Consider the following 71,630-nt stretch of genomic DNA (forward strand, 5'->3'; position numbering starts at 1 on the left):
GTGTTGAAGTCACTCTAACAGTACTGATTTAACTCGTATAGTGTTTATCTCACTCTAACAGTACTGATTTAACTCGTATAGTGTTGAAGTCACTCTAACAGTACTGATTTAACTCGTATAGTGTTTATCTCACTCTAACAGTACTGATTTAACTCGTATAGTGTTTATCTCACTCTAACAGTACTGATTTAACTCGTATAGTGTTTATCTCACTCTAACAGTACTGATTTAACTCGTATAGTGTTGAAGTCACTCTAACAGTACTGATTTAACTCGTATAGTGTTTATCTCACTCTAACAGTACTGATTTAACTCGTATAGTGTTGAAGTCACTCTAGCAGTGAAGGCTTAGTAAGTTTTACACTGTTAATTGCTCTTGCTGTTGACTGAACTCTGCAGTGTTTACTTGTACAGTATTGAAATAACTTGTACAATGTTTAATAAACTCTCACCCTCATGGTGTTTAGTTTCAAATATAATATTGAAATAACTGTGTTTACTTGACTCATGTGGTATTAATTTAACTCAACTCCCTCAGTGTTGAATGAAAGGGTGCTAGGATGCTAATGAGCTTCATGGTGTTGAATAAAAGTGAAGATGTGAATCCTCACAGTGTTGATTTGTGGAATGATGGAAACTCTGTAAAACTCCAGATGTTGATTCAACACTAACTTACTCAGACCACTAAAGTTGCACTGATGCCTCAGAAGCCCCAGAAGGGGGGGGGGTAAAAAGGGTAGCCATGTGTGTGTGTGTGTGTGTGTGTGTGGGGTGACAGCTGTGGAGTGGTGACGCGTGTGGAATGTGGTGGCCGGTATAACAGGGCTTTTATGGCCAGGGCAGGTCTGTCTGTAAGCCTCACTCATTCTCCTGACAGTAACACACTCACACACATTCACACACTCACACACACACACACACAGCGCAGTGTGGAATTACGAATCTGGACCTCGCTGTGGACACCAGAATAGATTATTTTTTTGGACAAAAGTTCTTATGAGAGTCAGGAGGAAGAAGAACTACAGAGCGGTAAGTGAAATTATTTAATTAATAATAGAATTAGAAATTCTAGTTATTGAAGGAATAAAAATGATTGCTAAAAATTCTAAAATTGCTAAAAAAAATCCAAAATGGGATTAAACTCTCAGAGAATTAATTCAAATAATTTCAGGCTTCATCTATGGCCAAAAAAAAGATAAATTTATTTTTGATTTTTGTATTTTTTTAAAAATTATTTTATGAATCACCTCACTTTCAAATCATTTTTAAAATTAAATGTAAAACTTTTATTCTATTTGAACATATATATATATATATATTCTCTGTTTTTTTTTTCCTTTCCCTACTCAATGATGTTTCGATCTATTTTACAATTTTATTTTTGGACATTTTGTTTTATTTTATTTATTAATTTTAATAAGAACAGAGCTTTATACATTTTCTTATCCTGATATTAAACAGATGTTTGTTTAAAAGTTCCTGGTTAATTGACAGTAATGAACAAAAACAGCGACGGTGAGTTCAATGAAGTAAATGACGAGTAAAATCTCAGATTTATGAGTGATGGAGGTGAAGTGACGAAGAAACTGATGATGATGATATCTATAATTAGACGGCCGTCATGGCGCGAAGCTAATCTGAGCTAAACATACCTTCCATGTGACTCCTTTATATATATATATATATATGAAGCTTTCGGTACGACAAACACATACACACACACACATACACAATGCCACCGCATTAGTATGTCATACAACTAATTTGAATAATAATAATAGTAATAATAATAATAATAATAATAATAATAATAATAATAATGATAATAATAATTCACTGCTAAAATCAGCGTTTTCAGTTCATTTACTATCCAACTGAATCGATATGTTCGTTTGTCAGTTAGAATCTGTGTGTGTGATTATGATGGAGAGATAGAAGTGGAAATGACGTAGAAATCAGTTCTAGATATAAACATATTGCTCTATAAAACATGGTTTTAAACATATAATGATATAAGCTGTGTGTGTGTGTTCAACCCCCCCCCACCACCACCACCAAATCTCCCCACATAGCCGTACTCTAAAATAGCCAGGGGTCACATGGACCGCGGTTTAAATTTAGCCTCAGCTCATGGTGCTGGGATTCAGTCAGCTGGAGAAGGTTCTCATGACATTCTTGTTGGAAAGCTAGCTAGAAGGTTTGTTCTTTAGCGTCACACACACCCAGAACGGCGTGTTAAAACCACAATCTTCATTTCAAAGAGTTAGTAGTGTGTTAACAGTGCGTTTATAAATGTGATGCAAAAACATTCCCAGGATGTTGTCTGAGGTAGGAAGTTTTGAGAAATAGTTTTCCGTGTTCAGGACAGGGGAGCTTACACTTCACTGTGGTTCCTCAGTAACACGATTAGTTTTGTTTAGAGAGAATAAAAGAAAGGCAGGTGATGGAGCGAGTGTTTATAGCTGCTGTAGCGTAAGTGTGAACAGGAAGTCACTCGCCTCGCAGGATTACATTTAACTACAAAGAGAATGAAGAAGCATGAGGTGGTAAATGTGTGTGTGTGTGTGTGTGTGTGTGTGGTGTAAGAGGAATAAAACACAGTGGATGTGCTGCTACTTCACTAATCTCCTGTAAAAAGCTAATGATTATGATGTCATATATTCGCCTTTATGACCGTTATGATGTCACATATTCGCCTTTATGACCGTTATGATGTCACATATTCGCCTTTATGACCGTTATGATGTCACATATTCGCCTTGATGACCATTATGATGTCACATATTCGCCGTTATGACGTCACATATTCGCCTTTATGACCGTTATGATGTCACATATTCGCCTTGATGACCATTATGATGTCACATATTCGCCGTTATGACGTCACATATTCGCTTTTATGACCGTTATGATGTCACATATTCGCCTTGATGACCATTATGATGTCACATATTCGCCGTTATGACGTCACATATTCGCCTTTATGACCATTATGATGTCACATATTTGCCTTTATGACCGTTATGATGTCACATATTCGCTGTTATGATGTCACATGTTCGCCTTTATGACCGTTATGATGTCACACATTCGCCTTTATGACCGTTATGATGTCACATACTCGCCTTTATGACCGTTATGTCACACATTCGCCTTTATGACTATTATGATGTCACATATTCGCCTTTATGACCGTTATGATGTCACATATTCGCCGTTATGATGTCACATATTCGCCTTTTCTGACCATTACGATGTCACATATTCGCCTTTATGACCGTTACGATGTCACATATTCGCCTTTATGACCGTTACGATGTCACATATTCGCCTTTATGGCCGTTACGATGTCACATATTCGCCGTTATGACCGCTATGATGTCACATATTCGCCTTTATGGCCGTTATGATGTCACATATTCGCCTTTATGGCCGTTATGATGTCACATTCGCCTTTATGACCGTTATGATGTCACATTCACCTTTATGGCCGTTATGATGTCACATATTCCCCTTTATGACCGTTATGATGTCACATTCGCCTTTATGGCCGTTATGATGTTACATATTCGCCTTTATGACCGTTATGATGTCACATTCGCCTTTATGGCCGTTATGATGTCACATTCGCCTTTATGGCCGTTACGATGTCACATATTCGCCATTATGGCCGTTACGATGTCACATATTCGCCATTATGACCGTTACGATGTCACATTCGCCTTTATGGCCGTTACGATGTCACATATTCGCCGTTATGACCGTTACGATGTCACATTCGCCTTTATGGCCGTTACGATGTCACATATTCGCCGTTATGACCGTTATGATGTCACATTCGCCTTTATGGCCGTTATGATGTCACATATTCGCCTTTATGGCAGTTATGATGTCACATATTCGCCTTTATGGCCGTTATGATGTCACATTCGCCTTTATGGCCGTTATGATGTCACATATTCCCCTTTATGACCGTTATGATGTCACATTCGCCTTTATGGCCGTTATGATGTTACATATTCGCCTTTATGACCGTTATGATGTCACATTCGCCTTTATGGCCGTTATGATGTCACATTCGCCTTTATGGCCGTTATGATGTCACATATTCGCCATTATGACCGTTATGATGTCACATATTCGCCATTATGACCGTTATGATGTCACATATTCACCTTTATGACCGTTATGATGTCATAAAAGACAGAGAAGTGTAGCTGGTGTCATTCTGTAATGATCCCTAACTGTTGTGTTGTGTTTGTGTATTTAGTGTTTTAAGTTTCCTTAAAAAATCTGAAGTGATATTTAGACTTTGCTTGTCCGCATTTGTATGTATATCTGTATGTAAATTGAAAGCAGAAGTGGGCGAGGCTTCAGGAATTCTGGCTTGGATCGTTTCTGTATCGTTCTGCTTCATAACACGTCTCCATCTCAGTGAAATGATTGTTCTTAAGTAATGTTGTAATTACAAAATCACACGCTGCTTCGTCACGTCGAGTTGGATTCTTTCTGGCAAGCTTTTTTTTTTAAAAAAAATCTGTACTTCCGATGTGGAACTCATTGATTTATTCGTATTTGGTCCCGAAGCTGTTATATCAGATTAATTACCTCAGAGTTTATGATATCATCCATGATTTAAATGTAGCTGTATTTCTTCTATCATCAAAATAACTGACTTGTTAGCACATCGCAAGCTGAGAAGCATAGCTAGCTAAACATCCATAGCAACAACTGAGCAACACAGACGACACTGCAGTGACGACATGCTCACGATGACGATCTTAGACCTGGAGTTTGGTGTTAAAGACCATCTGAGGTGACCACAATAGCCTTCACCACTTTGTTCTGTTGTAGTTCGAGGTTTCACTGAACATTTCCGTCGTTTTGGTGGAGTTTGTATCTTCACTCAAACTTACACAGCATCTATTTTCCAGTTTCAGTTGGTCAGATGGAACTGTTGCGTTTTGCTGGCTGATGTTTGTGTCTTATGTTTTGAACAATGAGGCTAGCGAAAAGCTAGTCATGGCAGGAATTAACTTCAGGTGGAAGCTAAAATATAAGCAGAGTGAAATCTGTGTGATTAAACTGAGAAGAGAATTGAGAAGCGCTTTTCAGACAATATGAGAATCAAATACGAAGTGAATTTGTTTATAAATATACTGATGGAACAATAAGCAGTCATCCTTTGACTCCTGCAGTGGAGCTAGCTAGCTAGTAGCTTTCAGACAAACACAGGATTAAACTCATGTAATGAATCATAAGAAGTGATGTGTGATGTCTGGACGAATCATAGCCATGCCTTTGGTTTTGATCATCTTTGTTATGAATTATCTGTCTTACTGTCGATATTTCAGATGATTTCAAACCTGAAACCCACCAAATCTAGATGTCTCTGAGTCTGAAATCATTTCTATAAATACACCTCTGAGTTTTTATATACTGCTTCCTCCACTCAGCGTCGCTCTGTTAATGACACCAAATGCACCGTCGTAAATTCAGACTCTGTACCAGGTGCTGGTGTAAGGTTACAGGATCCTGAGCAGCTTCTCTTCTCAACCTGGTTAAAGGTTCTCACATTAAAGCTTCTTATCATCATCTGGAACCCAGGAACCCAGTGACACAACCACAGAACCACAGAACCAGTTCTAATCCGGCTCACCACATGAAATGTAGGTGTAATCCTTCATTAGCAGGTTAAAATGATTGACATATCATCCCAGTTAGCTCCAGGTTGTAAGATCTAAAAAAGTTCAAGGGGGTGAATACTTACGCACAATGCTGTATGATAAAACTGTGATTTTTTTCTTGAGTATGAATCTGTTTTGTAGGCAATAGTTTGCTTTGATTCTTGTTAATTTGGTTTTGCTTCATCACAGGCTACACCTGAAGGATCCATCTCCGTGCATCACATCTAACAGAGACGCCAAAATGACCGACGTCATGAGCCTCGATAACGCAGAGCAAGTGAGCGACGTGACGCAACTAGAAGATGCAAAGGAAAGCACGACTCAGGAGGAGGACATGAATGGCATCACGGAGGAAAAAGATACAAAGAAGGAGAGCAGGACAAGGAAGCGAGAACGGCCGCAGAAGAGCTCGGAGGTCAGCCTGACCGAGGTGGACAACATGTACGATGTCGGGAACGTGGAGGACAAGGTGACCGAGAAGGACGAAGCCAACCTGACAGACGTCGCACTAAAACAAGAGGTATGGAGGAGATGATCTCCTGAAACCATACCCACAAGTGAGAAGGTCTTTAAAATCTTCAGCAGAAATAGAAACAAACATAAATTGAGGACTTATTGAGAGAAGATCAGGTTCAATAGGATGTTCTTAAACCTCATTAGAGGTTCTTAAATGAATCAGATAGCCATGTCAGGTTTGAGCAGGTTCTTCTTCATACTGACCTTCTCATCATCCTGCTTTCTTCCCAAAGAGACTCCTCAAATCCAACAAACCAGTGCAGAAGAGCTACGTCCCGAAAACGGGCAAAGGAGACGTGAAGAGCAAGTTTGAGGCCATGCAGAAGGTCAGGGAGGAGAGGAACCGCATGAGGAGCGAGGAGGAGCAGAAGAAACGCAAGGAGCAGTACATCAAAGAGCGTGAGAGGATCCGCAAAAAGCAGATGGTCAGTGTGTGAGATCTATCTATCTATCTATCTATCTATCTATCTATCTATCTATCTATCTATCTATCTATCTATCTATCTATCTATCTATCTATCCAACTCTAAAAGTATTGGCACCCTATCAATCTATCTCTTTATGTCATTATCTCCATCCATCTCTCTATTAATCAGTAGTTATTTACTACTAGTAGTTACCAGTAAATTAGTCCTGGTTCAAGAAAAATGGTATTTAAATGATATTTAAAGACCTTTTGGCAGCTGCTGGTCATGTGACTGTGAAAGGTCCAATCGGATTCCCCGCTGCAGGCTGTACTTACAGGATTAGCAGCCTTTATAGCGTGATCACGGCGCAGGCCATGTAAAAGCAGATGATCCTCTGGATAAACCCTTTCTAACCTCACAACAACCTGCTGTCTTATCCTCCTTAGATAAAAGAGCTGCTCGCCTCCAGCGACGAGGAGGAAGAGGAAGTAAAACCGGCCAAAGCTGAGAAATCCTACGTCCCCAAGATCATCGGTGAGTCAGGACACCAAACACAGAAGGACGTCGGCGTCCCGAAAGCATCTGAAGTCCAAACCTATGCCTTCTTTCAATCCTTAATCCAATTTTTTTCCCCAATGTGTCCACAGGCAGCGTGAAGGGGAAGTTTGCTGAGATGGAGAAGCAGAGAGAGGAAGGCCAGAAGAAGAAGATGGAGGAAGAGAGGAAGAAGCGCATCACTCAGGAGGCCATAGAGAAAGCCAAGATTCAGAAGGAGTTAGCCAAGAAGGCGGAGGAGGTGAGTGAGAACGTTTAGGGAAGGAGTCTCCAGTGTCAGTGCTTTGTCAGAGGTGAAGCTGGAGGTTCTGGTCATCTCATATCTTTAAGCGACAGGCTAGATCAGGAAACAAATAAAATACATGATAAATACTTTGAGGTGGTCACAGTGGCTCTGCTTCCTCACACCAGCATCATTTTAGACACAATAAACACCAACAAATCTCTCCATACCCTCTGTATCTTTGGAGATATGGTATCCGCTTGACCAACCAGCTGGTGTGTGTGTGTCCATGTTAGCAAGTCAAGGATCACTTCAGAGCGCTAGCACATGGTGTAGTATAAATAGAGCGTGGAATGTTGTGTTCTTCACCCAGAGGAAGTGTGTTAGACACTAAGATCTCCTTTAATTCGCTCGGGATCTGCCAATAAATGTCCAAAACCTACAAACGAGTATCGGTCAAAAACAAGAGAACACGCTTCTTGTTTAAAAATAAACATGGCACTGATGCGGACCAATTGTGTCCGTCACATCTGCCCCAGAGCTCTGACTGTATGGGCTGTAAAACTGGCAGTTCCAGATGACATGTGACCGGCAACTGTTTCCCACACGGTCTAAAACGAGGCGTCAGCCACTTTTTCGGACTGAATTAGCCGCTGCTATCAGGGACTCGCGCAGAAAAAACAGAGGCAGCTGAGCCAGCGGAACGGCGAGGCCACGAACACAGCTCACCCGGAGTTCTTTGTGTCAGAGAAAGCAGGACAGAGGAACATGTCAGTTTCACAATTCAACAGTGAGACGGAGAAATCCTGATCACACACCGGTTACGCTTCAGATGACCCCTGAAATATAAACAACATCAACAAAGGGTTTAAGTTGTAGACCTGGAGACATGTGGAGTAATACTTTACAATAACGACACAGGAAGTATGAATCATACACTAACACCTGAATTAATTCTTACTTATGAACTAACTGAGTTTAGGTGTATAAGTTTTCTTTCATTTGACTGATCCACGATTTGATTTTTCTGAACTTTTTATCCCACAGGAAGGAGACAACAGCGTCTTGGTGCGAGTCGTCCCGGCCAAATCGCAGAAGCAGCCCGGGAAGATCAAAATGAACTTTGAGGACATGGAGAAGAGCCGAGAGGAGGAGATAAAGAAGAGGAGTGAGGAGGAAAAGAAGAAGAGATACGACGAGAACCGGCGCTCGTTCAGAGAGGCCAAGCGACACTCCGTTTCCACAAACCAGGTCAGGAAGATCAGATGCAAGCATGGTGGAGATCTAAAGACCTGAGAAGAGCACTGAGGAGCTTCAGCAGAAAGGATGTTGATGAATCTGATGGGTTTTGGTTTTGTAGGATGGTGAGGAGAGCCAGGGGAAAGAGAAGGAGCGCGTGACTCCAGGAAAACTGCGTCTGACCTTCGAGGAGCAGGAGAAGGAACGTCAGGAGCAGCAGAGGAAGCAGGCAGAGGAGGAGGCCAAGAGGAGGCTCCAGGAGGAGAGGAAAGCTTTCGAGGAGGCCAAACTGGGCATGGTACACACTTTACACCCTGTTCTTGTCCATTACTCATGTTAAATATGAAATAAGCCTCTCTGTTTCATGCTATTATAGTAAAATAATCAATAACGAGGTGATATGATGAGATGCTGATGATGTGACGGTTATCGCACTTTATTTTGTTATATAGAAGAAAATAGAAACTAAAATGTTGTAGCAATGTTGTTTATAAACATTGTTTGTGGAATACTGGACTCTGATTGGTCAGAATATGTTGATGTACATCACAGGATGCTCCACAAAAAAAAATTAAGGTGTGTAATGGCACCGAATTATAGAACCCTTTTGATAGAAAAGCTTTCCAAGCCAAGGTTCTTCTGGTTCTATAAATTCAGGACTAGGGGAGTCTATACAGAAGCCCAAGGAACCTGTTTGAGAAGAATAAAAGACATCAGGATGTCCTGGAAGAGGGAAATACCTCCTGGAGTTAACACTCGCTTCTCTTCATCACACCACTCTGTTGTTGATAATTTTCCCACAGCAGCACAGAACCTGTTTCATTCTTGTAAGAAAAAACCTGTAACTTTGATACATCTGGTCTCGGGTTTGTGTCTCAATGTCTTCCAGGCTCAGGACGACGAGGACGCGAGCGGCGAGCAGGCGGAGAAGGAAGAGGTCCGGCCGGGAAAACTGAGGCTCAGCTTCGAGGAGCTGGAACGACAGAGACTGGAGGAGGAACACAAACGTGTGGAGGAAGAAAGGAAGAGACGCATCCTGGAGGAGAGGAAAGCCTTCGCAGACGCCAGGAAGAGCATGGTGAGATCCATCACTGATTTAAAAAAAATGCTAAATACAGATCTCTACAAACTATAGCTACATCTGGGATCGTGTGTTTACGCTGTCCGCTAAGGTCTAGCGCAGAAAGTGTCCAGCGTTTCTTTTTCTGATGATTTCTATCCATCTATTACTGCACCGATTAATACGTAAAATAATCATTTATAATAAAGCATATAAAAGGCTTTCAGCTTAGGGAAGGCAAAGAAAAGATATTAGCAAACACCTAGCATGTTTTAGCAGGTTTTCATTATTTCTTTTTGATCATAATCGACTTGAGTCCAGTGTGTTTTTAGAAAGGCTACTCTGCCTCATCATGCTAATATGGCTAACAGTGAATGAAAAATATTAGCTGTGATAGATCATGATAATGGAAGGAGAACTTTGAAATCAGGAAGCAGGAGGTGGAGAATGTTAGCATAAATTCGAATTATTGCTCATTTCTTCTACCGATCGTAGCTTTGTGCTTTGAGCTGCTTCTCAGAAACGCCTTATTTAGCTAACGCGTCTCCTGTGTTCTCAGCATCTAGACGAGGAAGATGACGTCCTGCTAGCAGCCATGAGCGTGGATGCCGGGGCCACTCCAGGAAAACTAGCCATCAGCTTTGAGGAACTGGAGAGGCAGAGACGCGAGGAAGAGCAGAAGAAGAAGGAGGAAGAGGCCAAGCGTCGCCTGGAGGAGGAGAAGAGGCTGTTCGCCGAGGCTCGTAAGAACATGGTGAGAAGATGGAGAGGATCTCTGCCAGCATGCTCTGAGAGTTCACATCGACTGGATACAAAATGGCCGCCACTCTTTCAGGGAGCCATCTTGGATTTGGTTATGGCTAACACGCTAACAGAGATAACACTCTTTCAGTCAGTTGTCACCAGAGGAACCTTAGTTTCGATCACTGAGTACAATCTTACATGAAAAGTGTTTAAACATTAATAGACTTTAATGTTTATAAAGTTTATATTGTTGGTTAAAATAGACTTTAAGCGGAAGCCATACTGGAAAATCCACAACGTTAAACTGGTCAAATTGATAACGTCTTTTTAAATATAAAATTGTTTTGTAATCATTTACGCTCAATTAGACAATCATCAGGTTTTAGCTGTTGTGTTTTCTTGTATCGCTTGCTACAGTACAGCTAGTTAGCTTACCGGCATAATTGGTGTGTTGATTTACGCTCAATTAGACAATCATCAGGTTTTAGCTGTTGTGTTTTCATGTATCGCTTGCTACAGTACAGCTAGTTAGCTTACCGGCATAATTGGTGTGTTGATTTACGCTCAATTAGCCAATCAGCAAATTTGAGCCGTTGTGTATTCTTGTCTCTCAGAATGCTAGCTTGCTACAGTACAGCTAGTTAGCTCACTGGTTTAACTGGTGTGACTGGCAAGGAGTTTATTTTTATGGTTTTATGATTTTATGCTTTTAACCACCGGACTCTTAACATCTGATTAATATGAGCAGAATATATATATATATATATGTGTGTGTGTGTGTGTTTGTGTGTGTGTGTGTGTGTGTGTGTGTGGCACACGGATGCTCACTAACCGGTTTCCACTAATATGAAGTGTTTCTTTCTGGTCCTGTTGTAACCCTCATGTTCTCACATGTTCAGAGAGAGTAGAATATGAAGTGGAACAGGACAGAGGGTTAAACACAGGAGAGACTCAGCTCTAATCCCACAGGGAATAGAAATGTTTGTAGAATTAATGAGTTGTGTGAAGTTGTGTTTGTGTGGCTGTGACGCTGTGACGCTGCGATGCTGCTCTGCCTTGCTGAACTCTGTCTCGTCTCAGGATCAGGACGATGCCTCGCCGCTTGTTGAAGGAGAAGTAAGGCACTTTTTCATCAAATAAATGATTTATTTAACAGATGAAGGATTTCAGACAAAACTAATATCGGAAAAATCTGCTGTTGTCATGGTTACGGAGTCTCCTAAATATGATATACTACAAATATATAAGTAATAGAAGCAAGTCTGCCTGACTGGACAGTTAAAAACTATTCTATTCTATTCTATTCTATTCTATTCTGGCAGTCTATTCTATTATGTTCTATTCTTTTCTACGCTGATCTCTATTATATATGTTTTCTACTCTGTTTTGTCATAGTCTTTTCTATTGTGCTGTATTCTACTCTATTCCAATCTACTCTATTCTATGTTTTATTCTGTTCAATTTGGCTCTTTATTCTATATGTTTTTTTTCCTTCTAGTCTTTTATATTATTTTGTATTCTTTTCTATATTGGCACAGTGTATTCTATTATGTTCTATTCTGTTCTACTCTGCTCTCTAATATATACGGTTCTGTTTGTTATAGTCTTTTCTATTATTTTGCATTCTATTCTATTCTATTCTGGCACAGTCTATTCTATGTATATTAAATATCTAATATGATATTTTCTACTTTATTCTGTCATAGTTTTTGTATTATACTGTATTCTACTCTATTGTACTGTATTCTACTCTATCTATTCTATTATTTTGCATTCTATTCTGGCTCTGTTCTATTCTGTTCTACTCTGCTCTCTATTCTATATGGTTCTATTCATTCTAGTCTTTTCTATTATTTTGTATTCTATTCTATTCCAGCCTATTCTTTTATGTTCTATTCTGTTTCACTCTGCTCTTTATTCTAGGTATTTCTATTCTATTATGTTCTACTCTACTCTCTTTTCTAGGCTGTTCTGTTCTATTTTATTCTATTCTGACACAGTCTATTCTGTTCTATTCTAGTCGATTCACAGTCTATTCTAATATAATATGAATATACTGTCATAGTCTTTTCTACTGTGTTGTATACTAATCTGTTCCAATCTCTTCTATTATTTTGCATTCTATTTTATTCTATTCTATTCCAGGATATTCTTTTATGTTCTATTCCTGGTTTACTATTCTCTATTCTACACATTTCTATATTATTCTATTATGTTCTACTCTACTCTCTATTCTATGCTGTTCTGTTCTATTCCATTATATACTGGCAAAGTCTATTCTAACATTACATTTTAGCTCTGTTCTCTCCTCTATTACTGAATGATCGTCATGGCTGTATATTATTTATTTCTATTCTATTCAGTTCTATTCAGCTACATTCTATTCTCCTGATTAATTTCGATTCAAATCTATGATATTTGGAGATTGGTTGGATTACATTCTATTTATTCTTCTAATGGATTCTATTCTCAAAAATTTAGATTCTGTTTTGTTCTAGTTAGTTTAATTCTATTTCATTTTCATTATTTGTGTTATATTTAATCTGATTCTATTTAGTTTTATAGCCTTCTATTCTACTCTAATGAATTACAGTATGTTCTGTTTTATTTTGGGTTCTATTCTGTTCTATTACGTTGTTCCTTCTAGTGGAATTCTACAGCATTCTCTTCTACTTGGCTGTGTTGTATTCTACTCTATAAAGCATACATTTATAATTAGAGCATGAGAGATATTAAACATTAGAAATAACACTGTGATGTGATTTAATGCTCCCGGATGTGACGCTGCTTACTGAAGAGACTAAAGCAGTGATATAAAGAGAAGATATATCATAAGATGTCTAATTGTTGGACATTTGGTTTGGACATGTTTGGTGTTTGATGTTTGCTTTTGCTTTGAGACTAACAAAGGATAATATATAGACTTTAAAATATATAGATTTCTAACCTTGAGGTGCCAATACTTATGAGCCGCATGTCACTGTCTGTCCCCCACAGGTGCAGGATGAGGACGACACCCTGGTGAGGACGGAGTCGCAGGAAGCAATGCATCCTGGGAAACTGGAGATCAATTTTGAGGAGATGATGAAGATGAAAGAGGAGGAGGAGAGGAAAAGGAAGGAGGAAGCGCGGCGTCAGAAGATGGAGATGGAGAAGAAAGAGTTCGAGCAGCTGCGTCAGGAGATGGGCGAGGTAAATATCCATCCTGCTGTTCCTACTCTTCATGTAAACACAATTTTATTTATCCGTGTGTGTGTGTGTGTGTGTGTGTCTCAGGAGGAGATCAACGAGACGACGGAGGTGGTGAGCCCCGAGTATGCAGAGCTGACAAAACTCAAGAGAACCGGCTCCATCCAGGCCAAGAACCTGAAGGTGAAGTTTGAGAAGATCAAGCAGCTCACAGAGGAGGAGATCCAGAAGAAGATTGAGGAGGAGAGAGCGAGGAGGAAAGCCATCGATGAGGAGATCAAAGAGAGGGAAGCCGAGCGCTGTGTGGAGGTACCAGCCACAAGCATGACACAAACATCTCCAGCTTCAGGATCACACACACTTCTACAAGCACTAACGACTAATGCAACACAACAGAGTCATAGATAAACATCATGCGTCTCAGCAACACAGGAACTTTTCTATCAGGAACCAAGGAACTTGGTAGTCTTGGAAGTCCAAGAACCTTTTCCAGACACCTGCAAGCTATTTTTCCTTTTTAATCTAGCAAACCAGGAGCCTGTTTTTCAGAAACCCATAAACCTTTTCTAAACCGAAGAACTCTTTGGTAGCAACCCTAACCTTAGCCCTAACCCTAAACTCCTAGACTTAGTTTTCATACCTAACCCCTAACCCTAACCTTAATCCTAATCCTAAAATCCTATCCTCAGGTTTCATACCTAAACCCTAACCCTAAACCATAACCCTAACCTTAACCCTAAACCTAAATCCTAGACTCAGTCTTCATACCTAAACCCTAGGTATGTTGATGTATTTCTCTGTGTGTTTTTTCTTCTCTGCAGGACGAGGGTGAGGACATGAAGGGTGCTGTGAAAGCGGATGATGTGCCCTTCAGGCAGAAAGTGGACATGCGTGCACGGTTCGAGCAGATGGCCAAAGCACGCGAGGAGGAGGAGAAGAGGAGGATCGAAGAGCAGAAGCTCCAGAGGATGCAGTTCGAACAGCAGGAAATCGACGCCGCTCTCCAAAATGTAAAAGTCTCATGGGATGCGTTGTTTAACAGCTAACTTTTTGGAAGGTCCAGCATGAAGAGGGAAAATTCCATGTCATGACTGGTTCTGAAATTAGATCTAAACTGAAAGGGCTGTGTTAGCTGTGAGGAACGTACTGAGTGGTTGAGGTTGCATGTGCTTTAGTGTGTGTTTTACCCAAAGATCAGGGAGTGAGTTTGTGCCAAAATAGATGGAGCTGCTGCTTACAGTCTGAGAAAATAAAATCTTGATAATGTGAACGATATTTTTCACCAAACCTCAAACTGTTTATTCATCTCACTGCTAGCACACAGTCCAGCTCAGAGCTAGCTTCAAGATCCTCCTGAAGCTCATGAAATTTGAGATCATAATCATGCCGTGTTTGTTACATCTTTGTTAATGCATGAGGAACCTGCATGCATGCTTTGGACTTTCTCCATGGATCCTGAAACATGTTGTGATGTATGTGTGTCAGAAAAGGGAGGATGAAGATGAAGAGGAAGGCAGTGTGGTGAACGGCTCTACGGCCTACGACGAGGAGGATGATCACGGTCGGTCGGGCGCTCCGTGGTTCAAAAAGCCTCTGAAGAACCAGACGGTGGTGGACTCTGAGCCTGTGCGCTTCACGGTTAAGATCACGGGCGAGCCCAAGCCTGAGGTGACGTGGTGGTTCGAGGGTGAGCTCCTGCAGGACTGCGAGGATTATCAGTACATCGAGCGAGGCGAGACCTACTGCCTCTACCTGCCCGAGACCTTCCCCGAAGACGAGGGCGAGTACATGTGCAAGGCTGTGAACAGCCGCGGAAGCTCCGCCAGCACGTGTATCCTCACTATCGAAAGTAAGCCGCCGTCGCTATCATGCCATAGTAACCAGAGCATGCTGGTGTTCCTTCTCCTCCTGCTACTAACTCCAAATAAACTCCATTCTCCTTCTTCCTCTTCTGGAACGATCGCCCTTCTGAATCTCTTCACTTCTTCAATTATTTTGAAGAATCAGAGCAGAAACATATTAAACACCTTCTCCTTATCATATTATATGTAATACTCTATGAATTATGAGGGTTTAATAATACAGCATGTCATTAATACAGTGAGAGTTACAGGCCACGCCTCCCTCACTAAGACAGGCCACACCTCTGTACTACTAGAGGCAACACCTCTGTATTTCTACAGACCACACCTCTGTATTTCCAGAGGCCACACCTCTTTATTTCTACAGACCACAGCTCTGAATTTCCAGAGACCACACCTCTGTATTTCTAGAGGCCACACCTCTTTGTTTCTACAGGCCACACCTCTTCATCTAGCCTACTAATGAAATAACAACAGAATCTTTTTTCTTAACTAACAAACTTTCACCTAACGCTAACATCAGCTGCTTCACCAACACTTTAGCCAGCTTGTCGTTTGCTAAATTAATTTCAGCTAGTTAACCACGGTTGGATTGCTAACTTTATATGTTGTAACACACACATGCCGCGACAGCAGACCTTTCTGATTACAGCAGAGCTGAAATTTCTCTTGTCAAGAAATTTTGAAATGTTGTTTAGCATTGAACTGCCTGAGTCGTATTCAGAGTTGAGTGAACACCAAAGATTTAATACAGCAGCTGTGTACAGCGGTATTCACACTGCTATTTACTTCTCAAGTCTGTATTTTCTATCCCTGGCTGTTTTTTTCCAGGCTTAAAAGTGACCACTTCTAATAATCTGAATTATTCTAATAATAAATTGGTGAAAAAAAGTCACCAAACTCTGAATGCGGTCTTTAATGGTTGTTTTATCTGTAGATGAACATTTTTTTATGATTGATTTGTCTTTATGAATCAAATCTCCAGAGGATTCACTTAAATGAGTCATTTGTAAAGAACGACTCATTAATGAATCATCCTTCACTACTCATTTCTCATCTAGGATTTTTTTCATCTACCTCACGATCCTGACTTTCTCTCTTTCTCTTTCTCTTTCTCTCTCTTTCTTTCTCTCCAGCTGAGGACTACTGACACGCCCATCTGTCTCTCTCTCTCCGGAACTTTCCCTGTCTTCTTCATGTCTTTGTTCTTTTTTTTTTAAAGTTCATATCTCCTGGTAGGGCCAAACATTCTTCTTCAGACGAGGAAAAGCAGCCTGTGTGTGTTTGTGTGTGTTTATTACCATTCCTCCAAAGAATCGGCTCAAAGGTGAAGTGAACGCTGTGTTTATGTTCAGAAGCTGCCCTCACTGTCAGAAAGCAGATTCTCAGTACCAAAAACACAACATGCAGTTTCCATGAGCTGTAAATACAGACACTTCGGTTTGAAAAGATTTATGGCTTGAATAACGCAACAGGGTCAACTGCTGTTTCTACTTTACGGAGGAATGAAGGAAGTCGACTGTTTAAGAGAGTCAGATCTCTCAGAAATCCAACACCAAAACGATTCGTTTAAGATTAAACCGGAAGATGTCGGAAAACTTAATTCCAGCTCAGACTGTTACAAAGCGCTGACACTGGAGACTCCTTCCACACGTTTCATGATAGTCTCTGTCACGACTCGATCCGTACCGGAGACACAGTTTGTACTGCGCATGTGCGGAAATACGTCTACTTCTTGTCTGAATTATCATGAAACGATTTACAGCAGTTTATTTACACGGCAGAACACCTCTGCATTTCTAGAGGCCACACCTCTTTATTACTAGAGGCTACAACTCTGTATTTTGAAACGACATGAGTCGAGGTCAGTGATTTCTGAGTGACCTGTTACTCTAACAGTTCTTTATTATTATTTTTTTTTATGGGATGCAGGAACAACTGTTTTCATCCTCTCTGTGATTTAAAAGTCGCTCGTTTGATGAATTGTTGACATTTTCATGTGTTTTTATGTGGAATTCTTGTGATTAGCCGATCAAAACACTCTGCTGAGGTTTGCATAAAGTGAGTTTTAGGATAGAAATATATATATATATATATATATATATATATATATATATATATATATATATATATAAACAACAAAAGATATTTGTGATATTTAAACTTTTAATAAAATGAATAAAAAGTAAACGGTTGTGTGTCTTTTTTCTTGCCGTCACTGATGAACAAAAGAAAAACAAAAGTTGGGGAATAATAATAATAATAATAATAATAATAATAATAATAATAATAATAATAATAATAATAATAATCAAGTCCATAATAATGCAATCCATTAATAAATTGATTCATTCATATGTTATTATTTTCTATTACATATAATCATTTCAATTTATTAATAACTCTAATTCTAGGTATAATTATACGTATAAAGGAATGTATAAGGCGTGTAATCGATAGAAAATATTGTTATTGTTTTCGACTTGGGTTTGAAGTGTGTGTGTTTTGTGGGCAAAATGCAAATTTATTTCCTTTTAATGTCTTGAAAGTAATGTAGTATTATTATTTAAAAAAAGTATTTAAAATAAAAAAAAAGTACACGAGTAAAATAAACTGATTATATCTACAAATATGTGCAATTGAAACATACATGATGTGTTATAAAATGTTATTTTTTGTAATAAAACGTTATTTATGTTATTAGGAAATCAGTGTGTGTGGGGGGAAGTACTTCTGCTCTTAAACACAACAGCGCCAGTGACTCGTCATGACCACAAGAGGGCACTGCTGCTGCGTCAAATAACACGTCCGTCCAGAAGCACGTATAATTGGCTGGCGCTGCTGTCAATCATTTTCTAAATCAGCCAATCATATGGACGTGTTTGAGAACAGGACGCACACACAGCGTGTTAGCACGAACGCGCTAAGCAGGTTGCCATGGATACCGTCAGGCCCCTTAGCTAGCGTAGCTTGAATAACAGGCTAATTAATTTTAAAAAAAATAATGTTTTAACAGTAATGCCAAATAATTTGGTGTGTTAGCTTGCTTGCGAGCTAAACGGGTTGCTAACAGGGTTAGCTGGGTAAGCTAGGTCTCCCGGGTGTTTATCATCATCATGGGGAGAGATGTGGAGGAGGTCGCGGCTGCTGTGGTGCGGGAATATCTCAGCAGAAAGGTGGGTCCAAAAGACTAAATTAAATAAAACAGCTAATACTAAACACACAGGGCTGTATCTGTAACACGGCATATCTGTAGCAGCGGTCGATCACTTCAGCTATTTATGACATTTAGGTTTATTATAAATGGGTAATAAATAAATAAACTTTGTACTTCCGGGTGTAGGGTCACGTGATCTCTGTGCTGCGACAGTATCACGTGTGAGAGCCAAATGTCTCTTCAATAAAAGTGGATCCGTTTGTAATAAACATTTATAGAATATTTACTAACACGTATCTAAATTAAGTGTGTGTGTATGTGTATGTACAGGTATAGTCGGAGCACGAGCTCAACCACCGATATGTGCCCCACTGACCATCACACCCATAAGCGTTCCTTCTCCAAACTCTTATCACAAATCTGGAAGCACACAATAGTGTATATAAAGTCTATATAATGATGTAGCATTACACTTTCCCTTCACTGGCTTTCCTTAAGATTCCCAAATCCTGTTCCAGCATGACCACAAAAGCCCCTGAGCTCCATGAAGACATGCTGTGGAGGTGAAGCTTAGAGAAAGTGGACGATCTGGAGTGTCCTGCACAGAGCCCTGACTCTGACTCAACCCCACTGGGATGAACTGGAACTGGAGTCTCCTTCAACATCCCGACATCAGAGTCTGATCTCACTAATGCTCTTGTAACTGAATAATCACCTCTGTATTTCTAGAGGCCACACCTCTTTATTTCTTGAGGCCACACCTGTATTTTTACAGGCCACACCTCTGTATTTCTAGAGGCCACACAACTGTATTTCTACAGGCGACACCTCTGTATTTCTACAGACCACACAACTGTATTTCTACAGGCTGATCAAGTGGAGAACCTTCCAGAAGAGAAGAGTGGAGCTGATTAGAACAGTAATGAGATGAGAATAAATCTGGAATGAGATGATCAGATCAATCAGTGTAGCAAAATTCAGCTCTATTTTAGATCAGCTACGTCTCAGGTACACGCTTACATTCCTAACGGAAACCTGTTTCTTAGGGTCTGAAGAAAACCATTGCTTGCATGGATGAAGAGCTTCCACGGACAAACTCGAGCATAAACAACCGCTCAGAGCTGTGCAGAGTGCTCCACCTAGAGACCCTCTATAAAAAGAATAAGGTAAAGACCCAATACGGTGTGTGTGTGTGTTTGTGTGACTCAAAAACAAACACAGACCGATGTAATACATTCTGTCTGATTTCTTTTAAATACGTTCAGAGTGAAGAACAGCCGCTGAAAACCATGCTGGAGATCATGACCAAGGAGCGGATGAAGAAGAGCGGAGAAGTGAAAAGACACCCTGCGGAAGCGGATCAGAGCGCGGAGCAGAACTTGACAAATCCAGCTTCTGCTGATGATGAAACACGGACACGTGAGATGAGGTGAGGAGGCGATCGATAAGGAAAGTGTTTGATTTATTCAAACATACGTTTTTAATTCTTGAATCGAAATGTTTTCAGGTCATCCGAGTCGAGCTCCATGTCCCAGCTCAGCTCCTCCACCTCATCTCCACCAGCCAGAGCAGCAAACCTGAACACCGCGTCACCTACAGCAGGCCTGAGCTCGGGGCAGACGGGCGGAGATGGGGACAGCCAGACGAGCAGGGGCAGCAGGATGAGGAGGGGCATAATGGCAGGTCCTATTGCTGCCTCCGCTCAGGTACCTCGTACCCTACCGCTTTATCCACACGTCCACTCAGCAACATCGGTATTTGAATAAGAAATGGCAGCTCATGTTGACGTTTCTCTCAACAGGACAACCCCAGGAGACGTCCAGCCAGAAAGACCACAGCGTCTCAGAGTCTTCAGTTTAAGAGCAAAGAAGAGGATTTAGCCGGACCGAACCCGAGGAGGCGGAGCAGCAGCACGGGCGCTTCACACGCCAAATCTGACGAGCAAGAAAACACACCGAACCTCAGACAGAGTGGACAGAGCGAAGAAGTGGACAGAGCACCTGGATTCAGAGCTCACAAGTACACAAACACACATTCCCACCTGTAAATGTGATTACCTGAAACTTGCATGAGCTCTTATTTATTTATTTGTTTGTTTGTTTGTTTATTTATTTATTTGCTTTAGAAATGAATCAGTGCTGAGTCCGAGACTGGATGCTCTGCATCTGACCGGACTGGTTCTGGGTACTGCATCTTTAATGTTCTTAATCTCACATCGAAGACACACATAATAAAATCGATTTTTTTCTGCTCAGAATAAACCCATGTGAATTGGTGGATCCTGAATGACACTTTAACACTCGTGTGATTCGCATTGCAGATGATGTAGACGATCAGGAAGTCTTGTCCGGACAGTCTGCTGTTCTGAATAATAACTTCCTACGTCATCCCGATTGGAATAAACGTCCCATGGACCAGAAAACAGCCACTGTAAGAACTTTATTATTATCGAAGAACACAAAGCTTATATTAACTGAATACAAACTAGCGAGCCTGTGATGTCACGCTAGGATCAATGACACTTTGAGATTCTCGATTCTGGTTGGTCAGGCGAGACTGTGTTGATTCTTGTCTAAAGCAGCTGTAATGCACTTGATTGAATGTGTTGTTGTTGCTATAGTGACAGGACGTTCACGTAAACAGATTAATACGTTTGTGTGCCATATGAAGGATTTATGGAAGGAGTCTCCAGTGTCAGCACTTCGTGGAGTGAAGGTCTAGATTTTAATTCACTTTGTCCCACTGATGTTCCAGAACATCAAATGTAACTATAAATGGACAAAAAGTATGCTATGACTTTCTGTAGTAAATGAAATGCTTTGGTGTAAGAGGAATAAAGCAGTTGAGGACGTGCTGTTACAGGAAAGTGTAGGTGGTAAAGTTGGTGCAGTGTTGATTATTTTCCTGTAGCAGCATGACACAGTGTGATTTATTAAACAGCAAGGAACCGAAGAGTCATCATTCTGCTTCTGTTCTGCATTAGCCGTGTTAGCGTTTGTAGAATTAAGCTTTAAGATCGCTCCTGATGATCATCTGATTCCTGCCGGAACCGCAGGCGCTGAAGGAGATGATCTTCGGCTCTCCTGCCGCCTGCTTCAGTGAGGAGTGGAGATGTCAGAGCTTCAGCTTCTCCAGCAGACCTGCTCTGAGATACGGCATTGTGCAGAAGAAGGTGATTAACTAACTGATGTGTGAGGAATATTGTTATTGAAGTGTTTCACTGTCTCAGTGTGTCTGATTTCTCCAGGATTTCAGGAACAGTAAAATAGATTACTCATGATAATTGTATTAAATTTGATCAGTTAACTAACACATGTGGATTAAACCCACAAACGGACGCTAGCGTGAGTCATTAAGAGTGCATGTTGAGATGTTGGAGTGTGACCTGCTGTCCTTAACACCACCCTATCGTGATGTCATGAGCAGGGCGGGCCTTGCGGAGTGCTCGCTGCCGTTCAGGCCGCCGTTCTCCAGAAACTTCTGTTTGAAGGCATCAGCAGTGACGCACTTTCTGAGTAAGCGCTTTCACGCATCAGTTCTTCTCTTCATGTCATTTCAACTCATTTACATCGTTTCCCTGAAACTTTCACTTAAACTTCATGAAAGGGCCATTATCAGAAAAGAGCTCTTACTTCAAACACGTTTTTTTTCCAGGAGACTGTCCGACTCTGTGAGGACCAAGTGCCTGACTGACGCTGTGGCTGGAATCCTGTGGAGAGCCGCAGACAGGAAGAACGTCACCGTCGCCATGTAGGAAATTTACGAGTTATTAAACATGGATCTGTAGAACAGTTGGGTTTAATAATAAACATGTCCTCAACTACTTCCTGTCTGTGTACAGAAACTCAGGGAGGAGTCACTTCACCCCCATGGGCTGCTACAGATCTGACGGCATCCTGGAGATGGTAAAGAATCTGTTCTCTTCTCTCAAATCAACACTTAGAGCATGATTATTGTGAAAGAATATACTTCCTCCTTCACTGAGACTGAAACACAGGCCACGCCTTCTTTCACTGAGACTGACACACAGGCCATGCCTCCTTCAATGAGATTGACGCACAGGCCACGCCTCCTTCAATGAGATTGACGCACAGGCCACGCCTCCTTCAATGAGATTGACGCACAGGCCACGCCTCCTTCAATGAGATTGACGCACAGGCCACGCCTCCTTCAATGAGATTGACGCACAGGCCACGCCTCCTTCAATGAGATTGACGCACAGGCCACGCCTCCTTCAATGAGATTGACGCACAGGCCACGCCTCCTTCAATGAGACTGACGCACAGGCCACGCCTCCTTCAATGAGACTGACGCACAGGCCACGCCTCCTTCAATGAGACTGACGCACAGGCCACGCCTCCTTCAATGAGACTGACGCACAGGCCACGCCTCCTTCAATGAGACTGACGCACAGGCCACGCCTCCTTCAATGAGACTGACGCACAGGCCACGCCTCCTTCAATGAGACTGACGCACAGGCCACGCCTCCTTCAATGAGACTGACGCACAGGCCACGCCTCCTTCAATGAGACTGACGCACAGGCCACGCCTCCTTCAATGAGACTGACGCACAGGCCACGCCTCCTTCAATGAGACTGACGCACAGGCCACGCCTCCTTCAATGAGACTGACGCACAGGCCACGCCTTCTTTCACTGAGACTGACGCACAGGCCACGCCTTCTTTCACTGAGACTGACGCACAGGCCACGCCTCCTTCACTGAGACTGACGCACAGGCCACGCCTCCTTCAATGAGACTGACGCACAGGCCACGCCTCCTTCAATGAGACTGACGCACAGGCCACGCCTCCTTCAATGAGACTGACGCACAGGCCACGCCTCCTTCAATGAGACTGACGCACAGGCCACGCCTCCTTCAATGAGACTGACGCACAGGCCACGCCTCCTTCAATGAGACTGACGCACAGGCCACGCCTCCTTCAATGAGACTGACGCACAGGCCACGCCTCCTTCAATGAGACTGACGCACAGGCCACGCCTCCTTCAATGAGACTGACGCACAGGCCACGCCTCCTTCAATGAGACTGACGCACAGGCCACGCCTCCTTCACTATGAGAGCTTGAAGAGATCATACGGAGCGACATTCAGAGTAATGCAACTTTATAATAAAATCCGGGTCTAAAAACAAGTTAATAAAATAAAGAATAAAAGTTTCAGTCACAACATGAGTCTGAGTTTCATCTGCTACATTATTTAGAAAGAAACTATGACGCTTATTGCCAGTCAGGTTCACTCATTGCCAGTTCTTGCTTATTATTAGCATATAATTATTATTGTTTTTGTCTGGGCAGATCACCTGTGTGGATGTTCAGAGCTTTGACGACTTGAAGCTCCTGATTGAGCAGCACATTCATCAGGTACCTTTCATTAATCTGACATCATTATGACTAACGTCTGCATCGTGTGTCCAGATCAATGCACTCGTCCTTCCAGGCCACTGCTTATTAATGTTTTTCTTTCCCCTTCCTCCAGTTTGAGTCTGGTCCGTTCGGCTGCATCTTGCTCATCGTCTCCGCCGTCCTGTCCAGAACCCTTCTGATGTAACGCTCCATTTGCTCCACACAGAGTCTAACACTTACAACAGGTGCATTCCTGCGTTAAAGCAGCGGATTCATTTCTTTCTCCTTTTGTGCGGCAGGGTGAGAGGGGACATGGACGTTCCTAATTCCACTCTGATTGGCGCTCACGGCTACTGCACGCAGGTTGGTACATGATTCCTGACGTTGAGTCCGAAGCGCCAGTGCGGATAATACACGGAAAGCCGGTCATTTAACTCCGATAAAGAAAAGCCTGACTCAGTGCCTGCAGGAGAATCAGTAACGACATGTGATTCATTGGCATGGGAAGCCATTCGATCAACACAACAAAGGAATATGATACAGTTTAGAGCTGTTTAGATAGAAATCGACGCCGAACTGAGCTACGCTGACGTGTCGCGGAAGTCATAGAACAATATTCCGACTTCCAAACTGTTCTTTTTTCTTTCTTTAGAAGTAAACATGAGAAAAAAGAAAAATAATTAACACTGCAGAAAGCAGAGACTTAATATGTGTTTGGATAATAACCTTAATATCATCCATCCATTGTCTATACCCGCTTTATTCCTAATTAGGGTCACGGGGATCTGCTGGAGCCTATCCCAGCACACATTGGGTGAAAGGCAGTGGTACACCCTGGACAGGTCACCAGTTCATCACAGGGCCACACATATAGACAGACAACCACACACACTCACACTCACTCCTATGGACAATTTAGAATTACCAATCATGTACATGTACATGTTTTTGGACTGTGGGAGGAAACCGGAGTACCCCGAGTAAACCCACGCAGGAACGGGGAGAACATGCAAACTCCACACAGAAAGTCCCTCGCCTGTTCAAACCTGGGATTCGAACCCAAGACCTTCTTGCTGTCAGGCAACAGTGCTATGTTCTATGTCAATAAAAAATGACAAATTGTTTATTGAAGGAGTGTCCAGTTTACAGCTTAACCTCGGACTGTTCCATAAACTCTTTCCTTACAAGAAACTTCTTTATTATTAAATCGCCTGCATCGTTTTGCTGAAGCATTCTCTGTACCAGATACTGTTACTATGGAAACTCTACCAGATTCACAGCTGCACTACAGTCAGAGCTGCTGGTGTAGAAATTCATCACCACCTTTTTTTCCCCAGGAACTGGTGAACCTGCTGCTGTGTGGACGCGCCGTTTCAAACGTCTTTGATAACGAGATGAAGCTCGACTCCGGAAACGGGAATTTCACCCTGCTGAAGGGGATCAGAGAGCGCTGTGACATCGGACTGCTGTCTTTATATGAGCACTACAACATCTGTAAGGTACGGGCACTGCAGCGTCTGTAAGGTACGGGCGCTGCAGCGTCTGTAAGGTACGGGCGCTGCAGCGTCTGTAAGATAAGCCCTCCAGGATCTACAGTGATCCATAGTGTAGAGAATTCCAGACTTGAATCCAGTTTGCCGAAGATCTAATGAATGAATTCACCTCTGCTCCGGCCACAGCTTTTTTTTTTTTATTATCATGCTCCAGGTTATTTCTACCAGCATTTCCGTGTGATTTGTGGCTGCAGGTCGGGTCTTACCTGAAGAACCCGAGGTTTCCCATCTGGGTGGTGTGCAGCGAGAGTCACTTCAGTGTCCTCTTCTCACCGTCTGAAGATCTGACGTCCAGCCGGTGGAGCCCGCGAGAGTTTGACCTGTATTACTACGACGGCCTGGCTAACCAGCAGGAACCCATCAGATTAACCGTGTGTGAGTGTGCAGAGGAATTGAACACACTTCACAAACATTTTGTGTGATGTCCATCAGCTTCTACATCAATGTGTGTGTCCATGGGTCAGCAGATGTGTGTGTGTGTGTGTTACTATTGTGGGCTTTGTGTGTAGCAGGTGTGTGTGAAGAATTTGATGGGTTTGGGGTCAGCAGATGTTTGTGTGTGTGTGTGTGTTAGTGTGTGTGTGTGAGTGCAGAGAAATTTAACACACTTCACAAACATATTTTATTCATTTAATGTGATGTGCGTAGTAAAGTCCATCAGTTTCTACATTTGACCGTAAGAAGACATCAAACAAACCAACGTTAGAAAGGGATGTTCTGCATCATCTATGCACCTATAGATGAGTTGAATGACTGTGTGTATGTGTGTGTGTGTGTGTGTGTGTTCAGATCCAGACTCTGCTCTAAAGATGCCGGATGCTGAGGATGCAGATTCGGACCTCACGCCTCCGTTGGAGCTCTGCATCAGGACCAGGTCTGTTTCTGAGTACACTTTGAGCTCCAAAATACTCACAAGGTGTGTGATGATGATGTTTTGTTTGTTTGTTTGTTTGTTTGTGTGTGTGTGTGTGTGTGTGTGTGTTTTACAGATGGACAGATGCAGCCGTGAGCTGGAACGAAAGCGAGCCCATCCTCTGATTTAAGGATTGATCAGATCGCTCGTCTTGGTTCCTCGCTGCTTTCACGTCGCTTTTTTATTATTTTATCTATCATTTTGCTGCTACACGAGTGCACTGTGTCCAGCTTCTTTTTATTCGTTATTTATTTTATAAATAACTTGCCGACCTGTCCAACTCGGGAGCAGATTTCCTGACTGTTGTTGCTGTTACTGACACTAGAGGGCGTGGTCACGGAGAATTACGTGAATTCGATTAAAATAGTGATAATGTTAATGAAGTGCTCTTGTATCTGTTACACTAGTGAATAAGCAATAAAACACTGCATGGGTTGTGCTGTTAGAGGAAAATAATTAACAGTGTGGAGGTGTGGTGAAGCGAGGCATCCTGAAACCTTTATTCTTTTCCTCAAACAACATGTCTGAGTGTTTTATTCCTCTTCTACCACAGCAGATTACAATTACACTACATTGCCAAAAGTTTTGGGACGTCTGCCCTTTACATGCACATGAATGTAATATGGAGTTGTCCAGCAGCTATAACAGCTTCAACTCTTCTGGGAAGGCTTTCCACAAGGTTTAGGAGTGTGTTTATGGGAATTTTTGACCATTCCTCTAGAAGCACATTTGTGAGGTCAGGCACTGATGTTGGATGAGAAGGTCTGGCTCACAGTCTCCACTCTAATTCATCCCAAAGGTGTTCTATGGGGTTGAGGTCAGGACTCTGTGCAGGCCAGTCAAGTTCCTCCACACCAAACTCACTCATCCATGTCTTTATGGACCTTGCTTTGGTCACTGGTGTGCAGTCATGTTGGAACAGGAAGGGGTCATCCCCAAACTGTTCCCACAAAGAGCATGAAATTGTCCAAAATGTCTTGGTATGAAGCTGAAGCATTAAGAGTTCCTTTCACTGGAACTAAGGGGCGGAGCCCAACCCCTGAAAAACCAAAAACCCAAAACTTTTGGCAATATAGTGTAGATACTTTTTTAATTTATTAAAGAACATCAGAGAATCATTTATATAATCTCAGCTAGCTTGCTAGCAAACATTTATTGCTAACGCTTCGTAATAAATTAGCATCTGTAATGGAATAAACGAACATAGTGCGTCTTTGTTTCACGTTTTAAAAATTGTGTAATTGTTGATGTTTTTATTGGAAGGAGTCTCCAGTGTCACTGAGTTGTTTTCACCCCCAGGGTGAGATAAAGAGCAGATGATGGGGGAAAAACTGTTTATAGCTGCTGTAATGTTATCTCCTCAACTATAAACTGAATAAAAATGATGACGTGTTGAATAAATAAAAATTGCTGTGGTCTAAGAGGAATAAAACATTTCATTATATTTAAAACCTCTTAATCTGTTCTGAGTTAACTCTGATAACTGAAAGGTTTTTCTCATTTTTAAAATTTTTTATTTATTTTTTCTTTGAGACTTTATTTGTGTTTCAGTTGATTTTTACAGTGTGTTTACTTTTATATAAGTTTTGACTTCATGATCTGTGTATTTTTTATTTTTGTTTATTTTACTTTATGTTTTATTTAATCCTCATGGATTGTTAGGATTTATTTAAGTTTTATCAAAATTGTATTCCATGTTTTTTTTCCTTCAATTTTATCATCTGGCTTTTATTTTCAGCTTTGTTTCAGATCAGATTTGAGCTCGGACTGTGGGCCGATTTGCATAAAAGCGTCTGCTGGTTGAATAAGTGTTGCATATAAAACACTGTATCCTCCGTTAAAGCTCCTGCAGCATGAAGAGTGGAGATAAAAAGTTTACACACCCCTGTTATAATTGCAGCTTTTGAAATGAAAGATGTCAGTGTGAGACTATTATTGTTGTACGCATTATTTAATAAAATGACACAATTATGTCTATAATCGGCAAAAAGGCCAGAATGACTCCAGAATGATCACAGTGTGTGTGTGCGTGTGTGTGTGCGTGTGTGTGTGTTAGTTATACATATCATAATATCAGTTATAACAGAATCATTTTAGAAATCAGATTTTGTTTCACATCTCCAGAGGCTGTGTGTGTCTGTATGTGTGTGTGTGTTTGTGTGTCTGTGTGTGTGTGTGTGTTTGTGTGTCTGTGTCTGTGTGTGTGTCTCCGGTTTGATCATGACCGGATCTTCTAACAAATTTCCAGGGACTCTCCATCAGTTCATTCAGGACCATCTGGCATTTTAATTTTAGTTTTTGGTTAATGGACCCATTTCCTCCCACTCGCTCACAAACACATCTCGAGTGTCCTGATCCACCTTTTCCCCCAACACACAACAGCAGCGTCACCTGACCTTCTTTTACCGTTAACACCGTCTGCACGTACGCCACGTTCACGGCCCAAGCTACAGATTCACAAAAACTTCACAGAGTTCCTTCATTCTCAGGCATGGGCTCACAGACAGTGGATTTACTTTTAGCCACACCCACATAGCTCCTTAAAAGGCAAAGCTTATACAACTTGCTGTTGTTCTTTCAACCGCTCCCTGTTCGTGGTCACCACAGTGGCTCATTTGGTCCAAATGTTTCGGGCACCGAGAGTTAACTCTTCAGTGCCTGGGTTAGCGCCCTGCCCGGGAATCGAACCCGGGCCACAGCAATGAGAGCATGGGATTCTGCCACTGGACCACCAGGAGCAAAGCTTGTACAGTTAAAATGGACAGGTAAAAGATGAAGATGATGAATGAGAAGAAGAAGAAGAAGAAGTTGAAAGAGAAAAGAAAAGTAGATGAAAGATGAAGGAGAAGAAGAAGAAGATGATGAAGGAGAAGAAGATGAAGATGATGGAGAAGAAGATGAAGATGATGGAGAAGAAGAAGATGATGAAGGAGAATAAGAAGAAGATGAAGATGATGGAGAAGAAGATGAAGGAGAAGATGATGATGAATGAGAAAAGAAGAATATGAAGAAGAAGAAAAAGATGATGATGATGATGATGATGAAGTTCTCTTACTTTAAAAGTAAAACTGTTGAATTAGAGGAAATTATTAATTCGGGAAAAATAATTATTAATCTTTTTTTATGTTCTTGTGATATTTGCATAGACGCTCAATAGCACGAGTCCCTGTGAACGAGGCGTTACTATGGAAACAATAACGTATTAGAGATAACAAGTGCATTAATGCGAGCCTGTGGTTTAACAGCGCCGCGGTGTCGGAATCCCCCTCGGTTTATGGGTCGAGTCTCTGAACGGGTTTTAAAGCTTTTTTTCTGCAGGGTTTGGAGCGAGAGAGTGATGACATCATCAATCTGAGAGGCGGAGATTCGCTACCACTTTAATTCCTCTCTCTTTACGTGGATGTTTAAATGATTCAAAAGGCATGAAAAATATCCTCCAGCATCCTGTCACTCAACCGGGGGATTAGAGAACCAGGATCTGGCAACCGGACAGCTTGTCCTTTGTGTCTTACTCAGATTATAAATAAATATAAACTTCAGTGTGAAGCTGAAAGATGTTCCTGGACGTTTCCTTCTTCACACCAACAATGTTCCAGATTTAAAAACATTAAACATTTAGAAAAGAGATGAAATGTTCCGTCTCTGAAACTCTGGAACTTTATCCTGAAATCTTATCAAATACTCCAACGTGTTTATTTATTTATTTATTTTATTTATTTTTTTCCTACACAACCCTGTCACCTGAACACCTTCACCCCCATGAAGTAACGTTCCACAACTCAGGAAGTTACCAGGAAGTTATCATTTGGATTTCCTGAAGATACTGGAAAGAACAAGAAGATGAAGCTGAAGATAAAGATAATGAAGGAGATTAAGAAGAAGATGAAGACGAAGAGGAAGATCATGATGAAATAGCAGACGAAAACGATGATGATGATGCTGAAGGTGAAGAAGAAGAGAATGATAATGAAGGAGAAGATGATAAAGATAATGAAAAAGAAGAAGGAGATGAAAAAGAAGAAGATGAAGATGATGAAGGAGAGGAAGAATAAGGAGATGATGAGGAAGATGAAGATGATGAAGGTGAAGATGAAAGAGAAGAAGAAGAAGATGATGATGATGAAGGAGAAGAAGAAGAAGAAGAATAGGCAGAAGAAAAAGAAGATGATGATGATGAAGAGGAAGAAGAAGGGGATGGAGAAGATGATGAAGATAATAAAGAAGAACAAGGAGATGAAAAATAAGAAGATGATGATGATGAAGGAGAAGAAGAAGAAGACAAAGATGATGAAGATGAAGGAGAAGATGATGAAGATGATGATAAAGAAGAAGATGATGATAAAGAAGAAGAAGATGATGATGAAGATCATGAAGAAGAAGAAGAAGAAGAAGAAGATGATGATGATGATGATGATGATAGTGTGGAGATGTTTGTGATTAGTGTGGAGATGTTTGTGGTTAGTGTGGAGATGTTTGTGGTTAATGTGGAGATGTTTGTGATTAGTGTGGAGATGTTTGTGATTAATGTGGAGATGTTTGTGGTTAATGTGGAGATGTTTGTGGTTAGTGTGGAGATGTTTGTGATTAGTGTGGAGATGTTTGTGGTTAATGTGGAGATGTTTGTGGTTAGTGTGGAGATGTTTGTGATTAGTGTGGAGATGTTTGTGGTTAATGTGGAGATGTTTGTGGTTAGTGTGGAGATGTTTGTGGTTAGTGTGGAGATGTTTGTGATTAGTGTGGAGATGTTTGTGGTTAGTGTGGAGATGTTTGTGGTTAGTGTGGAGATGTTTGTGGTTAATGTGGAGATGTTTGTGGTTAATGTGGAGATGTTTGTGATTAGTGTGGAGATGTTTGTGGTTAGTGTGGAGATGTTTGTGGTTAGTGTGGAGATGTTTGTGATTAGTGTGGAGATGTTTGTGGTTAATGTGGAGATGTTTGTGATTAGTGTGGAGATGTTTGTGGTTAGTGTGGAGATGTTTGTGGTTAGTGTGGAGATGTTTGTGGTTAGTGTGGAGATGTTTGTGGTTAATGTGGAGATGTTTGTGGTTAATGTGGAGATGTTTGTGATTAGTGTGGAGATGTTTGTGGTTAATGTGGAGATGTTTGGGGTTAGTGTGGAGATGTTTGTGGTTAATGTGGAGATGTTTGTGGTTAATGTGGAGATGTTTGTGATTAGTGTGGAGATGTTTGTGGTTAGTGTGGAGATGTTTGTGGTTAGTGTGGAGATGTTTGTGGTTAGTGTGGAGATGTTTGTGGTTAATGTGGAGATGTTTGTGGTTAATGTGGAGATGTTTGTGATTAGTGTGGAGATGTTTGTGGTTAGTGTGGAGATGTTTGTGGTTAGTGTGGAGATGTTTGTGGTTAATGTGGAGATGTTTGTGGTTAGTGTGGAGATGTTTGTGATTAGTGTGGAGATGTTTGTGGTTAATGTGGAGATGTTTGTGATTAGTGTGGAGATGTTTGTGGTTAGTGTGGAGATGTTTGTGATTAGTGTGGAGATGTTTGTGGTTAATGTGGAGATGTTTGTGGTTAATGTGGAGATGTTTGTGGTTAATGTGGAGATGTTTGTGGTTAGTGTGGAGATGTTTGTGATTAGTGTGGAGATGTTTGTGGTTAATGTGGAGATGTTTGTGGTTAATGTGGAGATGTTTGTGGTTAGTGTGGAGATGTTTGTGGTTAGTGTGGAGATGTTTGTGGTTAGTGTGGAGATGTTTGTGGTTAGTGTGGAGATGTTTGTGGTTAGTGTGGAGATGTTTGTGATTAGTGTGGAGATGTTTGTGATTAGTGTGGAGATGTTTGTGGTTAATGTGGAGATGTTTGTGGTTAGTGTGGAGATGTTTGTGATTAGTGTGGAGATGTTTGTGGTTAGTGTGGAGATGTTTGTGGTTAATGTGGAGATGTTTGTGGTTAATGTGGAGATGTTTGTGGTTAATGTGGAGATGTTTGTGGTTAATGTGGAGATGTTTGTGGTTAATGTGGAGATGTTTGTGGTTAGTGTGGAGATGTTTGTGATTAGTGTGGAGATGTTTGTGGTTAGTGTGGAGATGTTTGTGATTAGTGTGGAGATGTTTGTGGTTAATGTGGAGATGTTTGTGGTTAATGTGGAGATGTTTGTGGTTAATGTGGAGATGTTTGTGGTTAATGTGGAGATGTTTGTGGTTAGTGTGGAGATGTTTGTGGTTAGTGTGGAGATGTTTGTGGTTAGTGTGGAGATGTTTGTGGTTAGTGTGGAGATGTTTGTGGTTAGTGTGGAGATGTTTGTGATTAGTGTGGAGATGTTTGTGGTTAGTGTGGAGATGTTTGTGGTTAGTGTGGAGATGTTTGTGGTTAGTGTGGAGATGTTTGTGGTTAGTGTGGAGATGTTTGTGGTTAATGTGGAGATGTTTGTGGTTAGTGTGGAGATGTTTGTGGTTAGTGTGGAGATGTTTGTGGTTAGTGTGGAGATGTTTGTGGTTAGTGTGGAGATGTTTGTGGTTAGTGTGGAGATGTTTGTGGTTAATGTGGAGATGTTTGTGGTTAATGTGGAGATGTTTGTGATTAGTGTGGAGATGTTTGTGGGTAATGTGGAGATGTTTGTGGTTAATGTGGAGATGTTTGTGGTTAGTGTGGAGATGTTTGTGATTAGTGTGGAAATGTTTGTGATTAGTGTGGAGATGTTTGTGATTAGTGTGGAGATGTTTGTGGTTAATGTGGAGATGTTTGTGATTAATGTGGATATGTTTGTGGTTAATGTGGAGATGTTTGTGGTTAGTGTGGAGATGTTTGTGGTTAATGTTGAGATGTTTGGGGTTAGTGTGGAGATGTTTGTGGTTAGTGTGGAGATGTTTGTGGTTAGTGTGGAGATGTTTGTGGTTAATGTGGAGATGTTTGTGGTTAGTGTGGAGATGTTTGTGGTTAATGTGGAGATGTTTGTGGTTAGTGTGGAGATGTTTGTGGTTAGTGTGGAGATGTTTGTGGTTAATGTGGAGATGTTTGTGGTTAATGTGGAGATGTTTGTGGTTAGTGTGGAGATGTTTGTGGTTAATGTGGAGATGTTTGTGGTTAATGTGGAGATGTTTGTGGTTAATGTGGAGATGTTTGTGGTTAATGTGGAGATGTTTGTGGTTAATGTGGAGATGTTTGTGGTTAATGTGGAGATGTTTGTGGTTAGTGTGGAGATGTTTGTGGTTAATGTGGAGATGTTTGTGGTTAATGTGGAGATGTTTGTGGTTAATGTGGAGATGTTTGTGGTTAATGTGGAGATGTTTGTGGTTAGTGTGGAGATGTTTGTGGTTAGTGTGGAGATGTTTGTGATTAGTGTGGAGATGTTTGTGGTTAATGTGGAGATGTTTGTGGTTAGTGTGGAGATGTTTGTGATTAGTGTGGAGATGTTTGTGGTTAGTGTGGAGATGTTTGTGATTAGTGTGGAGATGTTTGTGGTTAATGTGGAGATGTTTGTGGTTAATGTGGAGATGTTTGTGGTTAGTGTGGAGATGTTTGTGATTAGTGTGGAGATGTTTGTGGTTAGTGTGGAGATGTTTGTGGTTAATGTGGAGATGTTTGTGGTTAATGTGGAGATGTTTGTGGTTAATGTGGAGATGTTTGTGGTTAGTGTGGAGATGTTTGTGGTTAGTGTGGAGATGTTTGTGGTTAGTGTGGAGATGTTTGTGGTTAGTGTGGAGATGTTTGTGGTTAATGTGGAGATGTTTGTGGTTAGTGTGGAGATGTTTGTGGTTAGTGTGGAGATGTTTGTGGTTAGTGTGGAGATGTTTGTGGTTAGTGTGGAGATGTTTGTGGTTAGTGTGGAGATGTTTGTGGTTAATGTTGAGATGTTTGGGGTTAGTGTGGAGATGTTTGTGGTTAGTGTGGAGATGTTTGTGGTTAGTGTGGAGATGTTTGTGGTTAATGTGGAGATGTTTGTGGTTAATGTGGAGATGTTTGTGGTTAGTGTGGAGATGTTTGTGGTTAATGTGGAGATGTTTGTGGTTAATGTGGAGATGTTTGTGGTTAATGTGGAGATGTTTGTGGTTAGTGTGGAGATGTTTGTGGTTAGTGTGGAGATGTTTGTGGTTAATGTGGAGATGTTTGTGGTTAATGTGGAGATGTTTGTGGTTAGTGTGGAGATGTTTGTGGTTAGTGTGGAGATGTTTGTGGTTAATGTGGAGATGTTTGTGGTTAATGTGGAGATGTTTGTGGTTAATGTTGAGATGTTTGTGGTTAATGTGGAGATGTTTGTGGTTAGTGTGGAGATGTTTGTGATTAGTGTGGAGATGTTTGTGGTTAGTGTGGAGATGTTTGTGGTTAGTGTGGAGATGTTTGTGGTTAATGTGGAGATGTTTGTGGTTAATGTGGAGATGTTTGTGGTTAGTGTGGAGATGTTTGTGGTTAATGTGGAGATGTTTGGGGTTAGTGTGGAGATGTTTGTGGTTAGTGTGGAGATGTTTGTGGTTAATGTGGAGATGTTTGTGGTTAATGTGGAGATGTTTGTGGTTAGTGTGGAGATGTTTGTGGTTAAGCTCAGTGCAGATGAAGAGTTGCTCCTCCTGAATGAGGAGGTTATGAGTCACACAGTAATGTCACAGTACACTGAGGAATCTGCCTCCAGAAACACAGCGCTGGAAGAAAAACACCAGAGTTTCACTCTGAACAGCTAACAGGATTAAAGTGTTTACACTCCACACAGCACTGCTGCAGCTCCAGGGTCGAGACACACACACACACACACACACACACATACACAGACACACACACATATACACAAACACACACAACACAGACAATCATAAACATAAACTCACTCCATGACCCCCATGACCATAATTAGGAATAAGTGGGTATAGACAATGGATGGATGGATGAATAGTAGCACATACACACACACACACACACACACACATACACACACACACACACACACACACACACACACACACATATATATATATAGGAAGTCCTGCTGAACATTAGAGAGAAAGAGAGAGAGTTTGTGTGAGAATGAGTGACTTTATATTTGTGTTTGTGTGTAATTGTTCATGATGTTTTGGGTAAGCAGGTGTCTGTGTGTGTGTGTGTGTGTGTGTGTGTTTGGGTCAGCAGGTGAATGTGTGTGTGTATGCTAGTATTCTAGGGCTTGCGTGTAGCAGGTGTGTGTGTGTGTTTGTGTGTAGAATTTTCTGACTTTGTGAATGAGTGGGTTCATGTTTGTGTGTGTGTGTGCGCACACGTATGTGTGTGTTACAGTACTCTTGCTGGTTTTGTGAATCAACAGCTGCTTGTTTGTGTGTGTGTGTGTGTGTGTGTGTGTGTGTGTGTGTAGCAGAAGCAGCATCATCCTGGAAGCCGGTGTGATAAATCAGCTCAGGGGAGATCCTCCGGAATTTTCCAGACTCTGTATGTGTGTAATTGTGTTAGCATCCTCCCACACACACACACACACACACACACACACACACACACTCCCCTGTGTGTCTCCTCTGTCTCTTCCTTTAATCTGCGCTGTCTGTCTCCTGGTTAAAGTGATCTCCAGCTCGGGGAGGATCGGGTGAAGGAGCTCTGTAGGGGCCGGTGATGGACGTGATTTTATTTATAGCCCTGCTAATTGGTTTACTGTGTTTTTCAAAGGGTCTCCACACACACACACACACAGACACACACACACACACACACACATCTAGCACTGTGGCCTCTTCATTACTTGCTCTCATATGGACTGATTGATAAAGTGAAGCTCAGACTTCCTGTGTCTGACTTTATTTCACAGCAGGAACTTTTTATTAACACCTTCAGCAGTATGTGTGTGTATGTGTGTGTGTGTGTGTATGTGTGTGTGTGTGTGTGTGTGTGTGTGTGTGTGTATGTGTGTGTGTGTGTGTGTGTGATGAACAGGTTTTCTTCTATCTTCTTTCTCTCCACACTGAAATGATCCCACAGCACGCTGCTTCCACCCCCATGCTTCAGAGTACAGATGATGACATCAGACTGGAGAACCTTTTCCCACGTGTCTGAGGAGCGTCCAGTCTTTCACACCGCTTCTTTCTATCTTCTCGTCACTCTTCCGTCTTCAGTCCAGCTCTCTGGTCACTCTGTGGACATCTTCTCCTGTCTGCGATGAGGGTTTTCAAGCAAATCGATGTTTAATTACGATTAAATAATTTTCTAAACTGTGCAGATTTTCCCACCAGTTCAGTATCACTGGGAATACTGGTGCCATTAAATCCCAGTTTAGTCCAGTTTAAAGTTCTAACACAGCAGAATGTGGAAAAAAGTAGAAGCTACTGTACTGTCTTTATTAACATGACATTAGTTTCTCTACACCAAAATACTGTGTGCTGAGGGGAATAAGGATCGCATGATGTTCTATCAGAATCTGATCTGGAACCTCATACAAAAGTGATTCAGTTCTGCGATTTAGAGCCAGAATAAAAAAAAAAACAGATTATAAATAAATTTTATTATTATTATAAATTATGAATTCTGGATTTATCTTTGAAATCTTGTATTTTTAAAAATATTTTTTTTCAAAAATGCTATTGTACAAGTCTGATTTGAAAAGATCAGATTTTTTATGTTAAGTTATTATTACATTTTTCCCTCATAATATTAAGATAAATTACTTTTTCTCCTAGAAATATTCTGAATGTATCTTTGAAAAGGTATATGTATATTTTTTATTTTAAAATTAATTTTTTTTTAAGTTTTCCAAAAATGCTATTTTACAAGTCTGATTTGAAAAGATCAGATTTTTTAGTTTCTCATGTTCCTGAAAAAAATAGTCTGATTAATTCAGAAAATCAGATTGTTGTCACTGATGCATCCCAGACGTCTCCTGATGGATTAGATAACGAGGAAGAGGTTGAGGTGATAAACAGCTGACTGAACACCTCAGACGCTCAGCTGACCGCTGTGTGCTGAAAGCCTTGTCTACTGCTGTCCAGATGGTCTTATATAAACGGTGTTGATTCACTAAAACACTCCGGGTGTTTTACTGTGTGGACAATTTTTAAAGCCAACCAGGGACCAGTCTGGCCAGTGGTCTAAAAAGGGCTGTCAAAAAAATAGACAAAATATGTCACACGAGATAAAAATGATAAACGTCTGCCGGGAAACTTTTTAGATGTTATTAAATCCTTAAATCTTTAACCAGGGAGTGGTGGCGCGAGGGGTCCTTTTCGGGGTGACAAAATTCGACAGAGTTCATTCCGGATCCGAATCGCCGCCGTGGTGCATTGTGGGTATTCTCTATAAGCTCACCTTTAATGCTACATGAGATCGCTGTAATCACGGTGAAGTTAATTATCTTCCAACTTCTCAAAGTGGCTATGAATATCAAAGCATCATACATTTTTTATTCATTTACAGCTATACTTAACGTTGTCGGATGGCTAAATTAGAAACATATTTTTTCCTCCTCTCACCTACGTTATATTAAAGCAGCTATAAACAGTCCTTCTCTTACCAGCTTCTCTCTTTCTCACGCTAAGACACCCAGAAACCACAAAGAAGCGTGAACACTGTTCTGATAGCTTAAAGTTCTAGCTTTAGCTCTGATTGTTACAGAGTGCTGACACTGGAGACTCCTTCCAGAAACCTCTGAATCAGCTGTTGCTATAGAAATGATAACGTATTAAAATGAGCACATTAATATGCAAATCTGTGAGCTGCTTCTGTCCTACTGTCAGAGCTGCTGTTCTAGAAAGTTCTTCCTTACATTCCTTCTGACCAATCAGAATGCAGCAGCTGACAGCGCCGTGGGATGAACCGCATATTTTTGTGCGTATACCTGTATGTGACACCGAGCTCCAACTTCCCACTTCCCAATCTATACTTTTTTCTTTGATAAACTCTTACCAATATTATGTGTCTTGAGAAAATCTTCCTTCTTAACACGCTCTGATATGCACATGAGCATGTAAATCTAGTCTATGACATCACACAGTGATTTCCTGCTAGTTTTTGAGGGCAAGATGCCTACTTTCCAGCCACAGCGTAAACGAATGAAAGCGCTACGTACAGAATCGCAGCGGTTCCGTGGACCGAAGTCGAGCTAAAGGGATCGGGTCTGGCACTAGCTCAGTGCTCTTCAGATGATCTCCTCAGATGTTTTGAGGAGTCTTCAGAGACTCCATGGCGTGAGAACATGCAGAGCTGACTGTTTTTCTGGCACGGACGTTGCTTGTTTTAGCTCCGCTTTGGGCCGGGGTGATGTTCTAACATACGGAGGGAGATATGAGTGTCTGGAACTCACATTAAGCCACAATTAAAGTCTCTCACAGGGTCAGGATCCCTCAGAGAAATTTGCAGTAACGGCTCACGGCAAGGACAACATTCAGATTGGGGGAAACTCTTAAAACAAGAAGACTTCCTACATTACTGTATAATAATAACTCAGGTCTTTGTTATGGATTTTACATGATGAGCTTGAATATTTTGAACATTGTAGCTGATAGAAGGACCAGAATCTCTACGAGCTAGTTAGCAAAACAAATCTCACTAACTCTTTTCTGATAAATTAGCATCTATAAATATTGGGGAATAAACAAACCCATCCATCCATCCATCCATCCAACCCATCTACCCCTCCTGTCCATCCATCCAGCTCAGTTTCTTTTATTTTAGTGTGTAATTGTTGACAAGTTTATTAACCATTTAAGGAGTCTCCAGTGTCAGAGCTTCACATTTTTTTCCTACTTTGCAGTTTCTCAGTAACATGACAAGTTGCACTGTTTCACTGTTTGTTACTGTGTTTCAATATTTTTAATGTTTCAGTATTTCAGGTAAAGAATCTCTGCTAGCTAGTTAGCAAAATAATTGTTGCTAACTTTTCATGATATATTAGAATGTACAGAATAGCAGAATAAACAAACCAACAGTCAACCAAACCAACTTTCAATCCCCCCACCTCTCCATCCATCCATCCCTCTCCTGTCCATCCATCCATCCATCCATCCATCCATCCATTCCCCCACTTGTCCATCCTTTTCCCCCAGAAATGCGACAAGTTACATTTTTTTGTCATATTCACTTTAAGAGGGAAAAAATAAGAGTGTCTGGTGAGGGAGCGACTGTTTACAGCTGCTGTAACAAAAGAGAACAGTTATCTTCTCAGACATTCTATAAACACAATAAATTTAAAAACTTTGATGTATTTAGCAAACTCCTGAGATACGAGATGAATGAAACCCTTCAGTTAACTCTCATGCTACTTCCCCGTGCTGTTGATTGTTTTCCAGTAACATGGTGAGACGGAGGTTGTCATTCCTGCGTGGTTTAGTTGATGGTTAAGTGCTCCGTGTTTTATTAGTGTCAGTTTTATCCTCCACAGTGTTTATTCAGCCTGCAACAATTCAGTGTAATGAGGGTAAATAAGCAGCGCAACATAATTTCAGCTCGTTTGATGTCACGTCCCATCTGTGTTGTTCTTCACTGATGTAAAAACAAGGCTTATTGTGGAGAAGGAGCCAAAAAAACAGTGAGATAAGCATCTCCTCCACACACTCTTCCCCGGAGACTTCCATAATCACCTCCCATTATAGCCGCTTGTTCACTTGTCATATTATAATAGTATAATAACCTCATATCATCTCACACATCTGCTTATTTACTAAATTCTTCATGAACTACATTTAAAATGAGTCCGAGTGCAAGAACCACTTCCACATAATTCCATGAATTTCAGTGAAGAAGCAACATCCTGACATCTAAACCGATATTTTCTGCATTTATGAAGCGATAAATTTAAATAACGATGGTCTCCCTGCTCCCTCTCTGCTCTGACGTTCCTTCAGTAGATAAAGAAACTTCTTCCAGATGCGTGTATAAAATGAACAGCTGGGATAGTATAGAAATATAAAACCTTTAGAAACAAATCTGGACCTATAACCTGAGACATCACTACATCAAACACAAGCAGATAAATCACCTGATGAACATGTCGTGGAAGAACTTTCTGTATGTTTTAATACATTTTATTTTATTGTTTTAATACAGAATTAAATTCCTGATCAGTAACAAAATGAATAATAACATAATTTAACTTTTTTAAGGAAAGTATTGGGGATGTTATTGGAATTTATGAAGGTGTAGGAAGTTCCTGACAATCCAGTGTCAGTTATATCAGCTATGTCCATTTCATCATGTGGTTTAGGACACATCAACAAATGTTTTCATCCATCCATCCATACATACATCTTTCTTTCTTTACTCCATCTCTCACCATCATTCTTGTTTTTTTTCAGTATTTCAGTACTTTTTCAGCATATAAAGGTTTTAGTATTTCAGTGATTCAGTATTTTAGCATCACATCATATCAGCATTTAATATTTGTTACAGCATTTCAGTATTTTATTATTACAGTGTTTCAGTGATTCAGTATTTCAATGTTACAGCATTTCAGTATTCAGTATTTTAATTTACAGTGATTCAGTGATTCAATAGTTCAGTGTTAAAGTGTTTGTGTTACAGCATTTTAGTATTTCAGTGTTACAGTGTTTCAGTGATTCAGTATTTCAGTGTTACAGTGTTTCAGTGATTCAGTATTTCAGTGTTACAGTGTTTCAGTGATTCAGTATTTCAGTGTTACAGTGTTTCAGTGATTCAGTATTTCAGTGTTACAGTGTTTCAGTGATTCAGTATTTCAGTGTTACAGTGTTTCAGTGATTCAGTATTTCAGTGTTACAGTGTTTCAGTGATTCAGTATTTCAGTGTTACAGTGTTTCAGTGATTCAGTATTTCAGTGTTACAGTGTTTCAGTGATTCAGTATTTCAGTGTTACAGTGTTTCAGTGATTCAGTATTTCAGTGTTACAGTGTTTCAGTGATTCAGTATTTCAGTGTTACAGTGTTTCCATATTTCATTTTTACAGTGTTTCAGTATTTCAGTGCTACAATATTTCAATATTCAGCATTAGTGTTACAGAGATTCAGTATTTCAGTGTTACAGTGTTTCAGTATTTTTCAGTGTATTTCGTATTACTTCAGTATTCAGTGTTTTTCCTGATGGAAGCTACGCACTCTAATATTCTGAACTGTTTGAGTGAGCTCGAGAGTTTTTGCTTCTCTCAGCCATTAGATGTTTGAAATATTGAAAGATTGAATGTTGTTCATAGATTATGAGCAGATTGTGTCTCCCTCAAGACGACAAGAACGGGTTGCCAAGTATTTAATCTGCCTGGGAGGGACCAGTCTGTACATTTTATTCTTCTTTCAGCTGTAAAAATTCTGCTTTAACAAAATGTTTTGAAAAATAAGTATTATTTAAGTATTATTTAAGTATTATTTAGTTAGTTTTATTGAAGTCATGGATTTACAGAGTGATTTTCTGTATTTAATCATTCATCAGAAATGTTTTCTAATAATGACAGATCCAGCTGCAGGACAGTGATGAGGAGTGTTTATCCAAGACAATCTATCCATCCACACCCTCGCCTGCCTGTCTGTTCCACCCTCAAGCTGTCCATCCATCCATCCATTCATTCATTCATTCATTCATTCATTCATCCATCCATCCATCCATCCATGCACCCCTCACTGGTCTGTCTGTTCCATCCTCTAGCTTGTCTGTCCATCCATGCATTTATCCATCCATCCATCCATCCATCCATCCATTCCGCCCCTCACCTGTCTGTCTATTCAATGCTGTCTGTCTGTCCATCCATCCATCCCCTCACCCATCTGTCTATCCATCCCTCTAGCTGCCTCTCTGTCCATTCATCTGTCTTCCCCCACCTCTCCATCCATTCATCTGTCCCCCACCTATCCATCCGTCCAACCCATCCCTTCATTCTACTACCTCTCCTTCCTCCCCTCACCTGCCCATCCATCCATCTATCCATCCATCCATCCATCCATCCCCTCACCTGTCTGCCTATCCATCGCTGTGTCTGTCCATCCATCCATCCCCTCACCTGTCTGTCTATCCATCCCTCTAGCTGCCTGTCTGTCCATCCGTCTGTCTTCCCCCATCTGTTCATCCATCTATCCATCCCCTCACCCGTCTGTCTATCCATCCCTCTAGCTGCCTGTCTGTCCATTCATCTTTCTCCCCCACCTCTCCATCCATTCATCATCCATTCATCCATCTGTCCATCCCATCCCTTCATTTTACCAACTCTCCTTCCTCCCCTCACCTGTCCATCCATCCATCTCCTCACCCGTCTGTCTATCCATCCCTCTAGCTGCCTGTCTGTCCATTCATCTGTCTCCCCCACCTCTCCATCCATTCATCATCCATTCCTCCATCTGTCTAACCCATCCCTTCATTCTACCAACTCTCCTTCCTCCCCTCACCTGTCCATCCATCCATTCCCTCACCCATCTGTCTATCCATCCCTCTAGCTGCCTGTCTGTCCATCTGTCTGTCTTCCCCCATCTGTCCATCCATGCATCCAGCCTATCCCTTCATTCCCCCACCTCCCCATCCTCCCCTCACTTGTCCATTCATCCATCCATCCGTTACTTGTCTATCTATCCATCTTTCTTTCTTTCTTTCTTTCTTTCTTTCTTTCTTTCTTTCTTTCTTTCTACTTGTTCATTACCATCTCGAATAATCTCACTAGTCATGTGCTTGAATCTTTTTTTATTTTTTCAAAACATCAGTGCAATTCTTTCCATTATCAACTTTTCTCTCTTTAAAGTGTTTGAACTGATTTTTATATGTGCCACAGTAAACATCACCACAACCACAGCATCGAAAGCGACTTGGACAAAAAAGAGGCAATGTTCATATTCACAAAACACAGAATCAAACGCCAGGATGAAATGAAGCATATAGAAATATCTATAAAACCATCTATGGGACACAAAACAATATATTTCAAGAAAACAAACAGATATTTTAAATATATTATCTGATTATCAGGACTGAATATTTACACATCATTTAAATAAATAAACGGCCGTGATAAATAATACATACAATTCAAAGCAAACTATATTTTGAAGGATTTTTAATATGGACGCGAATGATTTAATGATTGAAAAAATAAACTGTTACAGTATTTCAGGAATATATTTTGATTTCTAGCTCTAACTGGTGTGACTGGAAGGCACTTCCTCGGAAAATAAATTTGCCCCAAATTCCTCAGAGCTCCATCTTCTGTAACGTCAGGATCTGGAACAGAAACACATCCTGGATTAGAAACCCATCATCTTTATGAGAACGTGTCATTTACTGACCCACACTATGGTCACAACTTAACCTACAATTCATCCAAAATACATTCAAACAAACAAAATTAAATGAACATATATTTTTGAACATATTTAGAAAAATAATTCACTTGCAATTCTGTTCTTATTAAACCCTTCTTATTAGAATAACTGAGAACTGAATTTTAAGAACCTTGCGTCGTCAATTTCTAAAATAAAATGTAAAATATTTCAGAGTGACGTATCTCTATATTTCTATATAGAGATACGTCATGAAATAATGTTATGGATATATATTTTCCATAACATTATTTCACTTTTCTCTTTTTTCTTTTTTCTTATTAATAACAACTGTTTTGCATTTCTGTCTCTTTTATGCATTTTCTCACTTACTTTAAACATTTTAATTTTCATTCCATCCATTCTCTCTCCATCTCCCACCTATCCATCCATCCCCAACCGGTCTATCCATCCACCCCTAACTTGTTTATCCATCCTTCCTCCAACCTGTATATCCATTCATCCCCAACCTGTCCATCTATCCATTCATCCATCCATCCCCAACCTATCTAGACATCCTAAACCTTTCCATCCATCTATCCCCAACCTGTCTATCCATCCTCAAACTGTCTATCCATCCATCCCCACCTCTCTATCATCCCCATCTGTCTATCCATCTCCCACTTGTGTATCCATTCATCCCTGCACCATGTTGCCTGCATAAAAGTGACATATGGAATTGTTCAATTAATCGGCTGTTCATTTGGAAGGCATTCTTTACTGTGAACGCAAACCAACAGTTTAGATGAAGCTACGCTCCCAAAACATGCCCTGAATCGATCCTGAGTGCATATTCAGGCCAAATGTGAAAATGTTTGAAGTTCATCCACTCGATCTCTCATCAAGCGTCTGAGACACTTCTCTTACTAATTCACAGATAATTACTGACTCAATATATCACCGGCCAATTGAACATTTCTGTTAGCTTCTAGTAAAGCAAGAAGAACAATGGCTCCGGGTGAATCATTCACACTTCATTTCCTAATCAAACCACATTCTCCACGCTTTTAGGTGTTAGGATACGTCCTCGCTCGTCCACTTACTGCCACCGCCGGTGTCACAACACAGACGGAAAAATACTAATCTGCTCATCCGCTAGAAGATTACGTCAGTGTTAACTAACAACTGGTTTGGATTTAGATTCAGTCAGATTTCAGATAATTTGATGAACAAAGACAAGAGCCTCTTTTCAGTCTTCAGATTTCAGTCTATCGAGCCCTAAGGTTCCTAAGTAAGTGTCCAGTGAACCCTTGAAGAATCTTTTTCTCTAGCAGCATGTGTATTGTGGAATGGTTTGTGATACAAACTCCAAATTATTGCTTGTTGTTTTTTTCTCTCAGGACTTTTTAAGAGTTCAGTGGCTAATTGTGCTTATGCTTATTTAAAGGGTAATTGTTTGGACTTTGAACAATAAGAAATGACATAGAACAGTTGAAAACAATCAGGTAACTAATAAATGACATGACGGGGGCGGAGCCTGGACTGGAACTGAAACAAAAGCAAATGATGTAAACATGACACTGAATTTCTGAAATCAGAATGAAATGAAAATGACAGCTGTCTCCTCGTTTGGATATTTTTAACATTTTTCACCAGCATTTTGGTTTGTTTTTTAAAAATTCCTTATTCAATCCTGAATTTCCTTCCTTCTGTTCCTGACCCCTCACTGCACCCACAATAAACAACAACCAATCCATGAAGCCAGTTATCAAATGACTACACACAAAAACACAACAGAGACGAGACAGAGTGGTGTTGTTGAGACAGAACACAAAAATATACACTTTTTTTGCATTAATTAAACATGATTCATTTAATTCTCTTTGGTTTCTCCTCTCCTGAAGGCTCAGGAACCTGAAATGATGGATGTTTGTGTGTTCAGCTCTGGCGCAGTGAGTCATGTTTACACATGCGGCATTGCAAAAGAATGGTCGAATAATCCAGCTGAATTCATTTTAATCTCATCCAAACGGAAACATCAGCCCAGGACGAGCAGCGAGCAGCCAATCCCAGCATCTGTTCACCTGCCAATCAGGGTCTCCAAAGAGGTCATGGAAGCAAAGCTGTGATTCTTAATATTTTGTCCAAACTCGATCTGGATCCACTTTACATACTGCTGACGTTCCTCTCACAGGAAATCCACCAGGTGCTTACCATTAAACTCACATCAGGTCTTACTCAAGAGTCGCATCCATTTGCATTCTGCTTCGTTTCAACTAACGTTTTTTAAACATGGAATTGTTGAGAAACGCAACTTACTTTTCTCTCGCGTCTGCTACGGCTGAGCGCACATCGGGCTCATCGCTAGCCTCACCAGCAACCTCGCGCATCTTTTATAGACTGAGGAGAGAAAATAAAGCATGTATCACTCAGTGAGTCCTTTTTACACTGCAGAAAAAACACACAACTCCTTCACATGCTTTCATTCTTCCCTCTTTCTCTTTTCACTTTCTCTTCCTCATGGAATCTCATGTAATGATGATAGAATGTACATTTGCTGTGTCTTTGGGAAAAATTTCTAAACGGAAATGTAAACAATTTCAAATATTAACAAACCTCTAAGCAAACACAATAAAACACACCGTGTCGTGCTGTTATGGGAAAATAATCAACGCTGGTGTTTCTCTGTTCCGATAACGCCGTCGATGGTTGTTCTATAACAGAGTGTAACGGGGTGTTTTATTCCTTTTAAACCACAGCAATTCGACAACGATTACAGATTTCATGCAAAATAGAATTTTTATTCATTTATGGCTTGAGGAATAAGTTCTCACTTATGTTATAGCAGCTATAAACTTATAAACAGTTGTTCGCTCACTAGAATCTTTTATTCTTTTTTTGTTATTTATTTATTTGTTTGTTTGTTTGTTTATTCTATTTATTTATTTATTTTAATCAATTGGACTGAAGGAGCTGACACTGAAGACACCCATAAATGTTCAATAAATAAAAATATTATTAAACAAAAATAAAAAAAATAAAAATCACCATATCAGTGGTAGTGTGTTTAGGTCCCTGTTGCTATAGCAATGGTAACGTATTAAAATCGAAATGCATGAATATAAACCTGCGCCACTGTCCAACTTTATCATCTGTAATCCTGATCCTTTTCCAAATCTTCTTTATTACTATTTTTTTTTAATTATTTTTACTGACCAGCACTGACCCCATTTAATTTTACAAATCAACCCTGTCTCCTTTATCTTGGCTCCTGGATGGTGAGAGCACTGAGGAGAACTCCTTAAAAAGGGTGGAGACCAAGGCTGGGAGTTGGAGTTGCAGACGTTGTTTAGAGATTGTGAAATTGTCTAATGAAGCCTCCCTGTGCATTCTAGAATCGAGCAAAAAAATGCTAAAAAAACAAAATTACAGTTACACAACCAGGATAAGAAGATGCAGGGGTACGGCGCAGATCCTGAGCCTGCTGAGTGAGGAATATATCAGAGATGCCGTTTCATTCGGCTCTGTTTCTGCTGGTGTGCTGATAGCGTCTAGCTCCTTGTCCTGAGGTGTAGGTAAATGCTTTCACATCAAATCACAAGGAAAGAGCAAAGGAAAGGAGCATGTCTGAGGGTGCAGTGCTCAGTTCTCACAGAAGTGAAGTGATCACTTCAATACTACATGTTACAGGAAGCAGGGGAGGGCCATCAGGGCCAGCAAGGCCTTCTCTGCTGGCCTAAACAGCAGTGATCTGAATCACTGACTTGCATTTTAATATGTTTAATATATTTTCCATGAATGTGTATTAAATTATTGTTGGCATCACTGGGGCCATCTAGCAGGCATACGATTACGTCAGCAATTTCCTGTCCTTTGATTGGATAATTGGAGTAGTCAGAGGCAGCAAACAGCACAAACTAAATAAAATATATATATTTTTAATTCACAATGGCTGACAGAGGAGAAGAAATCGATTTGGTTGCAGACATCCTTACAAATGCATTTTCAAGGCAGACTAAAAAAATTGACCTTGTGAGGTGTGAAATACTCTAGACTAATTTCTTTTTTATTTTGCTGATACAGTGTCAGTATCAGTGTCAGTTTCGGTGTCAGTGTCAGTATCAGTATCAGTGTCAGAATCAGTGTCAGAATCATTGTCAGGGTCAGAATCAGTGTCAGAATCAGTGTGTCAGTATCAGTGTCAGTATCAGTATCAGTGTCAGAATCAGTGTCAGTATCAGTGTCAGAATCATTGTCAGTGTCAGTATCAGTGTCAGAATCAGTGTCAGAATCAGTGTCAGTATCAGTGTCAGAATCATTGTCAGTGTCAGTATCAGTGTCAGAATCAGTGTCAGTATCAGTGTCAGAATCAGTGTCAGAATCATTGTCAGGGTCAGAATCAGTGTCAGAATCAGTGTGTCAGTATCAGTGTCAGTATCAGTATCAGTGTCAGAATCAGTGTCAGTATCAGTGTCAGAATCATTGTCAGTGTCAGTATCAGTGTCAGAATCAGTGTCAGTATCAGTGTCAGAATCATTGTCAGTGTCAGAATCAGTGTCAGTATCAGTGTCAGAATCAGTGTCAGAATCAGTGTCAGAATCATTGTCAGTGTCAGTATCAGTGTCAGAATCAGTGTCAGTATCAGTGTCAGAATCATTGTCAGTATCAGTATCAGTGTCAGTATCAGTGTCAGAATCATTGTCAGTATCAGTATCAGTGTCAGTATCAGTATCAGTGTCAGTGTCAGTATCAGTGTCAGTATCAGTGTCAGAATCAGTGTCAGAATCATTGTCAGAATCATTGTCAGAATCATTGTCAGTATCAGTGTCAGTATCAGTGTCAGTGTCAGTATCAGTATCAGTGTCAGTGTCAGTGTCAGTATCAGTATTAGTGTCAGTATCAGTATCAGTGTCAGTATCAGTGTCAGTATCAGTATCAGTGTCAGAATCAGTGTCAGTATCAGTGTCAGAATCAGTGTCAGTATCAGTGTCAGAATCAGTGTCAGTATCAGTGTCAGAATCAGTGTCAGAATCAGTGTCAGTATCAGTGTCAGAATCAGTGTCAGAATCATTGTCAGTATCAGTGTCAGAATCAGTGTCAGCATCAGTGTCAGAATCAGTGTCAGTATCAGTGTCAGAATCAGTGTCAGAATCAGTGTCAGTATCAGTGTCAGAATCAGTGTCAGAATCATTGTCAGTATCAGTGTCAGAATCAGTGTCAGTATCAGTGTCAGAATCAGTGTCAGTATCAGTGTCAGAATCAGTGTCAGAATCAGTGTCAGTATCAGTGTCAGAATCATTGTCAGTGTCAGTATCAGTGTCAGAATCAGTGTCAGTATCAGTGTCAGAATCAGTGTCAGAATCATTGTCAGGGTCAGAATCAGTGTCAGAATCAGTGTGTCAGTATCAGTGTCAGTATCAGTATCAGTGTCAGAATCAGTGTCAGTATCAGTGTCAGAATCATTGTCAGTGTCAGTATCAGTGTCAGAATCAGTGTCAGTATCAGTGTCAGAATCAGTGTCAGAATCAGTGTCAGAATCATTGTCAGTGTCAGTATCAGTGTCAGAATCAGTGTCAGTATCAGTGTCAGAATCAGTGTCAGTATCAGTGTCAGAATCAGTGTCAGTATCAGTGTCAGAATCAGTGTCAGTATCAGTATCAGTGTCAGAATCAGTGTCAGAATCAGTGTCAGAATCATTGTCAGTGTCAGTATCAGTGTCAGAATCAGTGTCAGTATCAGTGTCAGAATCAGTGTCAGTATCAGTGTCAGAATCAGTGTCAGTATCAGTGTCAGAATCAGTGTCAGAATCAGTGTCAGTATCAGTGTCAGAATCAGTGTCAGAATCATTGTCAGTATCAGTGTCAGAATCAGTGTCAGTATCAGTGTCAGAATCAGTGTCAGTATCAGTGTCAGAATCAGTGTCAGAATCAGTGTCAGTATCAGTGTCAGAATCAGTGTCAGAATCATTGTCAGTATCAGTGTCAGAATCAGTGTCAGTATCAGTGTCAGAATCAGTGTCAGTATCAGTGTCAGAATCAGTGTCAGAATCAGTGTCAGTATCAGTGTCAGAATCAGTGTCAGAATCATTGTCAGTATCAGTGTCAGAATCAGTGTCAGTATCAGTGTCAGAATCAGTGTCAGTATCAGTGTCAGAATCAGTGTCAGAATCAGTGTCAGTATCAGTGTCAGAATCAGTGTCAGAATCATTGTCAGTATCAGTGTCAGAATCAGTGTCAGTATCAGTGTCAGAATCAGTGTCAGTATCAGTGTCAGTATCAGTGTCAGTATCAGTGTCAGAATCAGTGTCAATGTCAGTATCAGTGTCAGTATCAGTGTCAGTGTCAATGTCAGTATCAGTGTCAGTGTGAGTATCAGTGTCAATGTCAGTATCAGTGTCAGAATCATTGTCAGTGTCAGTATCAGTGTCAGAATCAGTGTCAGAATCAGTGTCAGTATCAGTGTCAGAATCAGTGTCAGTATCAGTGTCAGAATCAGTGTCAGAATCAGTGTCAGTATCAGTGTCAGAATCAGTGTCAGAATCATTGTCAGTATCAGTGTCAGAATCAGTGTCAGTATCAGTGTCAGAATCAGTGTCAGTATCAGAATCAGTGTCAGAATCAGTGTCAGTATCAGTGTCAGAATCAGTGTCAGAATCATTGTCAGTATCAGTGTCAGAATCAGTGTCAGTATCAGTGTCAGAATCAGTGTCAGTATCAGTGTCAGTATCAGTGTCAGAATCAGTGTCAATGTCAGTATCAGTGTCAGTATCAGTGTCAGTGTCAATGTCAGTATCAGTGTCAGTGTGAGTATCAGTGTCAATGTCAGTATCAGTGTCAGAATCATTGTCAGTGTCAGTATCAGTGTCAGAATCAGTGTCAGAATCAGTGTCAGTATCAGTGTCAGAATCAGTGTCAGAATCATTGTCAGTGTCAGTATCAGTGTCAGAATCAGTGTCAGTATCAGTGTCAGAATCAGTGTCAGAATCATTGTCAGGGTCAGAATCAGTGTCAGAATCAGTGTGTCAGTATCAGTGTCAGTATCAGTATCAGTGTCAGAATCAGTGTCAGTATCAGTGTCAGAATCATTGTCAGTGTCAGTATCAGTGTCAGAATCAGTGTCAGTATCAGTGTCAGAATCAGTGTCAGAATCAGTGTCAGAATCATTGTCAGTGTCAGTATCAGTGTCAGAATCAGTGTCAGTATCAGTGTCAGAATCAGTGTCAGTATCAGTGTCAGAATCAGTGTCAGAATCAGTGTCAGTATCAGTATCAGTGTCAGAATCAGTGTCAGAATCAGTGTCAGAGTCATTGTCAGTGTCAGTATCAGTGTCAGAATCATTGTCAGTATCAGTGTCAGAATCAGTGTCAGTATCAGTGTCAGAATCAGTGTCAGTATCAGTGTCAGAATCAGTGTCAGAATCAGTGTCAGAATCAGTGTCAGTATCAGTGTCAGAATCAGTGTCAGAATCATTCTCAGTATCAGTGTCAGAATCAGTGTCAGTATCAGTGTCAGAATCAGTGTCAGTATCAGTGTCAGAATCAGTGTCAGTATCAGTGTCAGAATCAGTGTCAGAATCATTGTCAGTATCAGTGTCAGAATCAGTGTCAGTATCAGTGTCAGAATCAGTGTCAGTATCAGTGTCAGTATCAGTGTCAGTATCAGTGTCAGAATCAGTGTCAGAATCATTGTCAGTGTCAGTATCAGTGTCAGAATCAGTGTCAGAATCATTGTCAGAATCAGTATCAGTGTCAGTATCAGTGTCAGTATCAGTGTCAGAATCAGTGTCAGAATCAGTGTCAGTATCAGTGTCAGAATCAGTGTCAGTGTCAGTGTCAGTGTCAGTATCAGTGTCAGAATCAGTGTCAGTATCAGTGTCAGTATCAGTGTCAGAATCAGTATCAGTGTCAGAATCAGTATCAGTATCAGTGTCAGAATCAGTGTCAGTATCAGTATCAGTGTCAGAATCAGTATCAGTATCAGTGTCAGAATCAGTGTCAGTATCAGTGTCAGTATCAGTGTCAGAATCAGTATCAGTGTCAGTATCAGTGTCAGAATCAGTATCAGTATCAGTGTCAGAATCAGTGTCAGTATCAGTGTCAGTATCAGTGTCAGAATCAGTATCAGTGTCAGTATCAGTATCAGTATCAGTGTCAGTATCAGTATCAGTATCAGTATCAGTGTCAGAATCAGTGTCAGTGTCAGTATCAGTGTCAGAATCATTGTCAGTATCAGTATCAGTGTCAGTATCAGTGTCAGTATCAGTATCAGTATCAGTATCAGTGTCAGAATCATTGTCAGTATCAGTATCAGTGTCAGAATCATTGTCAGTGTCAGTATCAGTATCAGTATCAGTGTCAGAATCATTGTCAGTATCAGTATCAGTGTCAGAATCATTGTCAGTGTCAGTGTCAGTGTCAGAATCAGTGTCAGTATCAGTATCAGTGTCAGAATCAGTGTCAGAATCATTGTCAGAATCATTGTCAGTATCAGTATCAGTGTCAGTATCAGTGTCAGTGTCAGTGTCAGTGTCAGTATCAGTGTCAGAATCAGTATCAGTATCAGTGTCAGTATCAGTATCAGTGTCAGAATCAGTGTCAGAATCATTGTCAGTATCAGTATCAGTGTCAGTATCATTGTCAGTATCAGTGTCAGAATCAGTGTCAGTGTCAGTATCAGTGTCAGAATCAGTGTCAGTATCATTGTCAGTATCAGTATCAGTATCAGTGTCAGTGTCAGAATCAGTGTCAGTATCATTGTCAGTATCAGTATCAGTATCAGTGTCAGTATCAGTATCAGAATCAGTGTCAGTATCATTGTCAGTATCAGTATCAGTATCAGTGTCAGTATCAGTGTCAGAATCATTGTCAGTATCATTGTCAGTATCAGTATCATTGTCAGTATCAGTATCAGTGTCAGTATCAGAATCAGTGTCAGTATCAGTGTCAGAATCATTGTCAGTATCAGTATCAGTGTCAGTATCATTGTCAGTATCAGTATCAGTGTCAGAATCAGTGTCAGTATCATTGTCAGTATCAGTATCAGTGTCAGTATCAGTGTCAGAATCATTGTCAGTATCAGTATCAGTGTCAGTATCAGTGTCAGAATCATTGTCAGTATCAGTGTCAGAATCAGTGTCAGTATCATTGTCAGTATCAGTATCAGTGTCAGAATCATTGTCAGTATCAGTATCAGTGTCAGTGTCAGAATCAGTGTCAGTATCAGTGTCAGAATCAGTGTCAGTATCATTGTCAGTATCAGTATCAGTGTCAGAATCAGTGTCAGTATCATTGTCAGTATCAGTATCAGTGTCAGTATCAGTGTCAGAATCATTGTCAGTATCAGTATCAGTGTCAGAATCATTGTCAGTATCAGTATCAGTGTCAGAATCATTGTCAGTATCAGTATCAGTGTCAGTATCAGTGTCAGTGTCAGTATCAGAATCAGTGTCAGTATCAGTGTCAGAATCATTGTCAGTATCAGTATCATTGTCAGTATCAGTATCAGTGTCAGTATCAGAATCAGTGTCAGTATCATTGTCAGTATCAGTATCAGTGTCAGAATCAGTGTCAGTATCATTGTCAGTATCAGTATCAGTGTCAGTATCAGTGTCAGAATCATTGTCAGTATCAGTATCAGTGTCAGTATCAGTGTCAGTATCATTGTCAGTATCAGTATCAGTGTCAGTATCATTGTCAGTATCAGTATCAGTGTCAGTATCATTGTCAGTATCAGTATCAGTGTCAGAATCAGTGTCAGTATCATTGTCAGTATCAGTATCAGTGTCAGTATCAGTGTCAGAATCATTGTCAGTATCAGTATCAGTGTCAGTATCAGTGTCAGTATCATTGTCAGTATCAGTATCAGTGTCAGTATCATTGTCAGTATCAGTATCAGTGTCAGTATCAGTGTCAGAATCATTGTCAATATCAGTGTCAGTATCAGTGTCAGAATCATTGTCAGTATCAGTATCAGTGTCAGTATCAGTGTCAGTATCAGTATCAGTGTCAGAATCATTGTCAGTATCAGTATCAGTGTCAGTATCAGTGTCAGTATCAGTGTCAGTGTCAGAATCAGTGTCAGTATCAGTATCAGTATCAGTATCAGTATCAGTATCAGTGTCAGAATCATTGTCAGTATCAGTATCAGTGTCAGTATCAGTGTCAGAATCATTGTCAGTATCAGTATCAGTGTCAGTGTCAGAATCATTGTCAGTATCAGTATCAGTGTCAGAATCATCCTCATCCAGATTTATCCTCTGAAAAAGTCAGAGAAGTGTTAAACACAGCTGTGGGGTGTGTTAACAAAGTGTTTATCCTCTGTAAATCAGGGAAGCCTCTGTACATACTTTGTTACAGGGAAGGTTAATTACCGTTGGGTGTTAACAAATTGTTTAGCCTCTCTTTATTAGGGAAGAAGTTGGTTTATTTTATTTTATTTTGTTTGTTCTTGTTGTTGTTGTTTTATTAGGGAAAAGTAATAAAACAGCAGAAATATAACTAGATAGTAACTGAAACTGTAGTGAGCCCGACGCACCGCGGCTCTGTGACGTTTAAAACAATAACCCGAAGTAGTGTGGTTTTGTCCGACGAACTGTGACAGTGTTTTAAACTTAAGTTTAAGCCCGAAGTACTGTGGCTAAGTTGACTGTTTTAAAATATAACACAAAAACCCGACATACTGTGACGGTGTTACTTTTAAACTATTTGTGAGTGTTGTTTGTGAGCTGTGAGTGTTATTGTAGTTGGACTTGAGGCCCGACGGAGTGTGGCTGTGTCTGAAACAGTGAGACTTTCAAGTTCAAAACCCGACGTATTGTGGTGGTTTATTCATTTTGAGTCCGAAGTACTGGAGCTGTGAATAAATAGACTAACGGGTATCTTAAAGTAACTAGATAACGTGTAGTCACTAAAGTTGTTCATACTAAATTCATTAATTCAGTAAGATTGTGAAAATGGAAGAGCTGATTGTTAAATACATTGCTAAGCATGGCTCTCAGGGAATGTTCGATGGAATCGAGAACGTTGTTGATAAGCCTTATGAGTGGGCTATTGCCAAATTTTAAAATGACGCCAATATGCCTAAGAATAAAAAAGGAAAAATTGCCAATGCACTTCAAGCAGTTCTGGGCGCATACAAAGTAACTAAGAAGACTCTAGATATGTTAAAGGCTGAAAATGAGCAACTTCAATCTAGACTGGGTGATGGGCTAATTTGTAAAAGAAATTTCCAGTCTAGTGAAACAATCTGGAAAGATGAAAAGGCCAACATGAAGAATGAGATTGCATTTCTTAGAATTAACAACAGCATGTTAAAGTCATCTGTGGAAACACTGTCCAATGAGTTGGAGGAATCAAAGATTGCTTGTCAATTTCTGATCAAAAATGGCACATTGTGTAACCAGGTTCCAGAAATGAGAGATTTGTGTAAAGAAAGCAATGAGAATTCAAAAAGAGATTCTCAGCCAGTCCTTGGTCAGTACTCTGACGGTACAGTTGATTTACCCATGGCACCAATTCGCTCTACTGCAGCTGTGTGCACTGGTGAAGGAAGGGAGAAACCTTTGACCTTGGCACCAATGGCAGAAGGTGTTAAAAAGCTCCATAGGAATAGAGGCCACAAGGTTTCCTGTAGAAAGGAGGACCAAGCTACTGGAGATAAAAAGGGAAGACCACCCCCTTGTAACCCTGATAACCTCCTAGTGTGTTATTCGTGTGGCAAGGAAGGACATATTTCCAGAAATTGCAGATTTTCTCTTAAGAAAGAAAAGAGAACAGGCCCAAAAATTGATCAGTTACAGGCTGAGTGAAGAGCTCAAAAATCTGTGTAACTCTTTGCCTGCTATTTATCGCCAAGCCACTCGACAAATTTGGAATATTCAGAAAAACAAGGTGTCTTTTGTTCAGAAAGTGCACCATCACAAATTTGAAACTAGAGATGAGTTAATGGTAAAGAACTACCAACCTGAGGGCCCATGGGCTGCTAACTGGGTGCGACCATGCAGAGATTCAGTTTACAAGCTCTGCCATAAAACTAAATACCAACAACCCGTTAAGAGATGGTCCCACAATGATCAATTAAAAACCATAAAAATCTGAAGCCAATCATATTGGGCCAGGTAAATAGTTAAGTGTATATTGTAAGTCTTTGTAATGTTTTCTGTCTTATGTGTAGGAAAAAGGGGCATAAATTCATTAGGAGAAATCGGCAGCATAATCACATGCCTAGTCAGCCTGCTTATAACCCTAGTGTTGTCCCCACACTTTCCACTGAAAGTCTAGGACAACTTGCTCAGGTGCAAGCCTGTTTAGGTGTGCTGGCAAGAAAGCTCAAAGTGTTGTTGTGCCCCCAGATTCACTCAGTGATCTGTATAAAGATGTTCTGCTTTATGAAGCTTGGACATGGCTAGACAAGGGGGCTAAAGTTGATTCATCAGGCTGTTTGGTCAAAGGGGTAAGATATGTCGCACCTGAGTCTTTGTTACCCTATCTGGCCCAACAGCTACACAACTTAGGACACATTAATCCAACAGCAATGGTTCACCGATTTTCTAATCAGTGGTGGAACCCAGCTATCAGAGCAGTAGCGACAGAGACAGCAAAAAGATGTGTTGCATGTCAGCAGAATAATGATGTCCCAGCAACAGTCACACCAGCAGCACACACTCCAGCCCCACCAGGGCCTTTTCGGCAACTGCAGGTTGACTACATATCATTACCACGATGCAGAGGAAAAACTGAGGTCTTGATAGTGGTAGACAAATTCTCCAGATGGGTAGAAGCCTATCCCACCGGTCGAGCCACTGCCACAAATACAGCTAAATGCCTTATCATTGACTTTATCCCCAGATGGGGTCTGCCTGACACTATTGACTCTGATCAAGGTACACACTTCACAGGTGAAGTAGTTAAAGAGGTGGATGCTCAAGGTTAAGTGTAATTTGCATTGTCCATATAGACCACAAGCCTCAGGTCAAGTTGAAAGAGCTAATAGGACAATAAAGACCAGACTGAGTAAAATGCATCAAGAAGGAATACCCTGGGTTGAAGCTCTTCCTGCAGTACTCTGCAGCATCAGAGCATCCCCCAACCGGTCTGTTGGGCTTAGCCCTCATGAAATAATAACAGGGCGTCCTAGGTCTGTGCCAGGAGCTATTGATCTTAGAAGTGCCACTGTACACATAGCATCAGATGCTCTTATCACATACTGTGAAAATCTTTCTAAGGCAGTAGAGATGGCCAGAGACAGAGTAGGTGCTTGTTGGGAGCCACCTCCTGAGGGTGGTCATGCTGTCATTCCCGGACAATGGGTAATGATAAGATCATTTAAGAGCAAGCCACTGGAACCTAAATGGCAGGGACCATACCAGGTGTTATTAGTAATGGCTGCAACAGTATTGTGTCGTGGAAAAAAAACATGGACTCACATTTCCCACTGTAAGGTAGTTCAACCACCTGTAGGGACAGACTAGGACACACGGACCAGAAAGGAGCCAGAGGAAAGAACCGAGTTGCAATAGGCTTCGGGGTTGCCCAAAGGCGAAGATTCCCTAATAGGTTTTCCCTTTTTAGATTATTCCCCACCTTGACTGGTCCATAGGTGTCAGGGTATATGTGGAGATTAGGGCAAGGAATTACTCTTACAGACACAATCTGCTATACGATCAAAGGCAGCATAACATCTGAGATGTAAAAAATTATTTTTATTTGTTTGTTTTTCTGTTTGTGTTTTGGATCTTTTCTCGTGTTCCTTCTTCTTTTGTTTTTCATTTTGTATTTGCAGGGGGTCATTCCAGAACTCATCACTGCTACACCTGCAAGCGAAGTTCACCGCATACATCTATAGAGGGCCACCATAAACAGAGGAGGAGAACCTTATCAGAGGGAATCTGCAGCCACTGAAGACATCTGACACTTTAGCACACCGAAAGTTGAAAAATCTGCCACATAGAGTTTAAAGTGTGCTTGGACTTCATCATATCTATAAACCTTCATAATATGATAATGGAAAATTCCTCATGGTTTGGAGGTTCTTTTTGGTCAGTCATGGTCATGGATTAAAGAAACCACTGTTTTTGTCAGTTACCTTCTATTAATTTTACTTTTAGGCTATGTATGCTGTCAGGTATTCATATGTTGCATACGACAGACAACTAAACCACATTATAGAAATGCGTCAACTGTTAAAGTTAAAACATACTACCCCTGAAAATTTATTACAGTTATGAGAGTTTATAAGGGAACTCTCAAAGGGGGAATTGTGGGAAACAAATTTTCTTGTGTTCTCGCAGAGGAAGGCTCACTAACCTGTTCGGGAAAGGTCGTAAACATTCTTTCTCGCAACCAAATGGGTCGCAAATCTTAGTGGGTAAACATAGTCTCTAATAGGGGGTAGGGGAAAATGAGGGGGCTGCTTTAACACCACCTGAAGGACAGCCACCAAAGTCTGTATAAATACCAGAGGTTTCTTGTCTGTCTGTGGAGATCTTGATGACCACAGCACTTCTGAGTGTGTTCTAATCTTCAATAAAAGATTCCTGCAACATACTTCCAAGTCTCCGTGATCGCTCTTCTACTGGTCTTCGGTTAATTTACAACAGTATCAGTGTCAGAATCAATATCAGTGTCGGTATCAGTGTCAGTATCAGTATCAGTATCAGTGTCAGTATCAGTGTCAGTGTCAGTGTCAGTATCAGTATCAGTGTCAGAATCATTGTCAGTGTCAGTATCAGTGTCAGAATCAATATCAGTGTCAGAATCAGTGTCAGTATCAGTGTCAGTATCAGTGTGGGTATCAGTATCAGTATCAGTGTCAATGTCAGTATCAGTGTCAGTATCAGTATCAGTATCAGTGTCAGTGTCAGTATCAGTATCAGTATCAGTGTCAGTGTCAGAATCATTGTCAGTGTCAGTATAGGTGTCAGTATCAGTGTGGGTATCAGTATCAGTGTCAATGTCAGTATCAGTGTCAGTATCAGTGTCAGAATCATTGTCAGTGTCAGTATCAGTGTCAGAATCATTGTCAGTGTCAGTATAGGTGTCAGAATCATTGTCAGTGTCAGTATCAGTGTCAGAATCATTGTCAGTGTCAGTATAGGTGTCAGTATCAGTGTGGGTATCAGTATCAGTATCAGTGTCAGTATCAGTGTCAGTATCAGTGTCAGTGTCAGTGTCAATGTCAGTATCAGTATCAGTGTCAGTGTCAGTATCAGTATCAGTGTCAGTGTCAGTATCAGTGTCAGAATCAATATCAGTGTCAGAATCAATATCAGTGTCAGTATCAGTGTCAGTATCAGTATCAGTATCAGTATCAGTGTCAGTATCAGTGTCGGAATCATTGTCAGTGTCGGTATCAGTGTCAGAATCAATATCAGTGTCAGTATCAGTATCAGTATCAGTATCAGTGTCAGTATCAGTGTCAGTATCAGTGTCGGAATCATTGTCAGTGTCGGTATCAGTGTCAGAATCAATATCAGTGTCAGAATCAGTATCAGTATCAGTATCAGTGTCAGTGTCAGTATCAGTATCAGTATCAGTATCAGTATCAGTATCAGTATCATTGTCAGTATCAGTATCAGTGTCAGTATCGGTGTCAGTATCGGTGTCAGTATCGGTGTCAGTATCAGTATCAGTGTCAGTATCAGTATCAGTATCGGTGTCAGTATCAGTGTCAGTATCAGTGTCAGTATCAGTGTCGGTGTCAGTATCAGTGTCAATATCAGCGTCAGTATCAGTGTGAGAATCAGTGTCAATGTCAGTATCAGTGTCAGTATCAGTGTCAGTATCAGGATCAGGATCAGGATCAGTGTCAGTATCAGTGTCAGTATCAGTGTCGGAATCATTGTCAGTGTCAGAATCAGTGTCAGAATCAGTGTCAGTATCAGTATCAGTGTCAGTGTCAGAATCAGTATCAGTATCAGTGTCAGTATCAGTGTCAATGTCAGTATCAGTGTCAGTGTCAGTGTCAGTGTCAATGTCAGTGTCAATGTCAGTATCAATGTCAGTATCAGTGTCAGAATCAGTGTCAATGTCAAGTGTCAGTATCAGTGTCAGTATCAGTGTCAGTATCAGTGTCAGTATCAGTGTCAGTATCAGTGTCAGTGTCAGTGTCAGTGTCAGTGTCAGTATCAGTGTCAGTGTCAGTATCAGTGTCAGAATCAATATCAGTGTCAGAATCAATATCAGTGTCAGTATCAGTACCAGTATCAGTGTCAGTATCAGTATCAGTATCAGTGTCAGTATCAGTGTCAGTATCAGTGTCGGAATCATTGTCAGTGTCGGTATCAGTGTCAGAATCAATATCAGTGTCAGAATCAGTATCAGTATCAGTATCAGTGTCAGTGTCAGTATCAGTATCAGTATCAGTATCAGTATCAGTATCAGTATCAGTATCATTGTCAGTATCAGTATCAGTGTCAGTATCGGTGTCAGTATCGGTGTCAGTATCGGTGTCAGTATCAGTATCAGTGTCAGTATCAGTATCAGTATCGGTGTCAGTATCAGTGTCAGTATCAGTGTCAGTATCAGTGTCGGTGTCAGTATCAGTGTCAATATCAGCGTCAGTATCAGTGTGAGAATCAGTGTCAATGTCAGTATCAGTGTCAGTATCAGTGTCAGTATCAGGATCAGGATCAGTGTCAGTATCAGTGTCAGTATCAGTGTCGGAATCATTGTCAGTGTCAGTATCAGTGTCAGAATCAATATCAGTGTCAGAATCAGTGTCAGAATCAGTGTCAGTATCAGTGTCAGTGTCAGTGTCAGAATCAGTATCAGTATCAGTGTCAGTGTCAGTGTCAGTGTCAGTGTCAGTATCAGTGTCAATGTCAGTATCAGTGTCAGTGTCAGTGTCAATGTCAGTGTCAATGTCAGTATCAATGTCAGTATCAGTGTCAGAATCAGTGTCAATGTCAAGTGTCAGTATCAGTGTCAGTATCAGTGTCAGTATCAGTGTCAGTATCAGTATCAGTATCAGTGTCAGTATCAGTATCAGTGTCAGTATCAGTGTCAGTATCAGGATCAGTATCAATGTCAATGTCAGTATCAGTGTCAGTATCAGTGTCAGTGTCAGTGTCAATGTCAGTATCAGTGTCAGTATCAGTGTCAATGTCAGTATCAGTGTCAGTATCACTGTCAGAATCAATATCAGTGTGAGAATCAGTGTCAGTGTCAGTGTCAGTATCAGTGTCAATGTCAGTATCGGTGTCAGTGTCACTGTCAATGTCAGTGTCAGAATCATTGTCAGTGTCAGTATCAGTGTCAGTATCGGTGTCAGTATCGGTGTCAGTATCGGTGTCAGTATCAGTATCAGTGTCAGTATCAGTGTCAGTATCAGTATCGGTGTCAGTATCAGTGTCAGTGTCAGTATCAGTGTCAGTGTCAGTATCAGTGTCAGTATCAGTATCAGTATCAGTGTCAGAGTCAGTGTCAGTATCAGTGTCAGTATCAGTATCAGTATCAGTATCAGTATCAGTATCGGTGTCAGTGTCAGTGTCAGTATCAGTGTCAATGTCAGTATCAGTGTCAGTATCAGTGTGAGAATCAGTGTCAGTGTGAGAATCAGTGTGAGAATCAGTGTCAATGTCAGTATCAGTGTCAATGTCAGTATCAGTGTCAGTATCAGTGTCAATGTCAGTATCAGTGTCAGTATCAGTGTCAATGTCAGTATCAGTGTCAATGTCAGTATCAGTGTCAGTATCAGTGTCAGTGTCAATGTCAGTATCAGTATCAGTGTCAATGTCAGTATCAGTGTCAATGTCAGTATCAGTGTCAATGTCAGTGTCAATGTCAGTATCAGTGTCAGAATCATTGTCAGTGTCAGTATCAGTGTGAGAATCAGTGTCAATGTCAGTATCAGTGTCAGTATCAGTGTCAATGTCAGTATCAGTGTCAGTATCAGTGTCAGAATCATTGTCAGTGTCAGTATCAGTGTCAATGTCAGTATCAGTGTCAGTATCAGTATCAGTGTCAATGTCAGTATCAGTGTCAATGTCAGTATCAGTGTCAGTGTCAGTATCAGTGTCAGAATCATTGTCAGTGTCAGTATCAGTGTGAGAATCAGTGTCAATGTCAGTATCAGTGTCAGTATCAGTATCAGTGTCAATGTCAGTATCAGTGTCAGTGTCAGTGTCAGTGTCAGTGTCAATGTCAGTATCAGTATCAGTGTCAGTGTCAATGTCAGTATCAGTGTCAGAATCATTGTCAGTGTCAGTATCAGTGTGGGTATCAGTATCAGTGTCAATGTCAGTATCAGTGTCAGTGTCAATGTCAGTATCAGTGTCAGAATCATTGTCAGTGTCAGTATCAGTGTGAGAATCAGTGTCAATGTCAGTATCAGTGTCAGTATCAGTGTCAATGTCAGTATCAGTGTCAGTGTCAGAATCATTGTCAGTGTCAGTATCAGTGTGAGAATCAGTGTCAATGTCAGTATCAGTGTCAGTGTCAATGTCAGTATCAGTGTGGGTATCAGTATCAGTATCAGTGTCAATGTCAGTATCAGTGTCAGTGTCAATGTCAGTATCAGTGTGGGTATCAGTATCAGTGTCAATGTCAGTATCAGTGTCAGTGTCAATGTCAGTATCAGTGTCAGAATCATTGTCAGTGTCAGTATCAGTGTGAGAATCAGTGTCAATGTCAGTATCAGTGTCAGTATCAGTGTCAATGTCAGTATCAGTGTCAGTATCAGTGTCAGAATCATTGTCAGTGTCAGTATCAGTGTGAGAATCAGTGTCAATGTCAGTATCAGTGTCAGTATCAGTATCAGTGTCAATGTCAGTATCAGTGTCAATGTCAGTATCAGTGTCAGTGTCAGTGTCAGTATCAGTGTCAATGTCAGTATCAGTGTCAGAATCATTGTCAGTGTCAGTATCAGTGTGAGAATCAGTGTCAATGTCAGTATCAGTGTCAGTATCAGTATCAGTGTCAATGTCAGTATCAGTGTCAATGTCAGTATCAGTGTCAGTGTCAGTGTCAGTGTCAGTGTCAGTATCAGTGTCAGAATCATTGTCAGTGTCAGTATCAGTGTGAGAATCAGTGTCAATGTCAGTATCAGTGTCAGTATCAGTATCAGTGTCAATGTCAGTATCAGTGTCAGTGTCAGTGTCAGTGTCAATGTCAGTATCAGTATCAGTATCAGTGTCAGTGTCAATGTCAGTATCAGTGTCAATGTCAGTATCAGTATCAGTATCAGTGTCAATGTCAGTATCAGTGTCAGTGTCAATGTCAGTATCAGTGTCAGAATCATTGTCAGTGTCAGTATCAGTGTGAGAATCAGTGTCAATGTCAGTATCAGTGTCAGTATCAGTGTCAATGTCAGTATCAGTGTCAGTGTCAGAATCATTGTCAGTGTCAGTATCAGTGTGAGAATCAGTGTCAATGTCAGTATCAGTGTCAGTGTCAATGTCAGTATCAGTGTGGGTATCAGTATCAGTATCAGTGTCAATGTCAGTATCAGTGTCAGTGTCAATGTCAGTATCAGTGTGGGTATCAGTATCAGTATCAGTGTCAATGTCAGTATCAGTATCAGTATCGGTGTCAGTATCAGTGTCAGTATCAGTGTCAGTATCAGTATCGGTGTCAGTATCAGTATCAGTGTCAGTATCAGTGTCAGTATCAGTATCAGTGTCAGTATCAGTGTCAATATCAGCGTCAGTATCAGTGTCAGTATCAGTGTCAGTATCAGTGTCAGCGTCAGTATCAGTGTCAGTATCAGTGTCAGTATCAGTGTCAGCGTCAGTATCAGTGTCAGTATCAGTATCAGTGTCAGTATCAGTATCAGTATCAGTATCGGTGTCAGTATCAGTATCAGTGTCAGTATCAGTGTCAGCATCAGTATCAGTATCAGTGTCAGTGTCAGTATCAGTATCGGTGTCAATGTCAGTATCAGTGTCAGTATCAGTGTCAGAATCAGTGTCAATGTCAGTATCAGTGTCAGTATCAGTGTCAGTATCAGTGTCAGTATCAGTGTCAATGTCAGTATCAGTGTCAGTATCAGTGTCAGTGTCAATGTCAGTATCAGTGTCAGTGTGAGTATCAGTGTCAATGTCAGTATCAGTGTCAGTGTGAGTATCAGTGTCAATGTCAGTATCATTGTCAGTGTCAGTATCAGTGTGGGTATCAGTATCAGTGTCAATGTCAGTATCAGTGTCAATGTCAATGTCAGTATCAGTGTCAGAATCATTGTCAGTGTCAGTATCAGTGTGAGAATCAATGTCAATGTCAGTATCAGTGTCAGTATCAGTGTCAATGTCAGTATCAGTGTCAGTATCAGTATCAGTGTCAATGTCAGTATCAGTGTCAGTGTCAGTGTCAGTGTCAATGTCAGTATCAGTATCAGTGTCAGTGTCAATGTCAGTATCAGTGTCAGAATCATTGTCAGTGTCAGTATCAGTGTGGGTATCAGTATCAGTGTCAATGTCAGTATCAGTGTCAGTGTCAATGTCAGTATCAGTGTCAGAATCATTGTCAGTGTCAGTATCAGTGTGAGAATCAGTGTCAATGTCAGTATCAGTGTCAGTATCAGTGTCAATGTCAGTATCAGTGTCAGTGTCAGAATCATTGTCAGTGTCAGTATCAGTGTGAGAATCAGTGTCAATGTCAGTATCAGTGTCAGTGTCAATGTCAGTATCAGTGTGGGTATCAGTATCAGTATCAGTGTCAATGTCAGTATCAGTGTCAGTATCAGTGTGGGTATCAGTATCAGTGTCAATGTCAGTATCAGTGTCAGTGTCAATGTCAGTATCAGTGTCAGAATCATTGTCAGTGTCAGTATCAGTGTGAGAATCAGTGTCAATGTCAGTATCAGTGTCAGTATCAGTGTCAATGTCAGTATCAGTGTCAGTATCAGTGTCAGAATCATTGTCAGTGTCAGTATCAGTGTGAGAATCAGTGTCAATGTCAGTATCAGTGTCAGTATCAGTATCAGTGTCAATGTCAGTATCAGTGTCAATGTCAGTATCAGTGTCAGTGTCAGTGTCAGTATCAGTGTCAATGTCAGTATCAGTGTCAGTATCAGTGTCAGAATCATTGTCAGTGTCAGTATCAGTGTGAGAATCAGTGTCAATGTCAGTATCAGTGTCAGTATCAGTATCAGTGTCAATGTCAGTATCAGTGTCAATGTCAGTATCAGTGTCAGTGTCAGTGTCAGTGTCAGTGTCAGTATCAGTGTCAGAATCATTGTCAGTGTCAGTATCAGTGTGAGAATCAGTGTCAATGTCAGTATCAGTGTCAGTATCAGTATCAGTGTCAATGTCAGTATCAGTGTCAGTGTCAATGTCAGTATCAGTATCAGTATCAGTGTCAATGTCAGTATCAGTGTCAGTGTCAATGTCAGTATCAGTGTCAGAATCATTGTCAGTGTCAGTATCAGTGTGAGAATCAGTGTCAATGTCAGTATCAGTGTCAGTATCAGTGTCAATGTCAGTATCAGTGTCAGTGTCAGTATCAGTGTCAATGTCAGTATCAGTGTCAGTATCAGTGTCAATGTCAGTATCAGTGTCAATGACAGTATCAGTATCAGTGTCAGTGTCAGTGTCAATGTCAGTATCAGTGTCAATGTCAGTATCAGTGTCAGTGTCAATGTCAGTATCAGTGTGGGTATCAGTATCAGTATCAGTGTCAATGTCAGTATCAGTATCAGTATCAGTGTCAGTATCAGTATCAGTGTCAGTATCAGTGTCAGTATCAGTATCAGTGTCAGTGTCAGTATCAGTGTCAGTATCAGTGTCAGTATCAGTATCAGTGTCAGTATCAGTGTCAATGTCAGTATCAGTATCAGTGTCAGTGTCAGTGTCAATGTCAGTATCAGTGTCAATGTCAGTATCAGTGTCAGTATCTGTGTCAGTATCAGTGTCAATATCAGCGTCAGTATCAGTGTCAGTATCAGTATCAGTGTCAATATCAGCGTCAGTATCAGTGTCAGTATCAGTGTCAATGTCAGTATCAGTGTCAATGTCAGTATCAGTGTCAATGTCAGTATCAGTGTCAATGTCAGTATCAGTGTCAGTATCAGTGTCAGTATCAGTGTCAATGTCAGTATCAGTGTCAGTATCAGTGTCAGTATCAGTGTCAGTATCAGTGTCAATGTCAGTATCAGTGTCAGTATCAGTGTCAGTGTCAATGTCAGTATCAGTGTCAGTGTGAGTATCAGTGTCAATGTCAGTATCAGTGTCAGTGTGAGTATCAGTGTCAATGTCAGTATCATTGTCAGTGTCAGTATCAGTGTGGGTATCAGTATCAGTGTCAATGTCAGTATCAGTGTCAATGTCAATGTCAGTATCAGTGTCAGAATCACTGTCAGTGTCAGTATCAGTGTGAGAATCAATGTCAATGTCAGTATCAGTGTCAGTATCAGTGTCAATGTCAGTATCAGTGTCAGTATCAGTGTCAATGTCAGTATCAGTGTCAATGTCAGTATCAGTGTCAGAATCAGTGTCAGTGTCAGTATCAGTGTGAGAATCAGTGTCAATGTCAGTATCAGTGTCAGTGTCAATGTCAGTGTCAGTATCAGTGTGAGAATCAGTGTCAATGTCAGTGTCAGTATCAGTGTGAGAATCAGTGTCAATGTCAGTGTCAGTATCAGTGTCAGTGTCAATGTCAGTATCAGTGTCAGTGTCAATGTCAGTATCAGTGTCAATGTCAGTATCAGTGTCAGAATCATTGTCAGTATCAGTGTCAGTGTCAGTATCAGTGTCAATGTCAGTATCAGTGTGAGTGTCAGTGTCAGTGTCAGTATCAGCACTTTAATCAGAGACTAACTCAACACCACTCGAATAAGAAACATGTAAAGCATCACATGGACATACACGCTGGTCTGGCACACTCCCGCGTGTTGTGGTAAATCCGATGAAAATGCATCCTGCACTCTGACGGGAACTTGACTGGTCCTGCTTAAAAGAAAGACAGTTATTTTTAGTCAGAGTTATGAAATCTGAAATTGTTCAGTTATGTAATCCTGCATTAAGAACAGAAAAAACCCTGTATAAGACAGAGACACTCTGGTCAGTCATCTGAAGTACACATGAGTGCAGTTTGACAGCTGAAGTGAATGTTTTGTCTCGTAGAAAAAAAAATACAGACGAGTCACCCTGCTTCAGCTAGGCACGGACCCAAAAGACCGGATTAACTCACGCTCCCACTTCACACCGGGCCGAAGAATTAAACGTTCCAATAAAGCGTGTCAGGCTCTTTGGATTAGCTTCCAAATAATGGATTTTTTTCACCAATTATTGCAGACGCCTCAGAACCTGCGGAGATTAATCAGCTTAAGTGGCTCGGGAAAGGGGTCACTTGAACCTGAACCTGGACGTCCAAGTGACCGGTGCGTATAAGACAAACTCCTGGACGATAAAGTGCTGCTGTTGAAACTCAAACGCCGACTAAATTTCCAAGATATTAGTAATGAACTGTTGAGGACTGATTTATTACCCCGAGCAACCACGAAGGAGTCAGTTTATAAAACGCAGAACCGTTTCTGTCATAAGATAAACTGCAAAGTCTGGAAATGGAAAAAGTAAGGGAATAATGAGCTGATAACGTCCAAACATCGGCAAAGGCCACGGAAAAATCCATCTCCTTTATCCAATGCTTGAATTATTTGTTCTAGTTTATTTAACGCCAGTTATTTAATGTATTAATGGCGTTTCTGAGCGATAATAAATCAGACATCATGCGTGTTCTTGCTCTTATCGTTCATCTCAATTGATTATAATGAAACACGCAAATCAGGATTTCTTACCTGTGAAGTGTTTTATAATCCTGTCTTTAATGCTGACGTCTCTCAGGACGATTTCTGACAAAGACACAGGAAACAGAATAAGGGATTAAAAAAAAAACAAGCTGTAACTTTTTACGAGCACGAGATCGGGCTCGAGATCGGATCGTCTCAGGCTGCAGAAGAGAAGGTTACAGAAGGTTGGAGAGTAACAGAGATCCCTGATGAATTGAGCAGGTCTTGAATTGTTGAGGTCCCTTAGGTTCTCAGTGCACGCTGCTTCAGGAGATCTGTTTCGCTGTAAAGCGTCAGATGCAGCAGCATAAGGTGAGGAGGAATAAACAAACGAAACAGACGTTTCTTCATGTAGAGGTGAGCAGGAGATCAAATCATCACCAACACCAGCCTGCTGGGGAGAAGAAGAATGTCAGCTAATGTTGAGGAACGTTTAACCCTTTAACAGAAATGGACGTGTAAAGAACTGAATGATGTTCAGGCTGTGACATAATCTTACACAGAATTTGAAGATCAAATCTGAGCTGCTTTTTAGATGAACAAGCACTTGGAGAACATCTCAGAGAGCAGAAATGGTGTTTGATGTCGACATATACTTTGAAGATACCATGGAACCTAGGCATATGCATTTAATCCGTTCTGGATTCAAGTTCTTAATGTGAAATTTTGTATTGCTAATCGAATTTTCTCATCAGAAATAATGTAAATGCAGATAATCCGTTCCTGCCGCCCAAAAATATGACCAATATGAAGTGTATGTAAACTGTATGTCTGCTTACAAAGAACTGACCCAAGCCAAGCATTCCATGTCAAGGCCCCCCACAGGAAGTTGTGCCACCAAGCTTGGGCTAAAAATAGAACAGAGCACCCACGCCACCGATCTGTCAACAAAAAACACCCGAAAAATCACCTAGCTTTTGAACGCATGATGCAGGCAATGTGGGTATCGTGGGTTGACTCTTTCCAAACAGATTTCACCAACTGTGAAAAAATGTGAAATTTGTAAACTCACCTCGGTTGGCTTCGCTCGGCTTTCCACTGACGCTAACAAGTTTTGAACTTGAACTTTAAACAAGTTTTGTTACAAACATCAACATGGACAAGAGAAAAACAGGAGGAAATTTCATTATTTGGCGTTTGGGGAAAAGAGAGCCTGAAGTGAGATGAGCGAGAGCAGACTGAGGGATGACCTGAGTTGATTTTATAATGAAGTCAATCATCAAGATTGCTGTGGTCACTGTTACCACCCTGAATATGATTAGTTTTCTAATAACTTCACCGCCTGAAGTGTTTATTCCTCTATTTATTAATAGAATTGCAGTCTGTCTGTCTATCTATCTATCTGTCTATCTATCTACACATATTATTTGTATTTAAAAATAATAACTTACACCTCATCTTACCGGATTCTGATTGGTCAGAAGGTGTTGAATAATTTTATATAGCAGCAGCTTTGACAGTCTGTTTATATCTAAGTTATCATTTCCATAGTAACTGTTCAGTTTGAGTGGATGAGAAAACAATATCTCAAAAGTTTTTTTTAGCAATTTTGTAATTGCTGTTTATTTAGCCCTTATGGAAGGAGTCTCCAGTGTCAGAGGTGAAGCTGGAACCTTTTCATTTCTAGACATCTTCAGCACCGAGGTGTTCCACAGAATTCTGTCCTTTATGACAAAAATCTAAAGAATAAACTCAGAGGTTAAATTCTACCCTAACTGTGAACTTTATTAGGAATGATAATCGAGATGCTTTTCTGCTCACCACGGATGTAAAGAGTGATTATCTGAGTTCTTTCTATATATTATAGAGTTTGCACATATATATTATTTATTTATATATTATTTTATTTTTATATATACTATATATTATACTATATTATATTTTATATTTACATTTTTTATTTTTATTTTATATTTTTATATTGCATTTACTGTTTATATTTATATTATGTATATATATATATATATATATATATATACACACACACATATTTGCATATGCATATCCGATAACTTTTGGTTTTTCACAATTATTTTGTCTTCAATTTTCTACATTTAATTTTACCTATTTTTCTCTATATATTTTTATCTATATCCCTTTATTTTTCATGTCCACACACTTTAATTTTTACTCTTTTCTTTCTTCAAATGTAGGACAGTCGTAAAAAGCATTTCACTACATTTCGTACTGTGTATGATTTTGTATGTGATGAATAAAATTTGAATTTGATTTGAATTTACTCTATCCTTCCTGTGGATGTCCTCTGATCTTTCTCATCCTCAAGACTTTTCCTCCGACAGATCTGTTGCTGGATGTTTGTTCTCTACTTTTAAGCCTGTTATTGATCAGCAGTTAGAAATATACTCAAAAGAGCCCATCAAAGATCAGACAAAAATCAGACTTTTTCTTCATTCTGATGTTTGATGTGAAGATTAGTATCTGCAGGATCGTACACACTGTGCTGCTGCAAGTGATTGGCTGATCGGATACCTGCAGGAAAGCCCAGCTGTTCCTAATAAAGTGGTCTGTGAGTGTATATAGCATAAGGATTTTGCTCCGCTTAGATTTGCTCTGGGAGTGAGTTTTATCTGGAGGTCAATATGCTGAGATCCGAGGGTGTGAGGTATGATCTGTAGAGGGATTTGGTTTTTTTTTTATATCATCCTCAACCCAACCTCGTTTAAATCTGCACCCGGGGTTCCTCCCAAATCCAGCTGCAGAGATTCATGAAAGCAGTAGAAGTGTAAAAGGAAAGTTTAGTATTTGCTCAATGTTTTTACAACAGATTTGGACTAAAGTCCCTCAAAATTCCAGACGAAACGTTCGTCTGATCATCTCACAGTGTCTCCAGCGTATATATCTGATTACGTCTCTTGCAGGAAAGACGACAAACAACAAACTTCTGCCCTCGGTCATGCCCCCTGGAATGATGGGTAATCCTTCAAAACCTGTGATTTTAGTGACCGTGTTCATTTCATTCAATTCATGACAGGTTTTGTCTTGGATGTTTCTCTAAAAGAAAGGTTTCGTTTTGTCCGTCACTGTTTTATTTTTCCAGCAGATGATAAACAAACTGTGAAGAACCTCCGAAGAACCTCTGTCTGTCCATCCAGCCAGTGGAATGTGCAGGGGTCAGAGCATCAGAGCACGGTCACGTCCATGGCATGTCTCTGGCATTGTTAAGAAATCTGTCGCTATAAAAATAATGCCTAATTTCCTTTCTGGACAAAGTCTTCAGAGATGTGTTTAAGTCTCATTAACTGTGAATCACATGGTTTTTTTTTTTTTTACATTGCCCTGATATGTGAAGAGTTGTACTCCAGGTATGAGAATGAGAGTCTGTCGGTTTGTAATGGATGATGTTTTTTAGTGTATGTGCACCCCTGACCATGACAGCCTTAAATGTCTCGGGATGATTATAATTTTCCTTCAAGATTCCCAAACCCTGTTCCAGCATGACCCCAATGTCCCTGTGCACAAAGCCCCTGAGCTCCATGAAGACATGGTGTGGAGGTGAAATTTGAAGAGAGTGGAAGATCTGGAGTGTGCTGCACAGAGCCCTGACTCTGACTCAACCCCACTGAACACCGTTGGGTTGAACTGGAACTGGAGTCTCCTCATCATCCCGACATCAGAGTCTGATCTCACTAATGCTCTTGTAGCTGAATGATCACTAATCCCCACAGACACAATCCAACATCTAGTGAAGAACCTTCCGGAAGAAAAGAGTGGAGCTGATTAGAACAGCAAAGTAAGGAGAATACATCTGGCATGAGATGATCAACAACATCAGCATATGGAAGTGATGGTCAGGGGGGCACAAACTTTTCCCCACATAATGGTCCTCAGGCTTTGATGGTCTTGTTGTAAGGAGATTATTTCTCAGTATCGTAACGCCTAGTGAAATGTCAGGTGCCCAAATCCGTGCAGCTGCTAATTCCAGTCTCCTGCGGACGCGGCGATTACTCACCCTGTATTATGAATGAATTTGAGATGGCTGGTTAATTCACAACGCGCTTCATTAACACGAAGCGCTCACATGGCCGCGTAACTCAGTTTATCTCTGACATTAAAGAGGAAATCGCCCATCATTAGGGACATTACGTGCAACATTAGATAGGATTCAGCCGCATAACTGACAGTTCTTTACACGTTTTCCTCCACGTGAGTCGTCCATCAGAGCCTCCGTGACTCGTGTGTAGATATTCGGACCTGGCTCGAGTCCGGCGCGTGTGAGGATCCCGTTATCAGCCGTTTGTGATTAATTAAAACTCCAAAGTTTTCCAAAGGAAAGAAATCTTTCAAGGGCATCCAAGTGGACGAG

General features: G+C 40.6%; 3 protein-coding genes across 5 annotated transcripts in view; 2 read left to right on the forward strand and 1 right to left on the reverse strand.

Moving 5' to 3' along the window:
* The first annotated feature begins 830 nt into the window (after positions 1–830).
* nexn (nexilin (F actin binding protein)) lies at positions 831–17,553 on the forward strand. Of its 3 annotated transcripts, XM_058388919.1 has the most exons (16): positions 831–1,029; positions 5,512–5,669; positions 5,877–6,207; positions 6,437–6,628; positions 7,057–7,144; positions 7,258–7,406; positions 8,436–8,639; positions 8,749–8,925; positions 9,517–9,705; positions 10,247–10,441; positions 11,512–11,547; positions 13,429–13,623; positions 13,708–13,929; positions 14,442–14,630; positions 15,106–15,469; positions 16,619–17,553. In XM_058388919.1, coding segments are annotated over exons 2-16 (2,547 nt in total). In that variant the 5' UTR covers positions 831–1,029; positions 5,512–5,667; the 3' UTR covers positions 16,633–17,553. The 3 variants fall into 3 exon arrangements, with proteins under 3 accessions (XP_058244902.1, XP_058244903.1, XP_058244904.1); XM_058388920.1 differs by lacking the exon at positions 11,512–11,547 and having other exon boundaries at positions 832–1,029; XM_058388921.1 differs by lacking the exon at positions 5,512–5,669 and having other exon boundaries at positions 832–1,029.
* An 808-nt stretch (positions 17,554–18,361) lies between these two features.
* Positions 18,362–28,454, forward strand: mindy4 (MINDY lysine 48 deubiquitinase 4). The gene is made up of 18 exons (XM_058388611.1): positions 18,362–18,658; positions 19,686–19,805; positions 19,905–20,068; positions 20,147–20,345; positions 20,441–20,658; positions 20,765–20,823; positions 20,960–21,069; positions 21,695–21,811; positions 22,066–22,154; positions 22,294–22,389; positions 22,481–22,544; positions 23,953–24,018; positions 24,134–24,201; positions 24,300–24,363; positions 25,338–25,499; positions 25,748–25,928; positions 26,343–26,427; positions 26,543–28,454. Exons 1-18 carry the CDS (start codon positions 18,599–18,601, stop codon positions 26,589–26,591), a joined length of 1,971 nt encoding a protein of 656 aa, XP_058244594.1. The 5' UTR covers positions 18,362–18,598; the 3' UTR covers positions 26,592–28,454.
* Positions 28,455–43,002: 14,548 nt separating this feature from the next.
* Positions 43,003–71,630, reverse strand: part of alkal1 (ALK and LTK ligand 1) — a 34,404-nt gene continuing 5,776 nt past the window's right edge. Inside the window, 4 exon segments of the mRNA XM_058390595.1 lie at positions 43,003–43,551; positions 45,909–45,989; positions 66,384–66,467; positions 67,316–67,369. Coding sequence (XP_058246578.1) covers positions 45,925–45,989; positions 66,384–66,467; positions 67,316–67,369 — 203 coding nt within the window. The 3' untranslated portion in view covers positions 43,003–43,551; positions 45,909–45,924.

This window comes from Hemibagrus wyckioides, linkage group LG05 (genome assembly GCF_019097595.1).
Source record: "Hemibagrus wyckioides isolate EC202008001 linkage group LG05, SWU_Hwy_1.0, whole genome shotgun sequence".
Taxonomy (NCBI): domain Eukaryota; kingdom Metazoa; phylum Chordata; class Actinopteri; order Siluriformes; family Bagridae; genus Hemibagrus; species Hemibagrus wyckioides.

What these genes read in the sequence shown, in the direction of transcription:
- mindy4 (XM_058388611.1), top strand. Translation starts at nt 18,599, where the DNA reads ATGGGGAGAGATGTGGAGGAGGTCGCGGCTGCTGTGGTGCGGGAATAT. An exon ending in TCTGACCGGACTGGTTCTGG is followed by an intron (nt 20,824 to 20,959) that starts GTACTGCATCTT and finishes TTCGCATTGCAG; the next exon opens with ATGATGTAGACGATCAGGAA. An exon ending in ACCCATCAGATTAACCGTGT is followed by an intron (nt 25,929 to 26,342) that starts GTGAGTGTGCAG and finishes GTGTGTGTTCAG; the next exon opens with ATCCAGACTCTGCTCTAAAG.
- nexn (XM_058388919.1), top strand. An exon ending in CAGACGCCAGGAAGAGCATG is followed by an intron (nt 9,706 to 10,246) that starts GTGAGATCCATC and finishes CTGTGTTCTCAG; the next exon opens with CATCTAGACGAGGAAGATGA. An exon ending in AAGCCGAGCGCTGTGTGGAG is followed by an intron (nt 13,930 to 14,441) that starts GTACCAGCCACA and finishes TCTTCTCTGCAG; the next exon opens with GACGAGGGTGAGGACATGAA.